Raw genomic sequence first — 72,089 nt, 5'->3', positions numbered from 1 at the left:
TCTTTCTTTTCTTTCTTTTTTAAAAAGTCCTTTTACCTTAAAGCAGTGGTTCTCAATTCCAGTCCTCGGGACCCCTTGCTCTGCACATTTTGTATGTCTTTCTTGTCTGACACACTCAGTTCAGTTCATGGAGTCTCTCCTAATGAGCTGATGATCTGGTTCAGGTGTGTTAAATAAGGGAGACATACAAAATGTGCAGAGCAGCGGTCCCGAGGACTGGAATTGAGAACCACTGCCTTAAAGGAACACGCCGACTTTTTGGGACTTTATCTTATTCACCGTATCCCCCAGAGTTAGGTAAGTCCATACATACCCTTTTCATCTCCGTGCGTGCTGTAACTCTGTCTGACGCACCAACCGCTAGCCTAGCTTAGCACAAAGACTGGAGGTAAATGGCTCCAGCTAGCATACTGCTCCCAATAAGTGACAAAATAATGCCAACATTTTCCTATTTATATGTTGTGATTTGTATAGTCACAGCGTGTACAAATAACAAGGTCACATGAGACAGCCATCTTCTAACCGTATACATACTGGGAACTATATTCTCAGAAGGCGAAGCAGTGCTACTTCTGCCGAGTGATTTACTCCAGCTCTGAGTGAACTCTCTGCTCCTCACCACGGGGCTTCTCAGGTGCTGCGAACAAATCACTCCGCCCACGTAGCAGTGCTTCGCCTTCTGAGAATATAGTTCCCAGTATGTATACGGGATACGGTGAATAAGCTAAAGTCCCCAAAAGTTGGCGTGTTCCTTTAAGACTTAAATGATTGGCTCAAAAAAAAGTTTCTAGAACTGAGTGCCCATGAAGCACAGAATGCAGCATCCAGGCCGTACACTTGTTCATGACTTGTTCATGTGCCAGTCGGGCAACTGCCTTTGAGAAGAAAGTGAATGCTAACGGAAAGCTCTCCACAGGTATAATGGTCCTCCGTGACACATACACGCACACACATAATAAAGCTTATGTAGCACATGCTTTCACAGACACACACAAATACACATTGCATGCGAGTGTGACAATGACAGTGAGAGAGAATATATAGAGAGAAAGACGGTGCATTGTCTGCATTGTTTGTATGTGTGTGTGTGCTCGTGTGCAGCCGACACTGAGCCAATGAAGAATGTGGCAGCAGCATCAGCCGTGGCAAGAAACCCTCCAGCTGACGGGGGGTGGGCCGCGTGTGTGTGTGTGTGTCTGCGACTCTGTCTGCATGCTGAGTCAGTACAGAGAGCGTAAAGCCCTCACCCCTCAGCCTTTCTACTCCATTTTCATTCTTTGGTGTCGGCAGACTCACTCTCGGGGCCATGCAATCAATCAATATCAGTATGACAGGTGTGTACGAGTGTGCATATATGTGTGTATGTGCACTCTGACACAATTAAAGACCATTAAAGGTATAGTTCACCCAAAAATTGTAAATCTGTCATCATTTGCTCACCCTAATATAGATATTTAGCATGATATCCAAGCTGATTTGTGTTGCTTAAAATGGATCTTTGAATTTTTTGAAAAATTGTGATCTTGTCGATATATATATATATTGCATTAAATTTGCTAAGTGGATCACAGGTCTGAAAGTATCAATCATAACGTGTGTGTGTTTTTGTGTGTGTGTGTGGTTAGCAAGGACTCTCCATCCTTTCATCTCACTGAATCACTCACTGCTCCATCAATCACTCCCTCTGACGTCTTCTCATCAACAAAGGGTCCAGCTTTGAATGATAAGATCTGTCCACACACACACACACACACACACACACACACATAAGCCTATATCGCATGACACGCTAAGAACAAACAAGCTGCCACCATATACACATATACAAGGACGAACACACACACATCACCTATACAAGCTCTTGATGGTGTGAGACTCTACATTCTGCAGTTGCCAGTTGTTATGATGCTTGCATTCTAATGTATGGGAGAAACCATCTATTCTCCCCCCCCCCCCCCCCCCATTCATTAAACTCCCACTCAGCAGTGGCCATCACCACGAGCAGTTTCCATGGCAACATACCAGCAAACACTGATGGCAGACAAAAAAAAAAACCTAAAAAAAAGATCCCTCACGGGGCTTTGGCCATCTACTCTCTAAAAGGAACAGAGGAAGACTCTCTCTTTTTTACTGTAATGGAGGTGAGAGCGGAACTGGCCCCTAAACTTTTTAACCTCTCCTTACAAGAATCATACAATATAGTTTTACAACCATTCATTTTTAAGGCCAAATAAAATCAATGCGATGTATTATACAGGCCCCAGAGAGAAACCCTCTCTTAAACTGTTTGAATGTCATTGCTTTAGGAAGTGTCATCTGCGAACAAATGATACTAGGCCTTTTCTCAGAAATGAATTGCAGATTTAGTTTTAGTTTTTTTTTGCAGTGACTTTTAGAGGAGCTTTTATCCACAGGTGTCGTTCATCATGTCAACTATGTGCATGATTTACTAACGTTTGACAACCAGGAAGTATCTGTGTTGAGCAAAATATACAGTATATGGTTTTATCATTTAAAATACACTACTGTTTAAAGTTTGGGTCAGTAAGATTTCCCCCTTTTCAAGAAAAAAAATACATTTATTTAGTAAGGATGCATTAAATTTAAAGATTTTCAAGGAAATGCTGTTCTTTTGAACTCTCTATTTATCAACGAATCCTGAAAAAAAAAAGTATCACTGTTTCTACAAAATATGAAGCAGCACAACTGTTGTAATAGGATGTTTATTGAGCACCGAAACAGAATATTAGAATATTTCTAAAGGATCATGTGACACCGAAGACTGGAGTAATGATGTTGAAAATTCAGCTTTGCCATCAAAGGAATAAAATATATTAAAACAAAAAACAGAATAATTTTTAATATTTTTGATCAAATAAATGTAGCTTTGGTGAGCATAAGACTTCTTTCAAAAACATTTACAGTAATCTATATCTATTTTCTAATAATAATTTACTCACCTGCATGTTGTTTCAAACCTGAATGGCTATTTCTTTTTTCTTTTGTGGAACACAAAGTATATTTTGAAAAATGTCTCTTTGTTTTTGCCCATACAATGAAAGTCAGTGGGTTCCAGTGTTGTTTTTAACCTCATTAATTCCATTAGCAAAAACTTTTTAACATCATTTTTCAAAATATGATACTTTATTGTGATTTAGATCAGATACTTTATTGTGTACGCGCGTGATTTTTATATTACGAAATTTATATCACTAAGAATACGTTAACGGACTCTCAAGGAGCAATTGAGACGAATGACATAGTATCTGCACAATTGCGTTAGTGTTGAGACTACACCTCGACAACATCTGCCCCGCTAAGCTTGAGTTACAATCATCCGCAGTTAGACTACTATAAGAGCTCGACTCTTCAGTAAAACTAAACTCTGTAAGGTTGATTTGAGCCGTTGTCACCCTTTAAACAAACAGCGTCTCTGTCATCATCGTAATCTGTGTAACCTTCTCGTGTATCACGGCTAGTTCTTTCATGATGAGAGAGTGTGAGGCTGTTCTTGATGGAAGGCTGGAGTGTCATATCTCTCACGCAAATAGTTTACCATGAACTCACGAGTCATTTCCTTTCATCAGGTTGGGCTCATTTGGTGGATTCCAGAGATATTGAGGAGGCTTGCAAGTTGCTGGACTGTGGATTTCAGACCTACATTAGCCAAAAATCATGAAGAGCTTCTGCAATAGTGCTTTAAAAGGTCTGTAGTCGCATCTCAGGTTATGAAAAGCTGCTTTTTTTATTAAGTGGTCTGAGAATGTTCCCAGCCCACTCTTAGGAAATGGTGCCCAAAGAGCTTCAGGAAAAAAAATATTTAGAATTTTATGTACTTTTCAGGCCCAAAGTACCAAGGTTGTAACCAACACAGAGACTGATGGGGACGTTTCCCCTCAAGATTCACATTAGTGGTTAACCAATATGGTTTTTAAATATCTGATGCTGAATCTATTATCATCGAATATGTAGTTATAGCCTAAAACCCATTTGTGGTACAATGTACCAATATTATTTATTTAAATATTTATTTATTTACAGCTAAATATATTATAGAAAATAGTATTTACATGTTAGTTTAACCTGTTAACTATAAAGTAAATAATTAATATTCCATGGGGACTCAAAGGGCACCATTTCCTGAGAAAACATCCTCTCACTTTATCCTCAGAATGAGTGTTTGACTTATTAAAAACTATAAAAAGAATGACGAGAACATATGTTTTTCACAGCTACCTAAGAGACAAATGTAAAATGTCAAAATACACTTAAATAGTTCAGCATTTCTCACCAGAGAGTTGCAAAACATGAGCATGCAGCAATGTGTTTCAAAAACATTACTCATATTAAGTTATGTTTCAAATAAAGGGTGCATTTTGCAAATGTCTGAAAATACATGTGGGTGTAATGGTCATATTTCATATTTACTGAACTTTATAAATGATTGTACTATGCCAGTGGTTGCATGTTGTAAACAATAGAAACTCTGTCTGTGTGGGCTTTAAATGGTCCTCTTTTTTTTTTTTGTCTCTCTTTTTTATTATCTTTTTTATTTCTGAATCTGAACACAACAGCCAGTTGACTGAGTTTTTGTCTAGCGTTCACTGTGATGTGACTGGTTTGGACTATTTCAGTCACTCTGTCTCGTCTTTTTTGAAACCATACGGCCTTCCCTAGGGTTCAGCTCTCCCGTCGCTTACAAACACAGGCCCCCATCCCCTCCACAGCAAGCATGTGGAACATGTCATACAGCTTTTTTAATGGGAGTACGTTAAGCTGTCAGTCACTCGCTCCCGAGGGGGTGTAACCAAGATCCCCCACCCCCCCCCACCCACCCACCACCACCACCACCTGCTGATCTCCCGTCCCGTCTCGCCGCTGTCCGGGCCGAGTGTAGTTCATCTCAGCATGTCCCTCTGCCTGAGACATGTCTAAATTAAACTCCTGCGATATGGACCCTACATTTATATGGCAGATTTTAAAATATCACTTCTGCTCAGATACAGGGCCATAAGACAGATGCACAACATCACGTACAGTATATGGCTCTCTTCACAGCAATCAGTAAATCAGTCCTATATGCTTAATGACACACCTGGTGTGAAATGACACATTGAGAAGCATCAGTGTGACACATTGGACTGTGAATGGTATTTTATGAAATGTATTTACGTCACAGAGATGCACAATATATTGGTACTATATTGGTGTATGTGTATATATATATATATATCATATTATTATTATTATTATTTATTTGTATTTATTTTATCAAATATTTTAATACTTTTTTTTAATAATTATTTGAATACTTTATGATGCCAAAATTCACTTGTAGCATTTAAAACAATTGATTACAATGTTTTATGTTACATTTATTTGGTTATTAATTATATTATTTTTTTACCATATTTTTTTAAATAATTATCAGTTTATCTGCAACCCATGATCTGATTTACTAGGTTAGGGTTTATGTCATCTTAGAAAAAGTTTAATTGGGGCTCTATGTAGAACGCTAGGGTTCTTTGCTCAGTTTTAAAGAACTCTTTATGCCATAAAGGTTTTAGGTTCTAAGTAGAAATTTCCTAAATGATTGCATAATACTTTTTCTTGTGATGAAGTATGTTTACAAGCTGCTTAATCCATAACATTTGATCAAAATAAACAATGAATTAAATGAAAATTTATTTATTCAAACTAAATACATGAAGTGAACCCCTAAAAGGTTCTATATATGAAGCGCCTGACAGAACCCTTTAATGTTCTATATAGAACCTTTTCTTCTAAGAGAGTGATGTCAACCGAATCGTGTGGATCTCGTGTCAGAGCAATTTATTACATTTTAATAAAATATTATGAAGACTTTTTTTCTTTAACACGCACTGATGAATTATGCACAATAAGATGAGGAGCATGCATTAATAAAGTAATTAGGATAAATTTTGCTTTCATGTTGATTTTATGTATAAAGAGCTGTCAATAATGCAGCATACATGTTTCACCCCCCTACAGTGTGTTGTTGTGTCCGCGTGTCGATGTGCCAGTGTGGGAGCCGAGGGAGCAGAGGTGTCTGTGACACGGGGAGAGGAACGAAGAGAGAGACGATAGATGCGGAGGGAGCGGGATGGTGAGAACAACAGACCTGCGGGAAGGAGGAGCATGGAGAGAGCAGAGTTCGATGAGCAAGAGAAAAAGAGGAAGGAGCGAGACAGGACCCTGGTGAGAGTGGCAGGGGGAGTGGTGGAAAATAGAGAGAGAAAGGGAGGGGGTGATAGTGGAGGAGACCGCCTCAGGGAAGCACAGACAGAGAGGAGGTGGTAGGGAAGCGTAAACGTTCTTTGTCTGTGTCCTCCTCAGGCACTACAATAAGCTCTCTCAGAGAGAGGGAGAGAGAGAAAAAGGATGGAATGAAAGAGATAAAGAGGGAGTGGGAGAGGGAGAGAGAGATAAATGGAGACAAAACAGTTAAAACCGATGGAGCCAAAGATTAAGTGACAAAACGAAGAAGGGCGAAAGATACGGACAGTCACTGGGGAGAAAACGGAGACTGAGGGAGTCAAAGACTTGAAACTGCAGTTTGCCAAGATAGGCCTACTCAGAATTTAAAGTCAAGCTATCCTTTAGAAAAGGTAGTTCGCTGTATACATTGAAGTATTTTAGTTTACAACATAAATTTGCAAAAAAAATGTATATATGTAAAATGCCATGTTGGGAGTATCAGGAACACAAATGAACCGACTAGCGTTTGATTACTGATCTCTCACATAAAAAATCTGTTACATTTATGGATATGGAATATGGAAGAAAATATCTGTCGCTACTTGTGTTTTATCGTGACTTTAATATAAAAAAAATCTCACTGACCACAAACTTTTGAGTGGTAGTGTAAATTTACTTTCATTTCACACAATTAAATAATATTTTCACACTTTTTGAATACTTGCAGTTTAAATACTCACACTTATAAAATGTTGAATAATAAAAAAATGTGATACATTTATAGGACCTTCATGTTACAAAAATTTAAATCAGTTCAATTCCTGGGACATAAAAGTGCCCAAAGTCGAAGAAACACCCAGATAAGTTGATAGTGTTGCTTTTGGTTATTTACTCGCTTAGACAAAGATAAAGAAAAGTAAAGAAAGGAGTGGGGGCTTAAAGAAATAAAGACAGATAGTGAAAGGTGGAGAAAGAGTGCAAAAAGATTGAGTGGACTGCTGAGAAGACAAATGTTGAGTGAGTTTGTTTTGTCACTGAAAGCTTCCACCTGCCACTTCAGCAGTTCCCGCTCAACCGACCCACCAACCCCCTTAAGCAAATCCCCCCGCACACACACACACACACACACACACACTGCGAAAACAGGCTTTACGTTTAACCATAAAACAGGTGTGTCAAGGGGCCTGAGGCAGCACTGTCTGACTGACAGACACACTAAACCAGTTCGCCGCTGTGCTGTCATTATCCCCTGTATAACCAGCGTGGTTACGGCCCACTGTCTCACTTCTGCTGGAGTTTATAGAGGCCTTCAGTATGTCTGCTTTAGGAGACAGGTGACAAAAATGCACAGAAGGACTGTCTTGTAGAAATTTTGAATAACTTATGTCTTTCGCTGTAAAGGTAACTAGATTTATACGGTTTTTGATGGAAAAGTAATGCTTGCTTACCCAAAAGTCGCTAGAGTTTTATGGGCAGTTGTTAGAGCATTTCTATGTTGTTGCCAAGTTATTAGTGTGTTGCTATTCAGTTGCTAGTGTATTCTGGTTGGTTTTTTGCTGGTCCAAAAAACGTACTGCTTTGTTTGCAAAAAAAACATAATTTGCCCCTTTATTTACAAAATATTAATCTCCAACGCATGTTCACCAGAGACCACATAACAGATATTGTGTTGACGCGAGAGCAGACGTTGTTGCGTGAACTCGCGTCGAAGATTAATGTTTTGTAAATAAAGTGGTAACTTTTTTTTTTCCGCAAACAAAGCACTTGTGTCACTTCATGAAATTGAGGTTAAATAACTGGAGTCACATGGATTACTTTTATGATGTCTTTACCTTTCTGGAGCTTGAAAGTGGTAGTTGCGTAGCTGTCAGTGGAGGTACAGAAAGCTCTCAGATTAAAAAGATCCTCATTTGTGTTCTGAAGATGAACGAATGTTTAGAACGACATGAGGGTGAGTAATTAATAACAGAATTGTCATTTTTGGCAATGCTTAAATGCATGAATGTTTCACCGATCATTATTACATATTCGGGTCTTTAGCGACCCAGATCTATATCTAACACGGATGGATCTCTCCCTGTCGCGATAATATACAACTCTTGTCTCAATTACAGAAGAATAAATTAAAGCATATTTTGGTTCCTTTTGGAGCTTGGAAGGGTTCAGTTTGAGCAGATGTTTTATACCATCATCACTGTCCTTGTCAGAGCTAATTTCCCAGTACATTAAGCATCTGGCTCATATTCGCAATCTTCAAAATCAATATTTTGATCGCTTCAGCAGATTCACCATCAGGTGACAGTGACACTAATATTTGATTGCGATCAGTACTTGCTCTGCAGTAAATCGCCAATTCAAGTTTTGCTGATGATACTTCCTTTTCTTTTGTTTACTGCCTGTAGTGACAATAAGTGAAACGTCACTTTATCATTGAGTATCAGATATTGTCACCTTGTGGAATAAAGGTGAATTGCACAGAAAAAATATACTTACACACCTCTGGTCGTTAGTGATCCTATACAATATATATATTTTTTAAATCAATGGGAAAACAGGCATTCTTTTATTTTATTTTATTGTTAAATTGTTTATAATGAATTGATTGGGGAATATTAAGAATGTTGAATGACGTCCCGGGTCACTAAAGACCCGAGGTATGCGTTTAAGGGTTAAATGTGTTTTGTTTGTTTTTTTACTTATTTTATCATCCACCAGTCAAAAATCATAAGTCTGTTCACTTAGACAAGTAGTAGCATATATATTCCGCTAAATGTTATCAACGATACATAAGGAACAGTGAATCTTGTGCAACAGTTTTATAAAAATGTTCTGGAAGACAGAATACAGCAGATCATACTTCACTCTATCAAAGGAGATTCAAATTAAACAATCATAACCTTTGCGAAATGGAAATGTAACCATTTGGGAACGTTACTGTTTTAATAGCACTATCACAGTTGAGGAATCTCATGTGGCTTTACTGTGTCTCCATGGAAACGCTTCCCTCCAAAACTGAAGGTACTGTACAGGTTATAGGGCTTTGTTGATGTAAATACATTTTAATCCCCCTTCTCCATAAATAAAAGGACAAATCCACCCCATATGTAAAAAAAATTATGCATCCAGAGTTGATATTTAGTATGTTCCAGAATCCAGCTGCTTCTTCACAGTTTGAAAACCTAATATTTGTTAATTATTTAGAATTTTTTTGTGATGGTATTTTTATAATGAATTTAAAAGATGTTTCATGAATATAAAGACGTTTTTATTTTTGTCATTTTTTACTGTCAGTTAAAAAAACAAAGATGTGCCAGCATTTTTGTGAATGCTATTCTTCGCGAACAAGTAAAGAAGGAATGTGAACTAGTTAATTCTTTTATCCTTGTCCTTGTTTCAGGATGTCAATACAATTTCTGTTTGCTCCAAGCCAAGCTCCAAGAGTCAGAGTGAAAACCCTGTTACGCCGTAAGTCTGAATCAATGACCGTTTTTCTCTTAGAATGAATCGACTGGCAAATTCGATCCAAATGAGGAACAATTTAAGATCCAGATGTGGGCTTCCCGGTGAATGTCTTTGCATGTGAGCTTTGCCTCTATTTCTTCATTTACTGATGGCAGTAAACCTTTATGGGTGCAGTCAGGACTGCTGTGGCTTTAATGGCATGTGGCATCCTCTAAAATGGGCATCTGTTAATTTGAAACGACGGAAGGGACTGCATGGGTTGCTTTTCGCACATAATAAGCGCGCCTTTAGAAGCCTTTGACGTATTGCCTGATCCATTATTTTCTTTCCTATTTTAATTTTGCTCTTAATGATTTTCCAGACCTCGCTTTTCAATTTAAGCATGCTGAGACTCGTAAGGGATTTAAACAAGGTGTGTTCGGCATGCGCTAATCAACAGTCATTTTCGGCGTGTCCGTCGCCAGGTGTGGAGTCAGAACGTGCTGACCTTCTGCTAACGACCCGTTCGTGATGTAATTATAACACCAACTGTCCACGCCACCACTTGTTACTGTCATCCTGAGCCTCCGTGTCCCAGCCGGTTCCTGCTGTGCAATTGTGCAATTGTGCAATTCTGATCCTGTTCTGCTCTCCAGCAGTGTGGAAAGTACTGGATCATTACACCTGTTTAGAACAAACGTGTGATGTGGGCTGGGTGACCTGATAGTCCATTTCTCCAGGTCTTTCTTTTCTAAAGTTATGTTATCGCAATGAGGGATGGTGGGTATTTTCTTTTCTTTTCTTGGCTTTACACAAAGATCCAGCATTGGGCAGGTGACTTCAATGGAGAATTAGATCTTGATAGCACCTCTAGGTGGTCGGTCTTGCAGTAGCAGACATCAATGTGCACACATGCACTGACTACACACACACACACATTCGATGGAACGTTATCAACTGTGGACAAACCCCCTAGGGATAAACGCACACACATAGTGGTGTTGGGGGTCTTTAGTGTGAATCTGCAATGGGAACATTAAGTCTCTGGCCAAATGAAGGACACAGCGAGGATATTTTTTGGAACGACGCAGAATTTTGCTTCTTTTAATCGATGATCTGGATTCTTGTGTAAACACTGCTTTGATTTACAGCTGTTTTTGAAAAATGTCTTATGACAGTGGAGCCAGAGGGTTGTAAACTGTTCTGAACTTCTGAAGAAACACTAACCCCGCGCACACACACCCCATCCGACAATCAGTTGGGAACAGTGGGCATGCCCCCCCCCCTCCACACACACACATCCCCATTGAGTTTCAGCCAACATCATGCTGACGAGAAGCAAAACTTTCAGTTATTGACTTTTGCCATGGTTTGTTGAATATGTACATATACACCCACCTCACATAAATTTCCATGGAAGTCACACGTTTTCGTAAAATAAGCAGCCTGAACCCTGAACCTATGCAAATAGGCATGTAAAATGCACTAACTTAACTTAACTATGGGCAAGTTAGATATCAGAAGAGAATTTGTTTTGGCCTGCAGTGTAATGTGAGAGATGAGATGCACAGGAGGCCGTGAAAGGTCTCTATGTGCTCCGTTTATGTGGGGCACACTGTGCTCGTAACGATTGATTTGCAGTATGTTTGGGGTTTCTAAATCTGCAACATGGTGTGTTTTATAACCCAGGGAATGAGCTGTGAGACTACTTTGAACCGAGGCACTTACTGTATTACGAAAAATTGATGAAACTCTGAATTTCATATGGAAATGTGCCAACTTGCTGATTGATTTCTTTATAGATCCATTAGAGGTGATGATTTATGAGCATCTCAGAAGATCTCACAAATTAAATAAACTTTAGCCATGGACAACTGATAAATTGATATTCAAACTAATAAAACAATAACAAATAATGTTTCTGTAATATTGGCAACCTGATGGAATGAAATAACAAGTGTCAAAGTTGTCCCAGGGGGAGACTATCCCGAGTGAATTGAAATTAGCACACAACGCTGGGCTCTTGCTCAAGGCAACTATTCTCCTTCAGCGGCAGCATAGATGATAAAAGAGAAGGAAGCAGTATCAGGAGCAGACACTTGTCAATGCAAAGAAATCATGACACTTCCTCCAATCAAAGTGAGTGGAAAAGTCATACTTAGCATGGCCGGATTTGCCCCGTTTTCCGCAAATCCCGCGGCAGCGTGGCGTAATTGAAAACAGGGCTGAATAATCAGTGAAACAACTCCGTTGAAAAGCTAATTGATCTCATATGCAAACAGAATTAAGTTAAAAGCTGTGTCTGGCGCTCTATCTGAGCCTTCACTTTCCCACTTTTCCAGAGAGAGAGAGAGAGAGAGGGGAAAGGAAACATTCAAGGTCTAGATGAGGGACAGAGTGGGTGGAGAAGGGGAAAGGCTGGATGGACACAAAGGGAGAGAGAGGTAAAGCCACCCAAATGACACATTTATTCAATTCAAGATTTCACAAAGCTTGAAAAAAGGGGGTGTCTCATAATAGAATCACTTCATCAGGAACTCAAGTGCTTGAACGCAAGATCCATCTGTTCGGTGTATCGTCTGATTCCCCCTTCTAGCACCCTCCTCTTTCTCTTTTCCTCCCTCACCTCACTCTCAGGTGTGTGTGTGTGTGTGTGTGTGTGTGTGTTTTAACATAACTGAGGGAACGCATAACTGTGTTTCATTACCGCTGTAAGAGACGTTAAGCTAATCATTCAAATCGCTCAGAGTCGAACCCCACCCGGCTGCTAATTCAATCTGCCCACAGCAAAACATGCCAAACAACATCCATTATGGTCACACAGTTAATTGGCAGAGGGTGGGGGCTCAGGCTTGAGTCAGGAGGGAAGCATTGCAGCGGACAAAAGCAATCTTGTCTTTTCACCGGTTTGAGATGGCGGATGGCGATGCACTTGCAATGCTTTGTATTGTCATTGGACAATAGACAAAGACACACAGGACAATAATATAAACGGCTTGTGGGATGATGTTAGATTCAAATATGTTTCAGTAGTTCATTGTGCTGGTTCTGTACTTACAGCAGTTGTTCAAATATAAACCACTTCACCTCTGTGAAGATTGCATTTTTACCGTGTTAAATGTTGTTCATTTTTATTTGAGGTTTTATTTATATCTTTTTTTTAATTATTTAATTATTTTCAAAAATTTTGTTTCTAATATATCTCTACGTTTGCAGCTTCAAGTTTTTTTAAGCTTTCAATATGAATTTATCATATTAAAGTTTATGATTAATAGTTGACATGTATATTATATATTACCCTTGTTGTTTTTGAGCCAAAGAAACACTTTTCTAGTTCACTTTTCTGTAGTTTTTGTAAGTATCTCTCACATTTGTGAAAGAGACACTCTTTCTTTTTTAGAAATCCAATACTTTTATATATATATACCGTATATCCACCTTGTTTGTAGCTATAAAGGAAAGGCAAAATGTAAAAGGTGTTCATAGAATGAAGGCAACAGTTTTCATGGCCTTATGGCTTATTTTGTTGAATTAATTATTATTTCAATTAAAAGTATTCAGTGAAATGTCTTGACCGAACTGAAAGTTGCCCTAACTTAATTTCTGCCATCATTATACCAATTTCCTTTTTAGATTTAATAACTCTAATAAGATTTCTAACAAGTTTTATGCATGGTTCCCATGCATGGGTTTTAAATGGTAAAATTGTATGTGCTTCTTGTCTTGAATTTTTATAGGCCTATTACCTTGTATGCTTATTTATGACTTTAAAAAAAATTATTGTAATTGAATGCATGTACTTCCTAAAGTTGTATGTTCAGAATGGTAAGTAAACCAAAACACCCTTAAATATATGTAAATCTATGTTTATTTTTTCAGCATTATTTATTTAATCTGTGTGTGTGTGTGTGTGTGTGTGTGTGTGTGTGTGTGTGTGTGTGTGTGTGTGTGTGTGTGTGTGTGTGTGTGTGTGTGTGTGTGTGTGTGTTACAAACTCTGACCCTCAAGCACACAGAACATGCTGCAGGTTTCCATCTCTATTTGATCCCGGGCACATGGCCAGCTCTCTCCCGGGTCCACAGCAAAAAACAAACAAACCTCAGTGTGCCATACACAACTACAAGCGGCCGCCACCACAACCTGTTCGCCTTCCCCACCAGGTAGTCTAGTCTCCTCCAGCCCTGTCAAAATGTCCTGCTTTAATGGCCATCCAACACTAATTCAATCAGTTTTTTTTTCAGTCTCACTTCCCAACCCTCTCGTGTGTCAGAGTGACAAAGGCCTTTGAACGAGATTCTTAAACGTAAAACACTCTGTCGTACAAAGCCAGTGAGGACGAGGCGGTGTAATGAGGAGACGGCCGTAACAAGCGGACCGAGGGTGACAATTAAGACCAAACAAAAATAAAAATAGCGTCACTGCTGCCATGGTATTAAAAACAGTGACATTTACAGACCTGTATTTAATTACCAGCTCACGCTGTTCGCCAGGTACCCCATTACACCATGTGATAAATCTTTTATAGCTAGAAATGTATGTGTGTGTGTTGGTGTTCTGCTGTGATGAATGTATATAGGCATTGATCAGCAAAATAAATACATGTATAGGAAGAAAGAAAGACAAATGTTTGGGCAAGGAGCAGGGTGCCTCTTGAAAGGTGCATGAATGCTAAGTTTGTGTAAGAGCGTTTGTTTTTGCATGGTGGTGTTGCCTATTCAGGGACTGTAGCTGCCGGCCATTTGCTGTCAGTAGACTCTGTAGATGCTGCTTTTCAGCACTGTAGTTTTGCTTTCAATGGAAGTGGAGTGCATCTCGCCTCCACTGTTTTTTTGTGCGAGGGCCAAAAGCATGGAGAACATTTTAAGCGTGTTCATAGGCTATCATCACCCATATGCTTGTGGTCTTGAATGGCACGGGTATGTCAGCTGTGGCAAGTGCTGGAATTCAGTCAAGCTTCTCTGCATTAGCTCAGGACGACAGATAAACACGGTATAGACACGGAAATTACATGCATACAATTCTCTCTCATTCCTCTCTCTCATCCACTAAACGGTGGGTTTAAATTCTTAATCAATAGCAAAAAAAAAAAAGTTTGATTTCCACACAGAGCACCTGAGATACACATCAAATAATAATCTTTTTATTTCATTTTTTTTTTCGTCGAGACTAACATAAGCTTCCTTGATATAACCAAATAATCCTTTTTTGTAGTGATGTGAAATACTTGAACATGCGTATGAAAAAACTGACTGTTCATTTCCGTGCATGACTTTATTGATCAGCCTTTTTTCTCATCATAATCTGTTGAATTCTTAGGCAGCGTCTCTCCTGCTGTACCCGCCGGCCCCCCCTGCGTATGCTGGGAAAATGAGAATAGATCGGCCCATTCTTGGATGGTGCCAGGTGGCATTTAGACCCCCAAGAAGACACGAGTGCAGTCTATCTACCTCACAGTGACAGACGTTGGGCCTGGAGAGAAAGAAAAAGAAAAAAGGAAGCAAGTCGGAAAGAAGGAAAACGGAGGTGGGGGAAAGCAGAAAAACCCTAGTAGGTCCACTCCAGGCAAATGTGTTGTCCTGCTTGTTTTCTTTGTCATTATCTCAAGCTGCTGTTGCACAGTGAGCCAGATGCACATGTGGGAGTACGCAAACGGGCTAGTGACAATAGGAATGTGCTTCTTTTTTTCTTTTTTTCATTGCCATGTAATCTACACTTGTTGTGAAACTGTACTTAAGCTGTACCAATTGGATTCCAAATCCTGTTATATGGATTAGTGAACAACATTTAGACATTCCGTTAAATAAAAATCAGAGTGCACAGATGTTATTTTGCAACACATATCTTTAAAGAAATATTCCGGGTTAAATACAAGTTAAGCTCAATTGACCGCATTTGTGGCATAATGTTGATTACCAAAAAAAAAAAAATAGACTTTGCAAAAATCTAGTTTATTTCAGGTTATATTTAAGAATAATTCAGATTCAGTACAAGTTCAATTGACTTTCTTTAAAAAACAGCAAAAATCGAGAATATTTCAGTTTATATTTAAGAATATTTCAGGTTCAAGTTCAATCGAAAGGATATGTAGCATAATGTTCATTACCACAATTCATCATTCATTAAAAAAAAAAATAAAAAAAATAAAGACAGCAAAAATGTAGGCTACAGTGAGGCACTTACAATGGAAGTAAATGGGGGCCAGTAAATGGGAGGCAGGAATGTTAAATATTGTAATTTTATCAAATACTTAAGTATTATTTGAACTCTAAACTTGTTTAAATAATCATTTTTACAGTTGTTTTGGGGTTTACGGCATTACGAGTTGTACAATTGGATATAACTTTACACAAATAAAGGTTAGTAAGCAATCGTATCATTCTAAACTAGTTGTTTAGATCTTGTGGATATACTTTTGAAACAACATTACATTTATTTTTAACTATTTATTTTTATGCATGGTCCCAATTGTAAGGGCCTCACTCTAACCCTGATTCTTTTTTTTTTTTTCTTAAAGAAAAGGAAATTAATTTTTGTTGTAATCAGCATTATGCCACAAGCGCAGTTGATTGAGCTTAACTTGTACTGAACCCGGAATATTCCTTGAATTGCATTATCAACAGTACAGCATTTGAAGTCCTGCTACATTCTGAGCAAGTCAGCTCTTGCAATGTGTGTTGCAAAAGAATATTAATCATGCAGGGGAGGATGGTGAAAGAGTGTCATGTCATTGTTTCCATTGTTGGGAAATACCTGTTTTTCGTGTTCTGCAATCCGTTTTCCTCATTCAGAGCAAAAGCCATGACTTCCTGCCATCTGGGTAAACAGTTTTTATTGTCTGAGCATGAAAACAAGAACTCTAATTATAGCGTTTGGATTATGCTACGGTATGCCAATGACCATGATACCCCTGGCACAGTAGTGGAACTGTTTCTACAGGCCCTGAATAACCCCTAAGCAGCTAATGTTATATGATGGGGCTTTTTCTGGGTGATTAATGAAAAGGATGGGGAGGACAAGAGATGGAGAGATAGAAAGAGAGGGAATGGGGGAGGGGTGATCATGACAAATCGTTTGGGGGTTCTTCAAAACAACACAGGGAGATAGATGGCGGCAGTGTGTGTCTTTCATTATCAGTGACCCCCTGTTCAATCAACGCCAGAGAAAGACGGCCACGGTCCAGAGAACAGGGCTACAGGACAAAGTATCATCCCATCATCACTCAAACACATACGCACACACATATCTTCTCAAACATTCGCCTCTACCCCTCAAACGACCCCACACACATTGATGAGATGACCCCTAGACGACTGGATATGCCCTCTTACCCCTCAGGACCCAAAGAAAGGGCGCCATCCACGCAGGTGCCATGGTAACACCGCCATGGCAGGTCGAGTATCGTGAACGATGGTGTTGGTGATGTCATCAACCCAGTGGGAGGAGCACTGCACCCGTAATCACCAGCTGCCTGTTCCATCACCATTCAAAGTACGTCCTGTTTTCACACAACTCTCATTCTTTTCCCTCCTTAGCACGTTAAGAAAGTGCATATTGTGAGAAACCTCATGAGATGTGTCTGTAGAAACGTCCCAGTGTTCTGTGCTTTAAGAGTGTTCTTTGTGGTTTAAAACAGTGGTTTTCTAACTGGGGTTCACCAGGGGGTCTGCAAGGTGGGTTTTGGAAAGTTCGAGAAGAGAAAATTATTTATAAAATATTGTGTTAAACATATTATGTAAAATGTATCAATTGCCAAATTGTATTCTTTTATATTATTATCGCAAATTTGGTTTTAAACAGTTGTTTTCTAATTGGGGTCTACAAGGTGGGTTATGAAAATTTTTGAAAAAAAAAAAAAATATATATATAAAAGACTGTGTTAAACATATTATATAAAATGTTTTACGCAATATTTTTTTTTTACGTGCCAAATTAATTTTTTCATATTATTATTATTTTATCACAAATATTTTATTGTTGACAGCCCTAGTTTTTAACAGAAAGAACCCCCTGCACCTTTTTTTTTTTTTAAGGTAAATACATGTAACATTACTCTTACAGTGTGTTGAAAAACTAATGTGTCAGCTTAATACAAGTTAAATATTTTCCAGATAATGTCAATATTAATAGTGTTTGCTTTGGCTTCAGAACCGTGACAACATAAAAAGCCAACTATTTCATAATTGTCGCTTAACATTTATCTTAGAGACAATATAAAAAAAGGTCTATAATACCCTTTTTTAAGTGAATCAAATATTTGAGGGTCCTTGGCACCTTAAGAAACCGAGATGAGGAGAAGGGACCAACGAAGAGAGAAAAACGTGGATGAAGGGGGAAGGGTAGAGGGCCGGAGACCTTCTCATCACCAGCTCATCAGTCGGGCACATTGAAGCCGATAAGATGGTTGATTACACAGTCCGATTTTGATCAGTGAACTTTTCTCTTCGATAAATATAAATGAATATTAAGGGAGCTTATACTATAGCAATGCACAATAAGTGAAGCGAGGGCCAAATACTGGAATGGTTTGAGGAGGAAAACACACACAAACAGGCATGGGAGGAGGAGAACTAGCGCAGACAGATAGCCTATAGGGTGATAGATTAAGCACTGTGCCACCCTCTGAAGCAGGTATCATCATTCAGAGTGGCAGCCGGTCGGTGAGCACTATAGGACTACCTGCTGAGGATCCTGCAGTAATACAGCTGCTCCACATAATCATAATCTACACTACACCGCTGAAACAGGCAAAGAAAAGAATCCAACATAGAGAATAGCAGAAAGGATTTGTCAGACAAAATGGAATGTCCTAAGAATTACGTGCTACATTTAACAAACACTGAAATTGTACAGATTTGGCATAATGTAAATGAAAGAGGGGGGAAAAAAAATGTACGGGAGGAGAAAGATGGAGCTCTCTTCCTCTCAATCTCGTAGCGAAGCTGTGAAACAGATGCTAGCAGAAGCATTAACAAAAGAGCGGAGCTTCTGACCGCGAGCCCCAGCGCTTGGCAAGTCCTAGAGGTAATAATGGTTAGCAACCTGAAAAATGTTCTTATCTGAAAAAAGCCCCAGACAGTAATAAATGAAATAATTGTACTAAACACATTAATCCATGTCGGTGGCCCCAGGGGGAGGGTCTGTGAGTGTTAGAGGTAGTGAATGGCACTAACCTGCCAACAAAAAGAGTCTCTCTCTCATTCTCTCTCCCTCTCCTTCTCGACCCTCTGCAAACAGTGTATTTTTTGCCCTGCCTTTTGGGAGGCAGGGGTCGTTATTAATCTTGCTGGCTTGCTTAGCTTCAGGCATCACAGCAGGGCAGCATCTGGGAGTGTGTGTGTGTGTGTGTGTGTGAGTCAGGATATGGATAATGCATGGGCAAAGACTGTGTGTTTGTGCACTAGTCTGATTCAGAATGAGGCAGACCAAGCATCTTAAGTCATGTGTATCTCTTAATAGATGTGTTTAGATGTAAATTACACCAATGTGCATGCATTCTCATCAGTGTTATGCTGTGCAGGTCATAGGACTGTGCATGTGATTTAACAATAATGTAGCATTTGACTATGATGTATCATAAAACCGTCCTATATTGCTAAGAACGGTGGTGAAACGAAGAAAGAGAATGGGTGTAGATTCAAATGAATGCATTTGAATGTGACGGAGATATAATCAAGTCTTCTGCATCTACAGCAAGGTCCATTTCCACTAGACAGACATGGTGTCAAGCCTGGTACCTATTGGACATTGGTACGAAAAGAACAATCACCACGGCAACCATCACAGCAAACATCGCCATGTGGACCTTAGGCCATGCATCCCACCGGCACCATAAGTAAGTATAATACTGTTTTGTGTGTGTGTGTGTGTGTGTGTGTGTGTGTGTGTGTGTGTTTGTTTGTGGGGATGGGTGCTTGAGTGAACACTATAATGGACAAGCATGGAAGCGAAAAGACATGATTGACTAAAACCCTGTTTACATCTGTTCAGATGAGACAATAGTAAATAAGGTGTGAACAAGTCGTCCACTTTAACCACATTCGGAGGTGGTTGAAAATACATGTGACAACATTGCATTTTTAGTGTAAAGTTGTCCTGATACATCAGTGAAAGACCACCTTAAAACTGTTTGGGTGGTTATGTGATGCTCCAATTGAAAAAAATGCTGATGAAGTATATACAAATGGTATATTGTAATAGTAGATATTTTACTCCTAAAAGTGAGAAATTACATTTTCCTTGTCTTTTGCTTTTGGACAGTGTCAAAGTCAAGTCACCTTTATTTATATAGAGCTTTTTACAATACAGATTGTTTCAAAGCAGCTTTACAGTGGTAACTGGAAAATAATGCAACAAAGTTTGTTTATGCTGTAGCCTACAGCAGATCTAGAAAAAAATAGTGTCGTAGTCCAGCTTAAGGAAGTTCATTTTTGTTGGAAAAAGGTTATTAATTTAGTTTATTTATATATATATATATATATATATATAGCTGCTCTGGAGAAAACAGTGATGTCATCGTCCAGCTCAGTTCAGTTCTCATATAATGGTGTCAATGCAGGCAGATCAATATTACTGGTGAATATTAAGTGTCCCTAACTAAGCAAGCCAAAAGCCAAAGGCGACAGTGACAAGGAACTAAAACTCCATCAGGTGACAGAATGGAGAAAAAAACCTTGTGAGAAACCAGGCTCAGTCGAACGAACAGTGTATGATTATGATTCAGGCAGCATTACAGGTCAGAAGTCAGAGTGGATTGGAACACATCAGAATATTTATCCAGTTCCATCTGGTTGAATCGACGAATCGTGTCGCTCTACATGGCAAGTTCAGGTGATTGGCTCAAAAAAAAATTATGTCATCACAATTTTCATGACATTTTACCATGAGAAGTGCATGCTTGCAGAATGTCATGCACCAGCTGAGCAAGTGCCACTGAGATGCATGGGGAAATTAACAGAGGTATTAGACACTGGCCTGAACTAGATGCATTTACACTTGACTGACTGATCAGATTGCTTGCATCTTAGAGGGCATTTACACTGGCTGTCCAATCAGTAACAATGCATAAATACCCCCAAACACATATGCACTTTTCTGCTTCTGAACTGATCAAGCTGCTTCATATGGCCAACATATTTGCAGGCGCACGTCTATGTGATGCATTCTATAATGTCCCATCTAATTTATATGTTGCCAACAAAATATAACCTGTTACTGGCCGAGAATGAACGGGATGCATGAGATAAACTCTGAGAGAGAGAGAATCTGAATCCAGTAATTCCTTGCAGCACAAGCTGGATGAAATATAAAACCCCGGGCTACACGTATGGTGTTTCCAGACAGGAAAAAAAGCGGAAAAGATAGAGTTAAATATCAGATCTAATAATCATGTTTTTAAAGGAAATCATATTAAGGTTGTTAAGAGGTGCGGCACCAAATGTCAGAACCGTGTTAGTTTCACGCGCTCTCTGATAGATGCGAAGCGACGAGCCGAAGACGCTCGCGCTGACTCCCAACTCGCGCAGGGGTATTTCCGCAGACTGCGAACAAGAGAGGGAGAGAAGTGTGAAGCCAATCACGGGGCGGGGGAGGGGCTTGGCGAAGTCTTCTCAGCCAATGGCAGCTCCGCAATGGTAAAGCCCCCACGTGGGCCTGGAATCTTGTACTTATCAACGAACATGCATTGAATCCATTCTAGCCAATCATTTGGGTCCTAAGTGTTAATCTCAATACGGATTGGCTGGCAGTTTCATACAGGTCTTTATTCATCTCCGTTGTTAACTCATTCCTGCCACACGTTTTTTTTTTTTTTTGCTGTGACTGCCTCATGAAGCATTCCTCATCCAAGTCCCTTTTTGGGAAGCATTTTCTTGTCAGCAAAATAAATGGCCCGAAGTTTAGGTGCAAATTGTATATAAAACATCCATCCTCTTTTTATAATCTGCATCCATTAGGCCATAAACCATTAGCTTGATTACATTAGGATGAAATTTACATGGGTCCTGTTGATACCGATGTGTCAATTAGCCCACACACAAAATGAAATGTTCTTAAATAAACTGTCTGATTGAATAGACGGATGTGAGATCTAAAAATACCTCACTATTGAGGAGGAAGCATATGTCTATTCTAGGTTGTAATAATAAGGCAACAGACCAAATTGTTGAGGGTAATATTTAGCGCCGGTCCTCCCCTGCGTTTTGACTATAAATTCAACAGAGTCGTGGGAAAATGACCGTTGATTCTAAAGGCGGCCAAAAACTTATAGTAGCCTAGCTTACACTGACGATTTTGAAAGGTGGACTCTGTAAGTTTTTGTTTGCATTAAGTGTGTTGCAATCAAGAATTAACTTAATTGCTTTAGTAGTTCCAGTGCTTTAGGAATTTACACTGACACCTATTGGCCTGGAAGCATGAAGTTTGCCACTAAATGCTGCCGCTTCGTTGTTTTGTTGTGTCTGTAGCCTAGTATGTTGGCTTGTTTTGTTTGAGCTTGTGATTAGTGAAGTGCCTTGAGCAGTGGATGAAAGTACTATATAAAATAAACACATTATTATAGTATTAGTAGTAGTAACCTGGTCAATTATTTGAATAAAATATGGCAGCGCCCATGAGGAACCAGCCCACCACTACATGCAGAATAAAACAGCTTTTTTTCTTCTAGAAGACTGACATGACTAAAGTCTTTTCATGTGGCTGTACATCATGTTAATGCTATTTCTAAAAAGTGCTTTTTATTTCTTTATATGTAAAACTAAGAGCACCTTTAATACAGCTTTAAACCGCTTGGCTCCTGTTTTGCACCTTTCTTTGACTGGAAGGTCCCGTTTGCGGAGGGGGGCTATAAAACAAAGATTAAAAATAGTCAAGTGAGTATAATCCCATCATGCTCACAGTCACAGAGGCACCACGTCTGACAAACCCAGCATTAATCTCTTATTTTCTTAAGAAGGGACTCTGGGTGAGACGTGCAAAGCAATAGTGACACCTAGAGGGCCGATCGAGGACTGCTTTTGATTGAAGGTGCTCTTTCCCGTTTACCCCTTATGAATTATGCAGCAGACATACAATTTAGCTGCTCCCATGGTGGACGAGGAGGTCACATCCAGCAGCATGGCTACCACAGCTGTACGTTAAACCTCGGGTGGCATCTTCAGCCATCAACACTCTTCTGATCATGTCTGGATTCCTCCATCTTTGTTCAGATGACTGCACACTTATTTAGCACACATTTTATCCAACATGAATTATAAAAGAGAATAATAAAAAGCAAAGCTTAATGCAATGGAGAAAACGAATACAAGTAGCGATGCAATAACAAATTATATTAGTTCTTGAATAGTAAACTCTATGCTACTATAGATAAAAATAAAGAAAGATTGCATTAAATTTACATTTGTTCATTACACAGACTTTGTATCAAAAAAGTGCAATAATACAAGAAGAAATAATTCATTCAGGGGGAGGGGAGGGGGGGGGGGGGGGGGGGGAAGGCCTACAAGTCATGCTAAAATACCTCATTTCAACTGAGTCCTAGAAAAAGGGGATGGACACTGGGCCACATCTTAACTGGAGCATGATGTTGTTCTGATGACAGGATATAACAAGGTTGCAAAACCAAAGGACATATAATTCAGAGTTGAGGAGATCAGGGTGGGAAAAAATTGAGCAGGAAAGGGTGAGATGGAGGAGAGAAAAAGAGGAAGAAAAGATCACAGGTTGAGAAGAGTGCGGGAGACGGGATAAAAATGAAAGGGATGATGAAGAGGCCGGGTAGACTGAGAGACAGAGGAAGAGGGAGAGCAAGAAAGAAGGATGTTACATATATTGGTGGTACTGGGGATGGCAGGGTTGCTCCCGACAGAGCAGGGGAATAGCAGCATTGCAGTTAATAGGGTAGAAAAAGCTGGGGGGCTGTTAACTCTGAAATGTTCATTTTTAAACTCAAGCCTTTTTTCTCTCCTTTCACCCCTCCCCTCCTCTCTCTCTCTCTCTCTCTCGCTCTCTCTCCCTTTGACAATCGTGATCCCTCCCCAGGCTGTGTAGTAATGATAGCTATTTGACTGCCATCAGAGGAGCTGGGTAATGGTCTCTAAAGAACCATTTCAGACTCAACCTGGCAGCGCTGGCCTCCCAAAAACATCTGCTTGCCTATCAAGAGGTACCACCGCACCAGACACACTACACACACATAAGCACACTCATGCACACACTCATGCACTGACACGCACAGCACTGTGTTGGGTAGAGTCATACCCGACTTAGGTAATGGACCACGGGAATACTTGTGAGATGAATACCAACAAAAATAAAAGACGTGGTAATAGTGTTGTTGTGGTTAGGGTAGGGACTGGGGGCTGAAATAATATTAATATCAGACTCCTCTTGTAATTAAATGTATAAATGATACTGCCCCAAACAATGACTTCACGGTAGTAGAAATCAGACAGGTAAAGTGTATGTATAGTTTATCTTTAATAAGTTATGTACTTCCTGTTCATGTTGTTTAACTTTAGACGATGGCTCTCTACTGCAGTATGATTTCCCAAAATGCAAACTAGGTTGCATTTTATTTCCCTGATTGTGGTTAATTCTTGAAAGATTTTAGGCTTCCTCATGGACACCAGGGACCTTGTGGAAAATAAAACCAGACATTTCCATGTTGATTGGTGTAAAATATTTCAGATTATAGTACAGAGGTAAACTTTTCTTGTGATATTTTGCACCGTCTCTGGTAAATTTCTGCTACTCTGCCTCCCTCTGGTGGCACATTCCAGTACGTTCTTTTCATTCAGAAAGTTTTCCATGGGTAGGTAATGTGAAACATGGGCTTTCCATATTAGCCATATTGCTAACAATTCATTTGTATTTTTCTTCCACAGAAATGACCTCCTATATATTCAACCATAATTCATTAAATAATTCAAATGTCAGTGATTACATGGGAGCTTCTACGCTACTGTATTTGTAGTCAGTTGAATTGACCTGGCTCACAGGTCATGATAGCTTTTCTCTTTGAAAGAGCAAAGCTCCAAACTGTCAGTCAGGCTGTTGAAGGGATTACTTGCAATTGACAAGCTCTCAGCCCATTGAAGAAAGCCGAAGAGAGATTTGGTTATGGCGACAAGGTCAAATATGCTTCCCACCATTACTGATTTTTGATAATATAGAAACACTTATTTTGTGTGTTAATTCAGCTTTTTTTCTGAACCTAATTGGACATTATTTTTGTCTCAGTCTTTGTTGTGAGATTTCTCCAAGGTGTCAAACAATGGTTTACAAGTACTCAACTGACAGCACATCTGTTGTGCTGTACTGGATTTTGTAGTTACATCTTAAGCTACTCACAGTAACATCTCAAACATGACATATGCAATTTATTGTACATTACTTTATTATCAAAGCTTCTGACGACAATGTAAGTGTAAATAATAATGTAAGGCTCATAGTGCATGTCTAAGGTTAACATCTCTGCTTAGAGGATCTTGAACAAATGTAAACAAAGGATAGATTTGCCAAAGCCAATAACGGTTAATGAACGTCTTATTGTTCCTATGCTTAGATGAGTGTGTATATGTGTGTGTGGTTCAGGCTTACTTGTCCCATACGCGGTCAGTCACCGACAGATGGAAGGTTCTGTGTCCAAGACGCGCCCAAGGAGAGGAGGAGGGGTTTGGGGCTGCTATGGATTAGATTGGTCTAATAAAAGAGTTGGATCATTGAAAGGCAGATTAGGGGCCTGTGGTGGAGACTGTTTTTCGAACAAACATGCTTGGGATTTGAAATGGATCGACAATATGTGTAGCATTACGCAAACATGAGGCAATACAGCCAGTGAAATGCTAAGCAAACCACTTATGTGACTGGAAAAGAGCTGGAGAGATGTTTTCAGTCACAGTGAATTGGTCTTCAATGGCTGCATGTCAGGAATATTTGAATAAGCATCTGTTTGTTACCTCCACCTACACTCACACACCCATATGCACATTGGTGTAATAAAGATGACCAACCGAGCTCGGAATCAGAGAAGTCATGTAACTGTATCCTGAGTGTGCACTGGAAAGCCGATCCCCCTCTCAGGCCACTACCACTGGTGCTGGGGGAGGGCTCTGGTTACCCAGCTTTGTGTCAAAGCGCCATCAGCAAAGAGTTAGAGACTGGGGAGGAGGACAAAGGCAGGAGCACTATAGAACGGGTGGATTACTGGGCCTCCATAAAGGGTCTCTAGTGTAAGAATACGTCCAATATAGCAAAAGAGGAGAAAGGACGTATAAAAAGAAACATAAGAGGATACGACAACAGGTGAAAGGGAGGTAGAAAAGGTGTCGAAGTACACCCGAAAAGCTGCACTGTACTTCATGTGCCATTTGTTGACAAGCTGGCCTTACATATTAGTGGGCACCTTGCACACTAACATGCTTCCATTTCTCAAGGTCTCGGAGGAGAATGATGTGTCTTTTTAATGGATGCACATGTCTTAAGGATGTGACTGAAGTAAAAATACTTAGAAGAGGACAAGGAGGAGACAAACCAATCAGATGTCAGACTGAAGGACTGAAGGACTGAGATGACTAAGGCATCGAGAAGAAGTAAAACCGTGTGACTCGGTCTTGAGCAGCATCTCTTTAAGAGATCAGTAGTCCCACAATCTCAAAGGCAGCCAATGAAGAGGACAAGAGATGCAGGTGAATTGAGAAGGAAAGGGAATGAGAAAGAAAGCGGGTGAAAGAGGTGCAGAGGAAAAGGAACCGTTGGGATCAGGGTGACGTCAGCAGCTCTCTGGATTGAGGTGTTGAGTCCTCCTGATTATAATCTGATCTGATTAGGAAACACAGGGAAAAAATCTCCAGAGCCTCTGCAAGCTCTCCGGGGAGCAAGACGTTGTTTTTACCGAGCGGAGAGGCCAGGACCAGGGACAAAACTAGAAGAGGAACTTAGGCCTAATAAAGAAAGTTAAGGCCTGTATCTGAAGAGAGTAGGCTACACTAAGGAGTCTATAGTGAAGTGGACTTCACTTTACTCTTCCCCAATAAGAAGCAAATTAATCAGGACACATAGGAGAGCTAACTTTGTAAGTCTACAGGCTGATCAGCTTCTTCTCTGGACTTTCAACACTCTCTGGCTTCCATTTGGGTTGTAAGCCAGGATGCCCTCCAATGGCAGTAAAGCCCTCAAGCTACAATTCGGGCTTATTAATCATGAGAATCGCTATTTAACAGCGGAGGCCTTCGGCTTCAAGATGAATGCTTCAGCTCCAAGTCTCAAGAAGAAGCAGATCTGGACTCTAGAGCATGATGAGCAGGATGGTCAGGTGGTTTACTTGCGCAGTCACCTGGGTCGCTACCTGGCTTCCGACAAAGATGGCAAGGTGAGCTGCGAGGCTGAGACCAAAGAGAGCGACTGCCGCTTTCTGATTGTGGCACAGTCAGACGGCCGCTGGGCCCTGCAGTCCGAGCCATATCTGCGCTTCTTTGGAGGCTCGGAGGACTACCTGTCCTGCTTCGCTCAGACCATTGGCGAGGCAGAACTATGGGCCATGCACTTGGCCCTGCACCCACAGGCAAATCTGCTCAGTGTGGCCCGCAAACGCTATGCCCACCTAGCGTCTCCAGAGGGAGAGATTGCTGTGGACAGCAACATCCCCTGGGGTGTGGATGCTCTTCTAACTCTTGTGTACATGGACGGCAAATATTGTCTAAAGACCAGTGACAGCCGTTTCCTGAGCAACGACGGAAAACTGTCCTCTGAAAATGGCCGTGGGACAGGCTACACCTTGGAACTGAAATCAGGCAAATTGGCCTTCAAGGACTGTGAGGGGAAGTACTTGACCCCCATGGGGCCCACTGGAACTCTGCGCTCTGGACGCTGCTCCAAACCTGGCAAAGACGAGTTGTTTGATCTCGAGGAAAGCCATCCGCAAGTGGTGTTTCAGGCCGCCAACAACAGATTTGTCTCCATCCGACAAGGTAAGTGGTGCTGGTTGAATTTCTATTGACATTTCCCTACAGGAGGACCACATGCTATGAAAACAATCTTTAAAATATTGTAAAAGTTAATTAAATAACAGTTTACCGTAAAATATTTTATACTGTGAAACACTAAGATATTTTGTCTCAGTGTCTGTAAAATGAAAATCAGTGGGGTCTAATGTTATATTGGACCAAACTGGCTTTTGTGGTATGGACAAAAACAGAATATTCAAAATATCATGTTTTTATGTTCTGCAGAAGAAAGCAAGTCATACAGATTTGGAATGGCTTGAAGAGTAATAAAATGATGGCAGATTAAATTTTTTTGGGGTGAATTATTCCTTTAAGGAGATTCAAGGGAACTATCAATATACTGTAAGGTTTGTCCCTCTCCCTTAGCACTCCTGTGGCGACTTGTGTAACAGATGTGAGTCCTCATTACAACTATTAAGTACTTTTAATACCTCTTGGGTAACCAGATATAGAAAGCTAGAGTATGGAGTGCAGGCATGTAAATGTCAATTGTAGATTCAGTGAAAAATTTAATTTTCAGATTGAATAATATGCTAAACAACTTGATTTTAGCATTCTGAGCATAACTTGCACTGTTGTGCTATCAGTCTTGCTCGCCATTAGTGTTTTATATGCAAGCATACCAATGCATGAAAATAAATTGCATGCAAAATTGCAGCTGGATGGCAAACTATGCACACATAGTCAAATCTATGGAAACTAGCCTGGAGAGCAGGTGAACACTGAGTCACACCCATGAGCGTGACCTCACAGAAATAATATATGGCAGCTGTCTTTTCAGCTGAGTTGGCCAATATTAATCTGCCAGACATAGCCGATTTTTATTCTCTGGCCATGTGCTCTGCTAACAAACACACTGCATAATTGTAGTTTCCTGTCTTGACTGAGCAACTAAGTTCTGTAATGTAAATCTTGCATGCTGGAACATTATCCATTATCTCCAGTGCAGAGCTCTTGGTAAGCATTTTGAGCCACCTGCAATAGATAAATTACTGGAGAAACTGAATGGCTTTGAATATCCACCATAGTAAGCTAGGTCAGTAACATATCCTGTCCCCTCCAGTACACTCATCCATCTCTCTCTCTCTCTCTCTTTTGGTCTTACACTCTTTCTCATTCTCACAGATACACACAGACATACGCATATTTTTCACAGAGTGATATACTTTTAGCCAGTGCTTTTATATAACAAAATAGGACCAAGATGCTCTGATATAAGCACATGCACGCATGCACACACTAGTGGCGAGGTGTGATAAATAATTGAGTGGACAGGGGCATTTCAATGATGGTGGAGTCTGCTTTCAGAAACACAAGCCTTCCGCCGCATTTCTTTATCTGTGGACCATGCAATGTGCTGGTCTACAATGGGGACACACAAATCAGAGAGTCCTTCAGGAGCAGTTGGGTTCTGCCCGACAGGGGGAAAAAACCAATGGGGGGAAAGGGACAATGGAGTGTGAAAGTATACAGCAGAAAGGAGAACAAGACAGGCAGGAGGAAGAAATATCAGGCACAAAATCCCAATGAATAGACACATAATGCATTATGGGTGTGGACAGGTGAACGGTATTGCTTTTTTGTCATTGTAAAAAGATCATAAATCAAAGACTTTAGCAGCAGTTCCCTGGGGAGGACATGATGTTGTATTGTCAGTTTAGTTTACCCATGGGATAGAGTTATTTAATGCCAGCCATCCGAAAAGTTTGTGGTAGCAAAGCATGTGCACCAGGAGCCAATTGAGAGCACAAAGAAAATGATTTACTTTTAGTAGCTAAAGAGGTTACAAGGCAGCTATTATACAGATCCTAAATTGTGAGGTCTGAAATGTTAGCATCTGAAGCCATAGCTAAAATCTCTGGATTGTAATCAAAATTAAGAGGTGAGATGTTTTGAGTCACACATTATAACTCTTATTGAGTCCTACAGTGCGTTTCCCTTGCTTCAAATGGTTCAGTGTCGATTCAACATTAAGAAACATGAAGTATCAACATATTGGCAAAAAAACCCCATTTCATTATGGGTGAAAAAAGACAAGGAAAATGACACAGGCCAGATGGAACATTTGTTCTTAATGAACAAGAAGCATCTCTCCCCATCTATTGCACATTCATTCTGTGCAAAAAGCAATTAGGTAAAGTGATTCTGCTAATGGATGAAGCAGTTCATTTCTTTTAGAGAGTCTCTACATGATGAAGGGAACCAGAGATGACTTCAGACAGGACTGCCAATCAGCTCTGCAGGTCTGACGTTCATTAAGCCCCAGGCCTCTCGCCCTGGGACACAACACAAACTCACAGATGATCTTTTAATCAATAATGAGTAGTGACACTGCACAGTTTTTCCAGAAATATCACTATTATTAGCCAAGATATGATGTTTATCACTTTAGTTTGGTTGTGGTGTACTTTTATGCAGTAGCTCCATGCATGTTGTGTGGCTTTCATTCTTGAGTCGGAAAGATGGCATCCACTCAGGCGGGTGGATCTGTTACCATGTTCTTCATCACCTCCACAGTGTTCCCTGGAGCATTCTAATCCGGTCCGGAAGGTGAAAAGAAGATGAGCACAAAGAGATATTGAGAAAGAAAGAAAGAAACTAACAAAATGAAAGACAGTGGATTGTGGCATCACTTTACCATTAAAAATTCATCTCAGAGTGACTGTCTTGGTACATTTGGAGATCACTGCTTTAATGTGGGCCAAATATTTCTAAGTAGACATCTTCACTTGTGTAAGGGTCCAAAAGTCTGGGACCGCTAGTGAAAATGCTTCTTTTTTGTCATAAATGTCACGACAAATTATAATATCAACATGACTAAAAGTTGAATCTTTTTTTTTAGTTTGTCCACTTTCTGCTTTAGTGACAGCAGCACTAGAGCTTTTTTATTATATTTATATTTCTTTTAAAATCTTTCCAGATTGTCAATGTAGCCACAGACTTTTGAACACCATTATATACTTCATGCATGTTAAACCAAAACACGCACCTTTTGTAGTGTTCTCCCATGCATCTTTTGTGTTCTCCGATAGGTATTTGACCTGGTACGCATGCAGCGATCTACTTGCCCCAGTTTTGAGAAGGTCCTCTCGCTGTCTCTGGGTACTGTTACATTCCACAGAAATGGATTGGTAAATTGAGAGGGAGCATTCTGTGATGGGAGTGAGGTCATTCGCAGGAGTTCAGGATTGAGCTCAGTAATCACAATGCCGTGGATGAGGAATGATCAACAGAGGAGATAGAGTGTCCTGCCCCAGCTGGCCTCTCTTCTTCTATCTTTGGTGCAAAACTAAAGCAGAGTCAGACGTGAAATTGGAAAATAAAGTGTAACGGGCCACAGAAATGAAAACCGCTGCAGCGGAGTGAGGTTTGATCTGAGAAAAAGAAACATCTGAAGCTGTTTCTTTTTCGTTATCCCTGATTTTGTCTTGATGAGACTTTGTTTTGGCGACTTTGGCTGGTAGTTGTGCTTTGGTTCCAACCAAAACAATACGTTAACACTGTGTGTTCTCATTATTAGCCATTAGGAATTGGATTATAGAATCCAATTCCAAAGGACGACCATATAGTGTCTATTGATAAGCCATTATGATTTGTAAAAATCATATGATTTGTATAAAATCAAAATCATTTTCTCACACGGTCCATGCTGTGTGAGAAAAAGTGACAGGCGGAGAGAGAAACACAAGCACACATGGATAGCCTAAATCATATTGCAAAAAAAGAAAAGAAAAAAAAGCATTCCACGGTGGAGTGATCGATGGCCACAGATTCTGCTGATAGGCCTGGTTTCTTTCCCAGCGTGTCTAAGGAGCCCTGCAGAGTCCCGTCGAAACAATGGTATTACTTCAGCCTCCCGACTGGTTTTCCTCGGAACTGGAGGATTGTACATACGCTACTCAAAAAAAAAAAGCTGCTTACTGGGCCCTACTGTGCAGCTTTGTGTATCTTTGCATGCTGTGAATTAGGAGAGGTTGCAGCATGAGAAAGGGAGGGGCAGGAAGGATGGCAGGGTGGAGGGAGAAGGGGGTACGGTGCAGGATCTGGCCTGTTAAAGGATTAAGAAAATGATCAAGGGATATTTTCGGATACATCCACTTTGAGCCTTAGCCACTACAATCCTTTTAACGCATGTTGCACGATGCCGTCTGTTTTGGTTGAGATCATGTAATTCAATCATTTAGTTGCACTACTACACAAAAGTTTGGACACACTTGACTGAAATTATGTTTGTTGGTTTCATCAAAAGCCTTTGAAGACCTCATACATTAGGTTGAGAAATACCATCTTTTTATTTATTTATACTTAATTTCTATATTTTTAAAAATGTTTATTATTATTTTAAATTAGTTCTATACACATTTAATTAATTTATATGTATTTTTCAGTTTTTTTAAATAATTTTTTAAACGGTGTAATAAGTATATTAGAATGATTTCTGTAGGATCATGTGACACTGAAGACTGGAGTAATGATGCTGAAAATTCAAATAGAAATTGTAATAATATTTCACAAAATTACAGTTTTTACTGTATTGTGATCAAATAAATGCAGGTTCGGAGCAGAAAAGACTTATTTTAAAAACATTTAAGTAGTGTGTGTGTGTGTGTGTGTGTGTGTGTGTCAAGGTGTCTTCATTAATACCCAAGGGTAAATTTGTTTGTAGATAGACAGACAGACAGACAAATGGATTTTCTCCATTTCAGTGCCAGAAATAGCATTTGAAAACTCAAACTTATTAACCAACCATACTTTTGCCACTTACAAGTAAACAAGTACTCTCATGTACTGCATGACTTGGTCATGTGTTCTGTTTTCAAGATGTTTCTTGAACAAAGCTACAGTATGCGTTACGTTTTAGTCTAATGAATGCCATGAAACAATCCCAAGACTAATTGGCATAGAAACCCAGCAGGGTGCAGCGAAGCCTCTGGCCCTGCCAAGGTCGTGGTTTCTATGCCACGGTTTTATCAGTGCAAGGAGAAAGATATAATCACAAGTGGTTTTGCCCTTCTGCACTGAATGATAATTCAGATGCACAGTCAGAAATAAGATGTTTGTTGTTTGCCAATAACAAAATACATGCATGAATATACTTTAGGTACATAGAGCAAAATACACAAGGTTTTTTATAGAAACACACAGAGTCTACATGTGTTACTCAACCCAATAGCTTTTGATTAATGGCTTGGATATGAAAAATGTTTCAGACCTCAGCCAGTGGTCTTGTTGTGTAAATGTTAATGTTACAAATAATACAGTGATTTGGAATGGATCTGTCATTGTGACTAATAGAGTAAACCTCCTCATTTCAAAACAACAGTAATCTTGTATTGATATAAAGGATGTTTATAGACAGCGGAGTGACATGTTTGGGCTCCATTAACTATAGATGTGAGTCTTAAATAAACATGGTCCGTTGTAGACATTGCGCCAGAACAGGACTCAGAATCAGGTTGATGCCTGTCGTGCGTGGCAGTGAAGTTAATCATGCTGGTGCTTTGTCTCACTTCAGGATTCCAAACTGGGGGAAAGTTCAGGACAAACACATGCTATCTCGGTTAAGCTGATACATTTGAAATGGACTTAGAAAAGCGTGCGGTATAATGTTCTAATATTCAAAGTCTGAATACTTCTATTTAGGTAAAATTCAGCAGTTTTAAGTAAACTTAAAGTTTATTATTTTTAATATATGACTATAAAAAAAAAATATATATATACTGTATGTATATATATATATATCTAACCTTTCATTGAAGTAAAAGAATTGAAAGTGGGGGGTAAATCACATTATGAAATAAATGCTTTTCTGCAAATAAAGCTGGCCATAATTATTGGCTCCCTGTTATTAAATACTTTTTGGAATCTCCTTTAGCTCTGAGTCTTCTCCTATAATGCCTGATGAGTTTGGAGAATAACTGACAAGAGATCAGAGACCATTCCTCCATACAGAATCTCTCCAGATCCTTCAGATTCACAAGTTCATGTTGGTGCTTCTTCTGTTCAGTTCACCCCACTCATTTTCTATAGGGTTCAGTTTAGGGGACTGGGACGGTCATGGCAGAAGCTTCATTTTGTGCTCAGTTACCCATTTTTGTGTTGATTTTGATGTTTGTTTTGGACCGTTGTCCTGATGGAAGATCCAACCACGGCCCATTATAAGATTTCTAGAAAAGGCTGTCAGGTTTTGATTTTTTATCTGTTGATATTTGCTAGAATCCATAATACCATCTATATGAACTAGATGTCCAGGACCTCCAGCAAAAAAATAGGCCCACAACATATAAGATCCAACAGTATATTTAACCGTAGGCATGGGGTACTTGTTATCCCTGTTTGCACCAAAGCAAATCCCTTTTTTTGTTTCATCTGACCATAGAATCCGGTCCCTTTTGAAGATCCAGTCGTGTCTGACAACTGAATATGCTGGAGTTTATTTTTGGAGGAGCGAGGAGGATTTTTCTTGAAACCCTATCAAACAACATGTGGTGATGTAAGGGTTATTTGATCATTTTTTTTAGGCTTTCTGACCCCCAAGACTCAAGTAATCTCTGCAATTCTCCATCTGTGATCTTTGGAGAGTCTTTGGCCACTCAAACTTTCCTCCTCACCGTGCATTAAGACAATAGAGACACACGTCCTCTTCCTGGCAGATTCGTAACATCATCTGGAACTTCTTAATTATTGCCCTGATGGTCAAAATGGGGGTTTTCAATTCTTTAGATATTTTCTTACAGCCACTTTCTATTTTGTGAAGCTCAGCAATCTTTTGATGCACATCAGAACTATATTCTTTGGTTTTACTCATTGTGATGGATGATTAAGGGAATTTGGCCTTTGTGTTTCCTCATATTTAAACTCCTGTGAAACAAGACGTCATAGCTGGACAATTTCATGTTCCTAGTCACCCTGGTGTGCTAAATAAAGGTAAATATTAATGGGAATATACTTCAGAGATATTTTACTCGTAAAAATTTCTAGGGCTGCCAATAATTGTGGCCAACGTGTTTTGGAGAAAAACATTTATTTCATAATGTGATTAACAACTTTCAATTCTTTTACTTCAATGAAAAGGTTCGATATTTTTTTCCGATTTTATATATATATATATATATATATATATTATATATTATATTATATTATATATATATTTTTTTTTTATATATTTTTTTTTTTAAATAGTCATATAATGTTCCTGATAAGGATGGGCTTCATAATCTAATGCTGTTCTGTTGAACTTCATCATTTCATCATAATAAGAAATGTTTCTTGAGCACCAAGTCAGAATATTAGAATGATTTCTGATGGATCATGTGACACATGATCATGTGACTGGAGAAATTATGCTGAAAATTCAGCTTTGCCATCACAGGAACTCTATTACATTTTAAGATATAAAAAAAAAAAAAAAAAAAACATTTTTTAATTGTAATAATATTTGACAATGCTACTGTTTTTTTCTGTATTTTTATCAAAATGCAGCCTTGTTGAACATACTGCCTTCAAAAACAATTTGAAAAATCCTACCGAACCTCAAACTTTTGAACAGGAATGTATGTGCATGTAAAAAATATAAATTGACCTTAAGGAGCTTTTTCAGATTTACAACCTTAATGAACTTCTAGTAAAAGTGGATCTAAATCATTTAATTGAGACAAGTATTGACTTCTAACATGTCAAATAAGTAAGGCTGCTAATATGTTTGAGGCACAATTTCAAACTTTATTCTAAACATTTTCTGAATAAGCAAAAATGTGCAGTTCTCCCATTTTAAATTAAAAACAAGTTGTTTTTGTCTCATGTGCTTCAACAGGAGTGAGTGTCTCAGCCAATCAGGACGATGAGACGGACATGGAGACGTTTCAAATGGAAATTGATAAAGACACAAGAAAGTGCAAATTCAGAACTAACGAAGGGAATTACTGGACGCTTGTCGCTCATGGAGGCATCCAGTCAACAGCTACTGAAGCGTAAGATTTAGCTTTACTTTCAGACTTTCTTCTATTAATTCTCTTTCACTTATGAGCTATGCAAAAATTATATTATGTAACTATTGGTAAATGCATCCAAAACACAGTAACAGTGAAGCCATCTCATTTTCTCCTGTTTTCTGTGGGTGTACATGTTATTGAACATTATGACATTATACATTATGAACACTAATATGTACAATCTCCCACTGTGTGCAGCGGTGCCAACACCATGTTTGACATAGTGTGGCTCGGTCGACGGGTGGCACTGCGAGCCAGCAATGGAAAATACGTATGCACTAAGAAAAACGGCCAGCTTTCTGCAGTCAGTGACTCTGTGGGTGAGTTCATACATGATGCTACCCACAAAAAAAAATTATATATATATAATTCAAATAAAAAGTTATTTGAAATACGTATACCACCCTGTTTTTTCTTCCAGGTGAGGATGAGCAGTTGATTCTGAAGCTGATCAATAGGCCTATTCTGATCCTGAGGGGAGAGAATGGTTATGTATGCCACCACAAGAACTCTAATACACTGGACGCCAATCGTTCAGTGTATGACATATTTACACTGCAGTTCAATGATGGCGCATACCAGATTAAAGGTGAGTTTTACTTCAGCCACATTTTCAATTGTTTGTATTCTGTATTTCCTGTAATAGATCCAAAAGCAGCTTTCTGGAAAGCAAATAACAGCTTTTATTTCCTGGAAATTGATTTAAGGGCAAAAAGAGCTTCCGGCAATGACTTCTGTAAATTGTAATCAGCATTTTTAATTAACCAGCTGGAATTGATTTTCAAGGGAACTTTAAAAAAGCATACAGTATTTTCTTAAAACCATAAAACTAGAATACAATATTGTGAAATATACCAAATCTAAGACAAAAAAGAGGAATGCACCATTCACCATTCAACATTTAACCTGTTAACTGTCAGTGTCCTGGTGACGGGACATTGTGTTACCATAGAGTGCTGCAGGGATGATGTATTTTTGTAGGCCAAGTTGCATCACACTGGTTCCCTCAACAAAAACCCAATAGGATTTTTCCATTGGCTTTTGGATTATAGCAAAAAATAAGGTCTGAGACTAACAAAAGCTCATTATTGGTACATGTTTTGTTCGTCATGATAATCTTCACAAATAAACACAACTTTAATGAATTTTTAAGCTTTTCGGCAGGTTTTTGTTTATAACCAAACTACACCATGGCCACATCATCACATGACTTAATTTTCCCTGAAAGTTCGAGTTATAATAGTTTGCAAGAGCACGATTCATGACTATAAACACAGCAAGGCTGTGAAGGTGGAGTAGTGAGTAGAGGAGTTTACCTGTTCGGCTTGATGACGTTTAATGTCCCGACAACCTCTGTAGTCCCATTTAGCCACTTGTTAGCAACCAGCTTTCAGGACAAGTAAAAGCTTTTTAAAAACATCACAAGGGGGTATTACTGATTTATATTGTAAAATAAAGTGAAAATATCTTGAGCTTGTGTTCAACATGGACCTTATTTCAAACATTTAAAGCTGCAGCCCGTAAAAAAAAATAGCCTAAAACATAACTTTTTTAGCTTAGCGGTTAGCTTTTAATAATTATTAAAATTCCAGTGGTATTGGTGGATTTCCACGGGAAATTCGAGCATGTCTTTGCGTTATTACGTCACATCTACAGAGTTTCCTTTGTTGTGCCTTTCTCGTATATCGCTATTATGGTAAATATGAATTATTTTGTGCTAGCTATGAGAGGGAGCAATTCACCTCTACTCCAAGAAAATCAAACCCGCCTCCTCCGTTGTCAAGTATCGGATCTGAATCAGATCGGTAAAGTGAAAATGTTCCTGTCGTAAGATGTTTATATTATGTTATATTATAACACGTTTATGCATGACAGGGATTCCGTTCATACACCGTTTATTTCATAGCACTATGATTGTTATTTGTTGGTACAAAATAACTGCTCTTATGATTCGCACGGTTTGACATGATATGATAAGCGATCGTTAGATTTAATCAGCGCGATTTACTGCAATGCTTTTTTCCCCTTAGTTGGTCAGAACAAAAGTGGATGTTACTTACTTGTTCAGACGTCATTTTCCGTTGAAAATTCTAATATTGGTCATACTTCCAAAAAGTATATTCTGAGATTCTGAATGCCCGTATCCACACCGGCGCGTTGATTGACAGCCGCACACATCCGCAACATTGGATTCATCCGCGCTGTTTCATGCCGATGTACAACCCACGTAAAGTTGATAAGTCCGCAAATAACTGCAATTGCAGATTTCGAACAGAGATGGCGACAAAGAGGAAAAGCTACGGACTGCAGCCTTAATCAAACAAGCTGTTCAAAGAACAGGACGACCAGAAGTTCTAAAATGCTAACTCATTTCTGGGTTTTGGCCTATAAAATACATCACCCCTAAAAACGTTTAGCAGGCTCCTCCCCCTAGTGGGCAGTCTCATGTTTCAAATTCTACAAACTCATCTTCAAATCTTTTTCTAATCACATATCTTTGGTAAGGTCTGAGACTTAAGGTTCTATACTTGGCCACTGTTTTGTGATAGAAGTGACATTGTGACAGAAAAGTATTAAAGGCACAGTATGTAATTTTCGCCGCTAGAGGTCGCATATTCAAAACAATAACAAAGGCGTAGCTTGACGAAGCTGTGAAAGAGCGTGGAACGATGGGAGTTGTCGTCTTCACCTTCACTGCCGATGGAAATCAATCCGACGGGAATCACAATCATGTTCATGGATGAGGTAATGAAATAAAGTTTTATAATCGTTACGTTTGATCACATGATTTGTCGAATTAAATGGTGGGGAAACGCAGCGCAGCTTAACGTGTTCAAAACAATCAAGTACATTTGAACACACCCACAGCATTTGCAAAAAGGCTGACTTACTATTTAACACATAATGTTTAATTACACTGCCCTAGACTTGTTCACCAGACTTGTTAAACTATGTTAAACCTGAGCTCTCTCCATCTTGGAAATGCAAGACCGATATTGATCCTCGCTTTATTTCTCCTCTTGTCCACAATTCTTATTGGGTCATTTGACATGACAACTGTGCGAAACAACAACAGAGTGTCGTGCTAGATGCTAAAACTACTACCGTACTTCCCCATTTTTTCCATGAGACTGAACAAGAGTTTTGAGAAAAACTGTGTTGAGACTGTGTTGAGATGGTTTCTACGGCAGTAAAAACGGAAACCGAGGATAAAGCGGACATGACGCCGTTGACACAAATTTAAACATTTGTTGGAAATTGGATAATGGATCATTTTGGATAATGTAAGTACAAAAGTGCACAAAATATATAAAACTGTTCTAGTGGTTTTGGGATAGTTTAATGCAAAAATCTTACATATTGTGCCTTTAAAGGGTTAGTTCACCCAAAAATGAAAATTCTGTCAGTAATTACTCACCCTCATGTTGTTCCAACCATGTAAGTCTTTCGTTCATCTTCGGATCACAAATTAAGATATTTTTGATGAAATCTGACAGCTGTCTCACTCCTCCATAGGCTTTCAGAGGGACCGAAACTCGCCGGCCCAGAATAGTTATTAAAAACATCGTTAAAATAGTCCAAGTGACTACAGTGGCTATACATTAAGTTTATCATGCGACGGCAATACTTTTTGTATATTTTGTAGACAATACTGGCTGCTCACTCCTTGGGCGTATTACCGCCATCTACTGTACAAGATGACGTCCCGACACTGCCGGAAGTGCAAAACAGTCTGTTTATAAGCAGAGGAAGACGCGCGCTGTATTTAAGCTATTGAATTCGACACTTATTGTGATTTAGGTCTCGATGATGTCGGGACGTCATCTTGTACAGTAGATGGCGGTAATACTCCCAAGGAGTGAGCAGCCAGTAACAAGTAAGTTAGTAGTAGTAGAAGAAGAACGCCGTAATCTCAGTTCTCACGCATGCGTCCTGGCGCCCCCGTGAACTCTCGTCAGAGGCCCACATTGAAGAACACTAATAGTTGGATAAAGTCGTTATTTTTTTATACTTTCTGCACAAAAAGTATTGTCGTCGCATGATAAACTTAATGTATAGCCACTGTAGTCACTTGGACTATTTTAACTATGTTTTTAATAACTATTCTGGGCCGGCGAGTTTCGGTCCCTCTGAAAGCCTATGGAGGAGTGAGACAGCTGTCAGATTTCATCAAAATTATCTTAATTTGTGATCCGAAGATGAACGAAAGACTTACATGGTTGGAACAACATGAGGGTGAGTAATTACTGACAGAATTTTCATTTTTGGGTGAACTAACCCTTTAATTTGACAGGAGAAAACATTTAAAAAATCAATGGAATGTGGGTGAGAGAGTAGTGACAAAATCTCACAGGAACCTACATTTTTGTGATATCAACTTCAGATTTGGGACTCAACTTGGTTTGATTTTCTTGCAATTAGAATCAAAGTTATTTTGTAAAATATGTATTTTGTATCATATCAGTTTTTTTTTAGTTCAGTACATTTGCTTTGCAGTAAACTGAAGCTTCTATGTCTTTTTACATACTTTTATTTCTGCAATAATCTACTGAGTGTATTTTTTAACCTTAGCTCTTTATTCCAGAGCGTTCATGAAATACAGTTCACGAAGTTCAGATGCATTTGTGCATTTTCACGTCTATGCTCAAAATGGAGGGTGACAGTTAACAGGTTTTAAATTTGTAAATAATATTTCAATATAATTTGTAACACTTTTGCATTTTTTGTCATGTGCTTATGAACACAGAATTAACCAGGGTTCAAGTCATTTATTAAATAAAGCTGACCAGTTATTGTTTTCCTACAGGTGCTGGTGGAAAATTCTGGTATGTGTCCAACAGTGGTTTGGTGTGCTCTGATGGAGACACACCTGAAGATTTCTGCTTTGAGTTCTTAGAGCATGGACGGATAGCTATGAGGAACAAAAACGGCAAATACCTGCGAGGAGACCAAGGAGGCAATCTGAAAGGAGACGGAGAGAATGCAGACAGCTCTTCCCTCTGGGAATACTGACACCATGTGGACATTTAAGGAACTGTCATTCACCTGTGTTAAACTCTTGGATTTACAGATGTGAGAAGATAAATTGGTACAGTTTAATGGCCGGACATCTGTTTCCCATCAATCAGCATTTAATGTAGAGTCAGTATTCAGTATTACGCTTGTATTCATTACCGTTTCTGATTTATAGTCCTATACAAAATGAGCCTTTAGAAAAATACAAACATGACAAAAACCTTTATCATTATCATTATCAGCTCACTATTGCACTGTTATGAAAACTGTGTGAGGTAATAATCATGCATAAGTCTTGCATAGCATGCTATTATTTTGGCAAATCACTTCTAACATATCTGATCGTTTGCGAATTGACACATGGAAATTCATTATTGGTGTTTTTCTTTATTACTATTTTTTAAACCCTTTATCTTCTTGTTTTTCATGCTATTATTTGTTACCATGTCAATGTCTCTCAGCTCCAGTGAAGCTTATTTTATTCTCTGGGCTTACAGACTGCTGTGTTTGTATTATATGGACATACAAATCATAGAAATAGGCTTGGCAAATGAACTCTTCTTCTTGTTTCTTTAAGCTTACATGGCAACTGACAGGAAAGCCAAGCGACCATGGATAGAACAGAATACACAGTGATTACTTCATCTCACCAAAAAGAAATGTATCAGGATTAAATTCATTTTATTCCCTATTGTGATTTATTTGCTTTTTCTTGCTTAAGACCATCTGGAAAGGTTTTACAAATTAAAATCCTGTCTCTTGACTCTGAAGGAATGAATCAGTTTAGTCAAATAAATGCATTGTTTCTGCTGTGAATTTACGTAATTGGCTGCCGAGGCATCAGAATTGAGTCTCAAGCAGGCAAGCAGTGTTCTGCTGCCGCTGTGCCTCTCCACAGTATTGCTACCGACAGAGAGAACACTGTATTGTTAAGAGCCCTGTTTTGAAAAATGAACTGCTGGAAGCTGCAGCCGATAAGATAAAAAATTTAAACCCAATAATTCTCAACTGGAGGTACACTAATGTTTCAGAACATGAGCTTTACAGAGAAATAACATTTTGCATTAAATTATGAAAAAGTTAGGCTATTGGGTGGGCATGTGAATGTTAAGGGAATATTTCATTTGATCATTTTGCAAACATTATGGGAACATTAAATGTTCTGAAACAAGTAGTAACATTTTAAAAAACATTAGACAAATGTACAAATTTGTAGTAAAAAAAAGTTGAACAATCTATAAATAACGTTGTTGTGCTAACATGTTTAGAACTTGAGAGAACATTATTAAAGATCAGATATCTCTGAACGAATGTTCTCTTAACAGTACGCAAACAATATTTGCTCATAATTTTGAGAGAACCAAGCCAGAACATTTGAGAACATTCAGAAAGTTCTTAGAACATTCTCTATTAGCTGTGCTTAAAGGAGACCTTATTTATTATTATATAAAAATGACATACAGTACAGGCCAAAAGTTTGGAAACATTAATGTTTTTAATGTTTTTGAAAGAAGTTTCTTCTGCTCATCAAGCCTGCATTTATTTGATCAAAAATACAGAAAATTGTTTTAATATTGTGTTATATTATTACAATTTAAAATAATTGGTTTTCAATTTATTATACTTTAAATTATCATTTATTTCTGTGATGCAAAGCTGAATTTTCAGCATCATTACCCCAGTCTTCAGTGTCACATGTCACATCCAGTCTATCACATGATCCAGAAATCATTCTAATATGATGATTCATTATCAAAGTTGGAAACAGTTCTGCTGCTTAATATTTTTTCATAACCTGTGATACTTTTTTAGGATACTTTGATGAATAAAAAGTAAAAAATAATAATAATAATAATAATAATTAAAAAAAAGCAATTTTTTAAAAAATATAAATCTTTTGTCAAGTCAAGTAAAATATATTTATATAGCGCTTTTCACAATACAGATTATATCAAAGCAGCTTCACAGTATTAAATTAAAATAATACAACAAGGTTTGTTTCTAGTGGAATTTATTGATTGATAAAATCAAATTAAATATCCCCAAAATATCCCCAACTGAGCAAGCCAAAGGCAACAGTGGCAAGGAACCGAAAAACTCCATCAAGTGACCTAATGGTGTCCTAAAACTCCATCAGGTGACCCAATAAAAGAAATAATAATAAATAAATAAATAAAACTTTTATATACAGTAGTATATTTTGTAACAACAATATACACTACTGGGCAGTAATTTGGGGTCAGTAATTTTTTTTCTTTCTTTTTTTGAAATAAATCAATACTTTTATTCAGCAAGGATGTGTTAAATTGATCAAAAGGGATAGTAAAGAAGATTTATATTATTAGAAAATATTTTTTTATTTTGAATAAATGCAGTTCTTTTTAACCTTTTATTCATCAAATATATTAGGCAGCAGAACTGTTTCCAACTTTGATAATGAATCATCATATTAGAATGATTTCTAAAGGATCATGTGATAGACTGGATGTCACATGTGACACTGAAGACTGGGGTAATGATGCTGAAAATTCAGCTTTGCATCACAGAAATAAATGATAATTTAAAGTATAATAAATTGAAAACCAATTATTTTAAATTGTAATAATATATCACAATATTAAAACAATTTTCTGTATTTTTGATCAAATAAATGCAGGCTTGATGAGCAGAAGAAACTTCTTTCAAAAACATTAAAAATAGTCATGTTTCCAAACTTTTGGCCTGTACTGTATACAATGTTTTATAAGGGTTATATGCAGACACAAATCACCATTAATTGTGTAAAGAGTGGCAATTAAGTAATAATATAAACTCATGTTTCTTGTGGTTAGAAAGTGTGTTCAATTCTGAGCAGTAAAAAGACCCTATGTCCTCCATAGCTTGTTAAGCAGCTCCAGTTATAACGTTTGCAACAGTGCACTTTTCTGTTTCTGTACACAGATAAAAACTGTAGGCCCACATAGATACATCCTAATCATAAATTCCATTCAGTAATGTGAGCAGTGATCATGCACTAAAAAAAAAACATGAACACTGCCTCCTGTGATTAACAAAAGTGCGACACTTATGAGCTAGACACCGATCTGCGCATGCGTGGAAGTGTGACGCCCTGTAGCCAATCAAAACTCGCGCTCTAAATTTTAAACTTTAACCGGAAGAAACGATCATAACAAGAAAGCCACTGGACTATCTCGTTCCTTTTTCTTTTTTACTTCTAAACCTCACTCTCCATCTTCAAGAAAATGGATCTTGGTAGTGACGACCAGACCAAAATGTACTTTTATGAGAACAGACTTCAAACATTCGTTGGGTGGCCGTTTGAAGAGGGCTGCATTTGCACTCCAGAAAATGTGAGTGAACCCTTTGATCCAACAAGCCCAGGAATTTGTTTTGTAGGTGCTACAAAAAATAAATGCAATGTTTTCCGCTTTATACATGCCTTTTTGTTCTATAGATGGCCAAAGCTGGATTTATTCACACCCCGTCGGAGAATAGTCCAGATATAGCTCAGTGTTTCTTCTGTCTGAAAGAGCTGGAAGGATGGGAACCTGAGGATGACCCTGAGTGAGTCCGTGTCTTTTAAACTTTCCACTACTGCATTATAGATCTGAGGGAGGCTTTGTCTCTGTAATGCAATAAGACCCGGATTTCAAGGCAGGGTTATTTGATTTAATGAATGTCATCAGCCCCCCTAATGCGCATTTTGTTCCTTATGTGCAGTGTGTTTCTTGTATTATCAGGAAAGAGCATAAAACACATTCTTCCTCCTGTGATTTTATCTTGCTGAAGAAGGCAGTGGACAGTCTGACTGTGGAGGAGTTTCTGAAACTTCAGAAAGAGAGACAGAAGTTTATCATTGTAAGTATGAGCTCACTGGCAGAACGTCGTCACATTCATTTAAATCCTCCTGAGACCCAGGAAAAAAAAGTTTTTTGAATTTAGTTTTTTTTTTCATGTCATCACATTGTTTAAATGGTAAAAAAAACATTTTGGAAAAATAATATTTTATTCATACGTAATGCTATGTCCTCTGTAGTGGACACCAGGACTAAGTTGTTTAAAAAATAAAATGACATGAAATTATATGTATACGCAAAAACAATGGGATTTTTTTTTTTTTCAATCACCAATACATTTTGGGGTTTCAGGAATTTTTTAACCAAAATTTGTATAAAGATGATTCTCAACTATGTTATGAAAGATATAACGGAATGAATTGATACACCATTTTACTTTATGCAATATGTGGGTAAAATGGCCATAAATGAATATTCCCATTCAATGCAATGTATCTATACACTGTATCTAATTTGCACATTAATGTGTTCTTGGAGCAACATTTAATGAAAAAAGAAGTGTAATAATTGGAGTAATAATTGGCAACATTTTAATAATAGTATCTAATATTTCATAGGAATATTGATGTATAATTTATTTCCATATTCTCTTGTTGTGTCTCCCAAAATGCCTTATAAACATGATTTAAGTCCTGATGTCCTTTACATGTATGAAATCAACGTCCTGTTCTGGAACAGAAAGTACTTTTTTTTTTTTTGAAACCCCATAACATTTTCCTGAGATGTTGGTTTATGAAATGCAATTTGAAAAGCAGTCCGATTTAAATTATAATTACAACATATTATCATATTTCCTACATTTGATCACTAAATTAATGTCAGACATTTTTAAAGACCAAGGAGAAGTTGTTTTCATGGTGAAACCTCCAAACATTTGGTATCTCTGAAAAGCCCTGAATGTGCTCTTTACAGGACACCCAGGTTGTGACATGTATGATGTCAGAGAAATTCACTAAAATATAATGTCCACTACAGTGGACAAAAATCTATTCCTGGGTCCCAGGAGGATATAGCGCTTTATGCAGTACAGATTGTTACAAAGCAGCTTCACATGAACAAACAGGTGACAACATAATCAATTTCAGCTGTAAAGAAGCTCTACAGAACGTCATTGTTCAACTCGATTTAGTTTGTTTCAGTTCATTTCAATAATTGTCAATTTTGTAAAGTTCATCAATTTATGAAACACGTTAAATTCAGCTATAAGCATCTCTACAGAAGCCAATAGTCATTATTCAGCTCAATGTCTATTCAATTCAGCTCAATAACGGTGTCGATGTTGCAAAGTTAGTGTCATTATCCAGAGCAATTAAATCTATAATATTACTGAATTGTCTTTTAAACCCAAACTGAGCAAGCCAAAGGTGACAGTGGCAAACTCCATCAGGTGATAGTAGTGGAGAAACAAAAAAAATCGAATACTTCCCTTGAGTCTGTATAATCTCGTAACGTGATTTCACCAAAGTACAACATATTCCTGGAACAACATTCCAATCAACCAATCAGATTTGAGGGACAAGTTTACAGTTTATGTGAATTTTAGGCTTACAACCAGGGCTTGGTGCTTCTACATCATGTTATTCACCTATCATTGGGTTAGGACTACATTAGTCTCACGACTCTATCGCAGTTTTCATTGGCCAAGGACCGCCCAAGAGGACGTTTGACTGTCATGTAGCGCAACCAATCACAGTTCGTTTTGTTCAGTGTCATGTTTATCAGGCGTGAAAATGTAAAGTCGATGTCCCCACAATACCAGACCAGCGTGCATGTAATCAGTTATTCATTCAAGAATGTTTTGCAAGTTTACTCCAACTGCTGGAGCCGCGAACTTCTCATACTTTTGATAATCCAGTGTTTAGTTGATCCTGGTAAGCTCATTGTCACAGTTGTAAACACAACGCATTCTTCTTCCACGAGGAGGCTTGGCGTCACGGTGGTTTCCAGGCGGACCGTTATAGAATGCGACACACACACACACACACACACACACACACACATCTCCCGGACTTCATGTAGAATTCAACCAATCAGATGATGACTTTGAAAATCCTGAAGTGTTTCCAGTTAAGTGTGGCATATGCTTTAGAAGTTCAGCCAACGTCCGTCTGAGGCTGAGACTTGGACTACTATTTCGGACAAAAATGTTGTTCCAGGATCAACAAAATGTGTTGATCTAGGAACATGTCTTACTTGGCAAAATCACAGTGACCCGTAAATGCATTACGTTAGGTAGGTAGGGCATGTGTATAATATTATTAGATATGTTCAGGAGGTAAAGTCAAGTCTCAAATCCCTTTTGTTAAAGGGTTAGTTCACCCAAAAATGAAAATTCTGTCAGTAATTACTCACCCTCATGTTGTTCCAACCCCGTAAGACCTTCGTTCATCTTCGGAACACAAATTAAGATATTTTTGATTAAATCTGAGAGCTGGATCACTCCTCCATAGGCTTCTAAGTGACTGAAACCCAGACTGTGGCCCAGAAAAGTTATTAAAGACATCGTTAATATAGTCCAAGTGACTCCAGTGGCTCAATCTTAAGTTTATAAAGCGACGAGAATACTTTTTGTGTGCAAAAAAAACACAAAAATAACGTGTTATTAAACCTCGAGTTAGTTCACGTAGTGTTTTAGCGCAGCGCGTCTGTGTTGTACGTCACAAGCATCACACACATGACCAGCGTCGGCCAATAGTGAGCATACGTTTGACGTACAACACAGACGCGCTGCGCTAAAACACTACGTGAACTGAATAGTGAAATGAATAGTGGAATAAAGTCGTTATTTTTGTGTTTTTTTGCGCACAAAAAGTATTCTCGTCGCTTGATAAACTTAAGATTGAGCCACTGGAGTCACTTGGACTATATTAACGATGTCTTTAATAACTTTTCTGGGCCACAGTCTGGGTTTCAGTCACTTAGAAGCCTATGGAGGAGTGAGCCAGCTCTCAGATTTAATCAAAAATATCTTAATTTGTGTTCCGAAGATGAACGAAGGTCTTACGGGGTTGGAACAACATGAGGGTGAGTAATTACTGACAGAATGTTCATTTTTGGGTGAACTAACCCTTTACAGGGTAGCCGCGGGGTCTTAAAAGTCTTAAAAAGGTCTTAAATGTCATGTTCCTAAATTAAGGCCTTAAAAAGTCTTAAATTCCGTTGTCCAAGTCTTAATTTTTTTAATGAAGGTCTTAAATTTCATTATACTAGCCTATTTATTCAAAAAATTCAACAGGGTTTAGTGTAACGTCAGAGAACGTCTCAAACAATAGTTTGGGTTTTCGCGCCGGCGGCAATGGAACAACATTCTTTCCTGCCGACCAAAATTTCATTATTTCAAATGTAGGCGCGTTGCGCGTGGCAAGCACGCTCATAATGTAAGAGACGCCGGCGCGACCACAACATTGTCCAACATCAAATGTGCAAACGTAATGTAAGCGGAACGAAACTGGGCTACTCGTTATTGTGTGGTTGAAGGACCGCTTATCAGTTTGGACCAGTGCAGCGCGAACGATCTTGATCAAGCGACAGTTACACAGCAGCGGTAATAAGAGATCCAGTAAATAAATCATTTGAATTCGCCACAGAAGTAATAACATCGCTGTGAGATCTAGTGAGAAACATTCACATTTCTCCGTTATTAACGGATCAAACAGCGCGTGGAAGCCAGGAAGAAACATTGTGCCATGAATGAACTATCGAGCGTCCACAGATCAGCAACATTCACCATGGATTTACTGTAACACTAACTGCAACCATGGAAGTTTGGCAGGAATAGTAGGCTATAATGCTTTCAAGTAACATTACGTTGGTTTTATTTTGACATTATGAATACAATTGCTGCCCTCAAATTTTAATCTGAACTAAAAATAGACCTTTGTTTATAACTACTACAATATTAGGTTACATTTCATTTTTTTTCCAAGGTGCTGTTTTGTTTATGCTCCTAAGAAGAGTCTATTATAGCTCCATCATTGGTTATCAAAAATATATAATAATAATAAAAAAAAATTTATCTGGCATTTATTTATTTTTGCTGTATCAAAAACGTACCAAACCGTGACACAAGTGTATCGTATTGAACCGAACCGTGAATTTTGTGAACCGTTACACCCCTACTATCTATATCTCTCTTACCTGTCTACCCCTCTGAAGCAGTGGTTGAAGCAATTTGAATGCTGAGAAACTTTACTAAGATGATTTGTAAAGTTAGTTTATCTGTTTATTGTTATGAATGTTTGATATTTACCAAAAACATCACTTTGCAGTGTGTTGTTGAATGAGTTTTTTTAAATAATAAATGTATTTTTAATTAAAACATTTGTTAGTAATAGTCATTATTGGGATTTGATCTGGTGTTTTACGACTGCATAAATGGGTGCGATGTAGGTCTTAATTTTCATTAAAGTGGTCTTAAAAAGGTCTTAAAGTCTTAAATTTGGGGTGATCAAACCTGGGGAAACCCTGCTTTAATAGTTATGTGCATTCTGTACTTTAGTTTTATAAAACTCTCTTACGGGACATTTAATTTATTATATTTAAAATATGTATTATTTCTAGGGATTTCCTTGATCATGTAAACAACTTTTAGACACAACATAGAAAATGTATTTTAATTAGATGAAAGAGTAACCTAGATTGTTGTATTTGATTTGTATTTTTCTTGACAAGGAAAAATGTCAACAAGTAGTTTTTTGCAGCTGAAATGCAACTTCCAAGTTTCCATAGCTGAATATTATTAGATTTTTTTTCCATTCACATGCTAAGAGTATGAATGATAAATTGTATGAATAACATGCTTTGTAAACTTTCAGAAAAAATCATGTGGCCAGGCGATTGATAAATTTGAAGAGGCCGTGAAACTCAAGAGAACCAAGATCATCCACACGGCAATGGGGGAGGAATGAAGAGGTTCAGTGAGGGTTACGCGGACACCATTTTGGTCCATTTCTTTTCTTTCTTTTGTATGTCATACAAAATGTATATTCTCTTTTTAAATGTTACCTGTGATGAAATCTTTGTCCTGTCTCTTGTTGAAGTTGATCTTATTAATCACATTCTTCCTACTTTTATAGTATTTATTTTTAAATGATCTTAATAAAGACTCTCCCATGCTCTGGAACATGTTTTCAGTCTCGTCTCATGTCTTATTCTTTCAATTTTTTTGTCTGTTCTGTCAGTATAAAAACTGAAGTAAAAATGGCAAGTTATTGTAGCTGTAACAGAATTATTCTGGTAAGGAAAAGTCCATATTAAGATTATGGTAACTACTATGTTACCACTACTATGTTATGTATTTCTCTTTAATGCTCTGCTCTGAAATGTTACATGGGCTAAATTGCTTTTAGTTAAAAAAAAAAAAAATGCACATCACAGCTCCAAAATGTATTAACAAGCACTAAGTGCTAATAAAGCACTAATAGAGCAGTGGGGTGTCTTCTTGCTATATTATTGTTTTTTTGGTTGAGCAATCACTTTTCGGTGATTTCCGTGCATTTATTTTTGTCCTAATTGCTTTTAGTGACACTAATCGTTAATTACTGGAACAATCATTAAAATTAAGTGTGGAAGACTATATGTATCAGTATTTTTCATTTATGATTACAAAAAAAGATGGATGGATAATGTCATGAAGGGTGTTGGTTATGCACTGTACGTCATGTTTCCTCTGTACCAGTCATGCGTAATCTTGCGCTCGTGTTAGTTGGATTCAGACTGCACACACCGTTGAGGAATAAATGTCCAAGCAACCAACCTTTTCTCTTAAAACCTCACAACTTTTCAACTATTGACACCTTGCATGTCAGCACATGTTGTCGACATCTTGAATGGACAGTCAACATCACTTATTCCAGCGCGTGTGATTTATTCCATCAGCTCCTGGGATCCTTCACTTCAGCATCTGATCGCGTGGCAAAGCAAATGGCATGGTTTTCAGCTTAGTTTCTGTGTTGTCCTGAATCGGAATCGCAAATATACTGTCCGATATGAAAATTACATTCGGTTTCGTGGTCGTCAGCGGGGGCTTATCTGGTATTCTTAGTTTCAGCTGTTTAGCGCTCGCCATTGGAACTGAATACTGGTACATCATTGAAGACAAGCGCGCGAACCACACTGACCCGGCGCGCAGTAACTCTGGACTTTGGGGAGTTAAAGATGGTATGGGGAACATTTTCATTATGTCTTTACCCATGAGAAGCTTTGAACTCTGATCGTAGCCCGATTGATTTTTTGAATAGATGCATTTGTAACATCTTGGGCTTTTACTGGTGCGTAGTTCACTGACCGTTCGTTTGACCAATGAATTTCCAGGACCTTTTCTGTCATAACTGAATAAGTAGCCATACAAATAATTTCATAGAGATTGCACCCACATAATAATTTCTGCACCCTGGTGATTTGTTTTGTGTTTCTGACTGTAGATGTCCAAAGTCATACAGAAGACACTGGATATTCAGAATCAGTTAGGCAGATGGAAAGTAAGTGTTATCTTTTTCATAAACACAATGACCATAACTCCCTCTAAACTCTGCTTATTGTACTGCAATGAATGTTCCATCACGAAATATCAGGCTATATGTATCATTGAGCCATGCATAAGATGTTAGTTGGAGTTTTTATAAGCCATTTCTCTGTACGACATAACAGCTATAATTTACTTAATTCAGTCATGCATAGCGTGATTGCCATCTTACTGCCTCTGAGTCTGGTGATGCTGGTGTTTGGAGGTATCTGCTGCGGTCTCGTCAGTTCCCTAGCCAGAAGCCGGACACTCCTGATCGGATCCACTTCATATTTCCTCCTCTGCAGTAAGTCTGACCCACTGAATGCCATGGTTCGCTCAGTAAACAAACATCTACTGTTTTAAAATTAAAGATACACAATGTTATTATATGTTGCCTGCAAAAAAGTTTGTCAGCAGAGGACACAACTTTGTATGACCGTCTGAAGAGAACATAGACATATTTTACAGGGGGTGATGGGAAAAAAAGCTATCTTCAGGGTGTGCTTCCAACACTATATTTTTATGGTTTCGGTGGCAGAGCCGGAGAGGTGTCCAGGGTGGCGTGGCACTGTGCTAGTAATACACACAGTGCAGTCACAGTGTCATAAGTTATTGCTTATTATTATATACACTTGCTTCAGCTATGCTAAAGAGACATCCTCTCTTCTTGCATTTTGGGGGCGGAGCAATGAAGGGTGTTTGAATGTTTGTTTGGGCTGATTTCAAATATCAATCACTTACTGCGCATTTAACTTGAAAAATGTCTGTTTTAATTGCAGGTAGGGCAAATTTTCAGAACACCAGGCTTGTCCCCACTACATTTTGAAAGCTGATTTTCTGTTAAAATAGCTTTAGATAACATGGGTGTTTCACATAAATTAACTTTTTTTTAAAGTTGCCAGCCAGAAAGCATTTTTTTAAATAATTTTTTACAAAAGTTTCATGGCCCCAGAATATTTTGTTGTATGAATATCTGCACATGCAATATATCAAAAGAAAGAACAGACCCTCTGCTTTAAAAAAAATCTGTTGTATTCTAGCTTTGTATTCTTTTTTATCAACTCTTGAATATGAATTGAATAAGTTTCATTTTGAGCAAAAGACTACGTCTGGATCGGATTCAGAACGATGATCAAAACATAGATGAAGTAGATCGAGTCCATCAACACCCTTAAAGCTTGCACAGTCCTATAGCTCGTCCTGGGTCGACATTCCATTCGGTGACATTAGGCAGTTTTGATTTGTATGCTGTTTAATGTTTAATGTTGATGATGTTATTTTACATACATCTGCTAACATACTGTATGATATCGCTTGTTTCTGCTTCTTCTTCGCATGTCTTTTGATTGGAGATTATACTCTTTCAGAAGATGCCTAGTAGCGCCCCCCTACCGTATAACAGTGAAAACACGAAAAGCGGGAAATTTCTCTTAATGACGGGGAAGGAGTTAAATCATAATTAAAGGATACATTTAAACACTTGCTGCCACCTACTGGTGTAATTATGTGGGTGGTAATCCAATTGACTAGTGCTCACCAATTTCAGCAAATCTCTTTGGGTGAACGCAAACAACATTCATTAACATTCACGAGCCCAACAACAGCCTGCTTGTCATTAGTGTGACATGTCATGCATTGACAACATGCTATATACATGCAAGAAGAAGTGAGCAAAAGGAGAAGTCTTTGAGTTCATTTTGTTAAACAGATAAAACATTTTACACTTAAGTAACTTTTAGCGTGTTCTAAGTCTCAGACCAATTAAACTTGTTTCTGAAGACTGATGTTGTGCAACACAGGTAAACAAAGTTCGAGTTCACGCATTTGGTTGTGCAGTTCTCTGAATGACATTCAAAAACTGGAAAGCTAAAGGCATAATTCACCAAGAGTAATTGTTATGTCAGAGTCTTATGGGACTGAAGTTATTGCGTTTCATCGTTTTCCTCTCATGTAATTGATAGGATAATAGAGAATGTCCCCCCAGCTGTGATTGAAATCGGCAATCTTGAGGTGAAAGGGAAAGGTGAAACCAAAAAAGATCTGGGTAGATTTATGTGAAGGATAACACAGCCTCCAGTTATTCTAACCATGCATCAGTCTCTCATTTAAATGTGATAGTATTGCTTTTGTTCTTCAGACAGTAAACACATGTACAAGAAGAAGAAAATAAAATAGAATAACAATAATGCTGAGTGCAACCAGAGCTCATTTCCTGAGACCCCTGCAAGAAATCCCAAAGCAACTTAAGTATCACAGGCAGCTTTGATCTTCGTACATGCACACATAGACACGCAGCTGGTTTGCTCTTTACCCCGACACCAAACAGCATCTCACAGCCTGTCCTCTCACTATGTAGCATGAAGGCATATGACTTGAATAAAGGTTTCCTTAAAGGAGCCAGCCAATGATTCCCAGTATTTACCAGTGTGGTAATAAAGAGCGCATGGCAAGAGTTTAACACGGTGAAGCTTGGAATGTAAATGAGAGGGTAAAATTGTGGCATTGTTCTTGTTTCTTACTTATTTTGTTATGTTATTACATCAGAGAATTTCACATGGTGTTAATGGTCTTCCGCTCATGAGATGAAAAATCAGTGCATCTATTCACCAGGCTGTGACTTGTGACATACACAGTGCTATATAAAAATAATCAGTAGTTTCTGGAGAGTACAGACTGTTTGTTCTAAATGAACCGGCAAATGTAAGATCAAAAACAAGTCAGTCTGTTCCTGTCTAGACTCTTAGCCATGCTAATTAGAAAATCTCTGTTTATTGGCTCTTAATTTTATGTGCATATTATGGCTGGTGGAAATCCATTCTCATTTTGTCGGTGTTTAATTAGATGTGATTTTTGCTGCTGTGTATCCACATCAGCACATTCTGTTTTAATGAAGATTTGGTAATAATGGCTCACGCCTTGGAATCATCAGGCGCACCCAGGGTGCCACAGGAAGCTAGTTTGACTTCCTCCCTATTTACATCGCTGATGCTTTTCATAATTCTGAGAGAGCGGATGCTGTGTGTTTATGGCTCTGTGCTTACAGTAAGAGCAGTGTTTCTCTGCATGTCTGGGAGGAGAATGTTTTCGTATTAAGTTCTGGTTCAGTTGATCAAAGAAAAAAGCCCTATTCGCACGGGATAAGTATTACCTGGTGACCTCTAGTAATTTGTAATAATTGCGGAGGTTGTCTGTGATCTTAATCCCGTGCGAATCGGTCATGTCTGTAATTTGTAAAGTAAAAATTCCCCCGCAAATGACCTACCATATTTCGCCGAACACCGAGGTCCTGTGATAATATTAGTCCCGTGCGAATCGGCATCTCTGTGATTTGGCGGGGTCGTTTATAATTTTTTCAAGGTTTTTGTTTCCTGTGCGCTTTTTTATCCATCTTTCGCGAAGAATGGAGGCTGCGTTGGAGTGTTTTGATAGTATTTTGGGTGCTGGGTCATATCGCTATACACCATGATACGATATAACTATACAATTTGCAGAAAGAGAAAGCTGAAAACCATCAGAAGAGCAAAACAAAAATAATGATTAGATGGAGATGGATGACATATAGCAGCATGTGGTAAGGAACATTCTTCTGTTTATGATCATACAGCTAACGTTAGACCTATAATAACAAGACATTTCCAAGCAATAGCCTATTGACATCACATCCGGGAGATATGTCAGTAATTTTGAGTAAAATCACAGGCTTCTTTTATCCCGTGCGAATGCGCCACACGAAATTCAGATGTGGGTGGGTAATTTCTAAATCACACGAGGTCCCCAGATAATACTAATCCAGTGCGAATAGGGCTAAAGACATAGTTTTTGGCGGCTTAAAATATGGGTTTATCAAACTAAATCACTGAGCGGGAATAAGATCACTGGATCCAGATCATTTAGCAAAGGCACAAAATATGTTACAGTCATTTAAAACTGAAGTAAAAGCTTGTTAAAGATCTGAATCAGTAAAGCACCATTGACATTTCAGTGTCATTGATAAAAAAATATCAAACCAGGTGGCATCTTCAAACAAGGACAAGTATTTATGTAAATATATAGTTAAGTCATGAAACTCTTCCGAGCAGCTGATTGGTTCTCTTGAAGCCGACCGCTTTGTTCATAACCTATTTATTTATGTCCCTAACCAGATCAACCCTGTTCAGCGTGCCATGTGAATTTTCTTAGCCCTCCTCCCTCCCCAGCACCACCTGCCCATGTCTGCTAGGGGGATTCTCCCTACTTTTCATCATATTCATGTGCATTTTTCCCATGCTTATCAATAAATGCTGTTTAAATCTATTCCAAGAGTTGCCATGATTGAACTACACTTTTCAGAGACATTTCTTTTTAAACATAAACTATGGACATCAACATTTGACAACCAAGTACTTTTGTATTCATTTTGTAAACCATATATTGTTTTATAATTTCAACTAATAATTATCATAATTTGTCTAATGCTATTGCATTCATATATTTTTAAGTGTAAATTAATTTGAGGCCACTCTATATAAGTAAGCTACACTTAAAAATATATGAATATAACATAATATTCCTTAAAGTCCTTAAAGGGACATGGTGATGGAACAAAAAAGAGCTGGGAGGAAAAAATATATGTGACCCTGGACCACAAAGCCAGTCACAAGTCGCACGGGTATATTTGTGGCAATAGCCAACAATACATTGTATGGGTCAAAATTATCGATTTTTCTTTTACGCCAAAAATCATTAGGATATTAAGTAAAGATCATGTTCCATTAAGAAATATTGTCCTATCCTAACAAACCATACATCAATGGAAAGCTTATTCATTCATCTTTCATATGATGTATACATCTCAATATCAAAATTGTGACCCATGTGACTGGTTTTGTGGTCCAGGGTCACATATTTCAATGCATTTGCATTCGCCCGAGAAACTTTGAGCTCGATTGCAAAACCTTTGCGTTCCTCCACAAAACTTTTGCATTCCCCCGAGATATTTGTGAGTACACAGTTTTCTCTGGAGAATGCAAAACATTTTCGGGAGAACGCAAAAGCATCGACATATAATTTTCACTCACATCTCATATATTTTTTCCATCACCGTGCTCCTTTAGGGGCTCTGTAAATATCAAATCATATGGTATTTATTTATTATTATTATTATTTTCATTTTTTTAAAAGGAAGATAGCACAAATTCACTTTTCAAGCTTAATATTTCACAAAAATTATTTGTTATAGGTACAAAATGCCAGCACATCAGAGTCTTTAAATGTATTATTCATGACTGAATAGATAAATGTGGCAATAATAAAACCACCCCAGCCCACACGCAACAAATGTTTTGTCAACTACTTGTCATCGATTAAAAAAAAATTGCCAAGAAGCATAATAATAACTGGATTTTAACGTTAGATCTGCTGAATCAAGACTGATTGTTGTCGATTAAAATGTATTTTTATCCCACAGCTAAATGTTAACTGTCTTTTAAAAAGCCATCAACAAAGCAAAACGAATGTCTTGCAACCTCTGATAGAACAACAAGGTGTTGTCTAAAAAATGATGCTTAATTAGTTTTGTTTGTGTGTGTGCATTGATGCGTGCCTGTGCATGTGTTTTCTCAGGTCTTCTCACTCTCTCTGGGGTGAGCCTGTACATCATGTACTCTCAGAAGGCAATGGAAGAGACTGAAAGGCGGATGGGCCGCGAGCAGATGGCTCAAGTGTACACATCGTACGGGTGGTCTATGGGCATGGCCTGGATCTCCTTTCTTCTGGAGGTGATCACTGGCCTTCTTTTACTGCTGGCTGCCAGGCTGGTGCCTTTAACTCAGTATGAAGAGTCTATTGCTCCCATATAGAGCAGGTTCGTTGAACAATACATGTCCATTTCAGGCAAGAGACAGTATTTGTCAAGGTAAAAATGCAGAACCTACACATGTACATTACCTAGTCTGGACACACCTATTTATTTCTATTATGGGTTTTCCACATTCTAGAAGAATATTTAAGTCATTAAAACCATAAATTAACACAAATGGAAGTAAACTGAAAAAAAAAGGGTTGTGAGGATATTCATACATAAGCACATTTTGTCTTCAAAACTAATTTCAAACACTTAAAATCATGAGAAACATTTCTTTTGAGCAGTCGTGTAGACAACCAAATTGCCCTGGCAAAATGGAACTATCTGCATAAGTCTGTTATGTAAATGTACATCTTTTGTAGATAACTTGCTACTGTAATTGCTAGTAAATTTCATGTTTGCTTCTTTGTGATGTATTATCTTTTATGCTGGGCTCCTGTTTTCCAGTATTCGTATTTGCTGCTTTTATCTTCCTGTTATTGTCCTTGATTTCACATTATGAGTGGAGCATGTCAAAGGAAGCATGACGTAACTGTATATGATTTACAGCAGTCCATTGTTCATTAAATATGTGTAGTGTATGAAACGTTATTCATTTAACTTCTGCAATTTGATTCGCTTTATATCTTCTTTGATGTTTTAAATGGCTTCATATTTCATAACAGTGAGCTTTGCATCTGAGGTGTAATTTATTTACTATGTGCTAAGATGGATCAAATATAATCAAAGTTATTTCTCTCATCACATTTCTAGCAATTAGAGACATTCCACAATCCCTGGGACTTTGAATGTCTTGTGAATGGTGTTGTTCTGGTAAATACTGTTATCGTAAACAATGTTTTCCTTTTAATGCAGTCTTCTCATTTATATTTGTGTTTCTTGATTGTTTTGCACTTTAACTTGATTAGTAGCTGCTGTTGTTTGTCGTAGAGACAGCTTTCAGTCTCAAAGAGATAGTGCTTTATGAAAATCTCTGTTGACTATTATTCAGATTTTGGCTTATGGCAACAGCGAGAAACATTATGCTTTTTTGATATCTGTCAAGATTAAAGCCTAACTGAATTGTCTTGTAGATAATGGTTGTTTGGATATTGTAAATTCTGGATATGACCCTTTTTACTTTGGCTTTGCAAAACTGTATAACGGTGCATCAGAAGACTGGGAAAATATATCAGGGACAACTGTAATATTTAAAAAATTTAGTGCACGCTCTAATTTTGATTATACATAGAAACAGCTTTAAACAAGTCAACAACAGAAGAACAAATGTGACTCAAATAAATGAAGGTGCTTTTGGCACACTTGGCTGAATTTATTATAAATCATAATGATTGTAATGTCTTAAGAGTGCAGCAGTGGTTTTAATTTTTTTTCTATGCAGCTTAACAGACGTCAGGTGTCTGCTTTAACACTCTCAGAGGGTGACAAGCTCTAGCAGAGGCAAGAAATCAGAATCATTCAAGTTCACTTTCAGGTGTGAAAAGAAAATTGAACAAGTGTTTGATGAGACTGACTTTTGGATTCAAGCTAAATATTGGTCTTGGTGCTTCTTACCAAACTGAAACTGATTATTGTTCATATGCACTATATTTGTGTAAATTAGAGATTTCAGGCTGGTCTGAAAGGACAGATTTCCAATCTACTGCATCCCAAACAGATGTAAATGTTTTTTGTTGAATTATTCACAACCTATAAATGATGTTTTGTTGCCGTGCTTTTTTTTTTTTTTTTTTTTTTTTACATCTCTTAGATGAATACATTGAGTCTAGTAATAGCACTCAAGCCCTCACTGAATAATTTTGAATTTCAGTTGGAGCCAGTCTGTTTTTGTGGCCTCCTCCACAAGTAGCTGATTAGTCCCCCCCATCAGTCGTACACGTCCCCATCAGAGCCTAGCTGACCACACAAGGCTGAAATTAATGTTCCTTTGGTGTGGCCTCGTGGCTCAGTCCATAAAGGCAGTATTTTTCCATCATGACATGTTTCACTCATATGAAGCCTATCAATTGCATAGGGTATTTATGCAACCACATGCAGCACACTCAATTCACATGTATTTGTATAGTGCGTTTTACATTTACATTTTACATTTGTATACATGTCGTTTTAAAGCAGCTTTACAGAAAAACGCACGTTTCTACATTACAAGAGTAATCTGTTATCAGAGGTGACTGTCAAAGTTATTATGTCCATATGTCAAAAATTTACTGTTCTACAATAATACAAATCATGCAGTTAGCTAATATCATGTATTCATTTAGGCAGAAACAATGATCTCATTAAAGCAATTTTTACACGTTGTAATTATAAAGATTACAATATATAGAAAATGTGGCAGTAATGAATACTGATTCAGAGTTGGCGTCATCTAAAGTCCTTGCAGGGGATGGCTCCTCTCTTCACAGGTGTTGGGGGATCTGAAGTCTGGATCCAAACTGGAGCTGGCGTACTCTCTATCCCGAGGTAGAGACATGAAAGCAAATGGAAAATAATTAGTGTAGCTGCTGTTCATAACATTTAAAGAAAAAAAAGACAGTCATGTGCATTTCATCTGATATAACTGAAGTACAAGGTTATGAGGTGCATTATTATGTGAATGCTTGGCTAAAGAGATGTGTCTTTAGTCTAGATTTAAACTGGGAGAGTGTCTTAGCACCTGGTGGAGAAACCTTTGTTGGCAAGCACATAGGTAAGACATTTCTTGTATTTGGTCACTAGGTTTGCACACATTTCAGGAGGGATTTTGGTCCACTCCTCTTTGCAACTCAAAGTTTTAGCTCCCTCGACAGATTTTCTGTAGGATTAAGGTCTGGAGACTTGCCAGGCCACTCCAAGACCTTAATGTGCTTCTTCTTGAGCTACTACTTTATTGCCTGGGCGGGATGTTTTGGGTCATTGTCATGCTGAAAGACCCATCTACGACCCATCTTCAGTGTTCTGGCTGAAGGAAGGAGGTTCTCGTCCAAGATTTGACGGTACATGGCCCCGTCCATCGGCCCCTCAATACAGTGAAGTCGCCCTGTTCCCTTACCAGAGAAACAGCCCCAGAGCATAATGTAGAGATGGTGTTCTTGGGGTCATAGTCAGCATTTCTCTTCCTCCAAACACAAAGAGTTGAGTTGATGCCAAAGAGCAAAATTTTGATCTCATCTGAACTCAGCACTTTCTGTTCATTGGCAAACATCAGACGGGCTTCTATATGTGCCTTCTTGAGCAGGGGGACCTTGCGGGCGCTGCAGGATTTCAATCCATTGCGGTGTAGTGTGTTACCAATTGTTTGGTTGGTGACTGTGGTCCCAACTGCCTTGAGAAAGCTCCTCCCGTGTAGTCCTGGGGTGAGTTTCCCGATAACGATGTATCTTAGCTCTTAAGAGCGCTCTCTACGTGCAAGGTTACGAACGCTCGCCACAATTCCACGCGCGTTTCCCAAAAATGCACTTAACATGAACGCGCGAGAACGCGTTCTACGTGCTACTTAAGAGTCACTGTCCATTTGTCAAGTGCTGAAATGTCACCTTGTAGAATGGCTCGTAATTGTAGCACACGCTTGTATTTTGAAATGTTTAACCTAATTGTTTTCAACTGATGTGCATTTTCTACGAGGCCAATAATCTACAAAAGCACAAACCTACAAGTGTTTACCAGCAAACCTACACCAGCAAAATGGCTGAACCAAAAAAATCAAAGAAATACTCTTTTTTTTTAAAGAGGAGATTAATGTCATTTTAGACCTATACAAACATTATTTTCAGCAGGTTTAAGGGAAGTCATACAAATAAACAAAAACTGAAAATCTGGGATTTTGCTAGAAAACTGACTGCAACTAGTGGCATTAGAAGATCAGGGAAGGAGGTCAGGAAGAAGTGGCAGGACTTTGCCAGCCTTGCTAAAAGGAAAAGGGCACTGCAGAGGACAACATTTAATAAAACAGGTGGTGGGACCAATGAGTCCTCCCTTCTCACAGCAGAGGCAGAAAAGGCCTTGTCAATGCTTGGCACAAGTGCTTCAGATGGCATTTGTGGTGGTATTGACATCCATGGAGGAGTAGGGGTAACACAGCTTGAGCCTGAGTCAGGTCCTTCATCAGTTTCATCTGCCATCTCCCAGCACCTACCATCTCCTAGTCCTCTAAACAACCCTCCCAGGCCTCAGCCTCCATCTTCTCTTGTCCAGACCGCAGCCACAACACCTCAGCAGTTTGAGAATGTCTGTAGTTGTTGTCAGGGCATATGAGAGTGTCCTTACTTAACAGGGAGGAATAAGATGAAGAGGTGGCGGAGGACTAGGAGGACAAAGATGGCATGGGACCACATGATGGCCAACCAAGAAATGCCCAATACATGGCTGGTTTTCGTGCATATCAGTAAGTCATTGTCAGATTTTTTCCTATTTTTCCCAGTCTTTGAAACATAGCACATCTTTTATTTTTATTTTTTTTGTTCATTCGTTTAATTTTTATTAAAATTATTAGATTAAATTATTTATATTTTTTGGTTTGTTTTCTGACCTTTTTAATTATTTTATTTATACATTCATTTAACAAAAAAAAAAAAATCTAATAAAAGTAATAAAGTGTACAATAAAGTGCAATCAAAACCTTTGAATAAAGTTAAAGGTGTAATCTGCCGGTTGTCCTGCAGGTGACCTCATAACTCCGTCTTCTTACGACGCACTTAGGGATTTACGATCACTCCAGAGCACTCGTAGATCTACGATGATTTTCAAGTGCTACTTAAGTTACGATGTTTTTGAGAAACAGACCGTAATATTAAGATCAGTCGAACGATCGTTTTTACGATCTACTTAGGCTTACGATGCTTTTGGGAAACGCAGCCCTGGCCTGATCCCTCACCTTTCTCATGATCCTTACCCCATGAGGCCAGACCTTGCATGGAGCTCCAGACAGAGGGCGATTGATTTTTCATTTTGTATTTCTTCCATTTCTGAATAATAATAATAATTGGATTTTTTGGTTGATATTCTGCCTCTATCCGTTAAAATAAACCTACCATAAATTATAGACCCTTCATTTCTTTGTAAGTGGGAGAACTTACAAAATCAGCAGGGGATCAATAAATATTTCCCCCACTGTATATGATCATATTTTCTTGACCTGGTAAGAACTTTAGCAGCTGTATTTTAGACTAACTGTATCTTATTTATTGAGGATGCAGGACAACCACCTAGTAATGCATTATATCCAGTTTAGAGGTCATGAAATGCATGAACTATCTTTTCTGTATACAGCATGCTCTTAAAAATGTTTCTGAGGTGGAAGAAGGCTGTTTTTCTATCACCTGAAATATGGATTTCGAACACCCGTGCTTTTAACTGTAGACGATGAGGTAACACATCCTTTCTAGTTCTGCAAATTGTATTCTAAGAAATTCTGTGTGTATAAAGGTTTTTAGTCCAATAAGAAATACCTCAGTCTGGTCTAAATTTAATAGAATAAAAATACTGGTCATCCAATATTTTTTTTTTTAAATATATATATATATATTTTTTTAATATAACTATTAATTAATCACAATGAGATGATCATCATTCAACAGCTTTACTATTTAGGTTTTTAACTATTTTGCTAATTTTTCCTTTTGTACTCCGAAAATCTTAAAATGGATTTGTTGGCATAAAAACCAAACTGATGCAAACAGGTCAGTCTCACAAAGCCACTCAAATGATGTCCAGATTTCACCATAAAACAACAGCAAAAATAGCATAATGAAAATGAAGCCTATATTATGAACATACAATATTTTGCATTGTGATACTATTTTCAGGACAATTAGACATATTCTACCCCCAGTTCTTTATCATAATGCACTTAATGTTGTACTTTTTCCATTGTTCAAAATGTTATTTTTCAAAACATTCATTTAAAATAAATATATACTGTATGCTCCACAAATATTTGCACCCTTGGTAAATATGGGCAAAACTGACTGTGAAAATTTGTTTTTGCCATTTGTCTTTTTAGTCTTTCATTCTAAATATTAAAAAAAATTCTTACCTTTAATTAAAGTCAGATAGAAAAATGATCTTAAAACAAGAAATATGTTCCCGAAATATATGTATTCCACAATTATTGGCATCCCTTCATTCAATACTTTGTGCAACCTCCCTTTGCCAAGAAAACATTTCTGGATCTTCTCCTATAATGTGTAATAAGGTTGATGAACATATGGCAAGAGATCTGAGACCATTCCTCCATACAGAAACTCTCCAGATGCTTGTGGACTCTTTTCTTCAGCTCATCCGTCAGGGGATGCTATGCCCATGACAAAACCTTCATTCTGTGGTCAGTGAACTATTCTGTTATTTATTTTGAGATGTGCTTTGGATCATTGTTATGCTGGAAGATCCAACTACGGCCCAGTTTAAGTTTCCTGACAGGGTCAGCCAGGTTTTGATTTGATTTTGATCTGTTTGTACTTGATGATACTGTGTATCCTAACATGTTGTACAGGGTCTTTGGAAAAAAAATGACTACACAGTATTAAAGATCCACCACCATACTTCACAGTGGGGATCGGGTACTTTTTCCACGTGGCTATGTTTCTGTTTACGCCAAACCCACAGTCACAGTCACAATGAAAGTTCCAGTAACGCCTGGCAAACCGTAGGTCCATGAAATTGCTGTTTGATGTCACCAAAGGCTTTTTTTTTTTTATTGCAACCTTCCCAAACAAGTTGTGGTTTTATAGGTGAGGTCTGATCATAGTTTTGGAGACTTTCTGACCCCAAGACCCAACTGACATCTGCAATTCTCCAACTTTGAACCTTACAGTTTGTTTGGTAACTCAAGCCGCCATCCTCAGTGTGTGGGGCCAATATAGACACATGTCCTCGTCCAGGTAGCTGATCACCAGTTGATTTAAACTTCTTAACTATAGCCCAGATAGTGGAAATGAGTATTCCAACAATTAAACAATTATCTTACATCCACTTCATGATTTGTCCCATTTTCTTGACAGGTTGTCATGGTTTACAATATATTAACTGTAAATATATAGGGCTACTGGACTGTAAAGATGCAGCAAATAAGCAACAGAATAAATTATACGCCCAAAACCAGTTTAGGGATATGTCCTTTTTTTTTTTTTAAGTATACCCAGGCATTTCTTTCCTCCTGCATGCTATAGTAATAAAGTTCACTGTGGCCCTGAGCACCTTGTGATATCCAATACTACAGTAAATCTCTGCTTTGTTGTCATGACAATCCGTCTCTACGCTGAATGTGTCTCATCCTTATGGGGAATTCTTATATAACACTCAATGATAAAAACAATTGAACTAGCCATAATGTATCTTTTTTAAAAGTCCTTAAACTGCTTCTGGTGCTCATAGAGTGTGCTGTTAAACAAGATTCAAATGTCAATCACAATAGTTTATTATGAGACACAATTAAGTGTGTGTGTACACACACTAAGTGGGCGTACTATACCTCTCACAGCTGAATTGAGTGGGTGAATCTTGGCTGTCAAACTGGAGTGCAATAAAGTTAATATAGTAATGCTAGTTTTTTCAGTTTTACAGTTTTTGAAAGGTCCAAAAGACTGGTGTAAAGGCACCTCTGATTGGTCAAGGGGTGTTCTCATGCTGCCCTGACAGACTTGAGCTTGTGCTGTTGGGCCACAAACTGAGCCTTCTGTATAGCCAGCTGAGTGTCTTCCTCGCTGATGTCCAGATGCCACACAGCCCTGACTGTGTCCCCGACATGGGGGAACATCAGAACCCGGACCCCTTGTCCCAGAGCCTTCACCTCCTCTTCATCTACACCTGCCATCCGTTCGCAGAACTCCGCTGAGCTCATCTGGCGGTCCCGCAGACAGAACCTCAAAATGTTGCTTTCCACAGTGGTCAGATCCACCCGGTACAGAGAAGGGTCACACTTTATCAGCGCTACAAAAGAGAAGGTGAGAGACGTTACATTAGACTCTTGAAATAGAACTGTGGATATTTAAACTGGACCTGTTCCATGGAACCCAAAAGGAGATATTAAAAATGATAAAACAATTTTAAATAGCTCTTTTCAAGGCACTGAATGGGGACTGAAATGTTCAAGCACAACAGCACCATAAAAGTATCATGTGTGTTGTCCATATGACTCGTGCACTATATTCCAAGACTTCTGGAGTCATACAGTCACTTTGTGTGAAGAACAAACCGTCATTTAAGTCATTATTGACTGATGTAATTTTAATTGTAACTGCTGCATTCATTGAGTTAGTGAGCAGAACTCAAGGACCGAATCTGTCTGATTGAATAATAAATAATTAAAACAATCTTTTTTGCCTTTTGGAGCTTGAGCCCTCAGAAAAATACACCTTTTGTCTACCCTGAAAGAAAGAACTTTAAATGGGTTTCTAAGAACACGAGGGTGAATAACTACCGCAATGACTTTTAGTTTTGAGTGAAATATTCCAGTGAATTTTTATCCTAACCTCTTCAGTTCTGACTTTTTTTATGCTTTTAATTTCAGATTTTTCAGTCAGACAGGTTCAGTATGCATTATTGCCAAATGAGAATGAGCATAATTAGATGACATACAAAACGGTGGCGCCATTAACTAATTTCAGCTACTGCGAGTAAGAGTATTTTATATGCCTAATATATTCCTTCTGATTCTTTTATAATAATTGTGTTCTAAGAATATTTCATGAAAGCTATTCACGCTCAAGCTAACTATTGCAGTAAAGCATCATGTGTACAGTGCTTGTGTGGCGTCATGCTGAGGGTTCAAGGAAATATATGGGGTTCTGTCACCTTGAGCAAAGCGTCTGGCGTTCCTGTGGTCCTCCTCCAGTCTGCCAATCATGTCTGACAGGGCAATCTTACCAGCTGCTGCCAAGACACCCGATTGGCGCATTCCTCCGCCAAGTATCTTGCGGGCACGCACTGCTCTCTGTATGAAATCTTTTGAACCACCTAGCATGGTGCCCACAGGTGCCCCGAGTCCCTGCCAAAGAGCAAGTCAGATCAAATGAGCCTTTTTGTTTCTGCATTGTGTGAGATTTCCAGCTCTTTGCATGAAATTTAATAGATAGGGAATTAGGGATAGAGAAAACAAAAGAGAATCTATGAAAGAAAACGTATGCAGTGCAGTTCAGATATAATTATTGTATTAAATGGATGCAAATGTACAAATAGCATCCACCTTAACGCATTTAATATGCTGAGGGTCATTCACACAGAATGTTTAGTGTTAAAAAGGTTTTTTTTTAACTCGCCTAAAAGGTTCATACACTTTAATTTTACGTTCTTCCCGGAAGCTGTTATTTTAGTAGCATTTATATACTATAATAGTATTTATTAGTATTTTTATGTGCTTGTGAATTTTTTTTTTTTTTTATGTCTTTTTACAGTTTTTAGCTTTAATTATTTAGTTTTAGTAATAAAAAAAAAACTTATTTCAGTCATTCAAAAATATTTTTTTTTTAGTTTAGGTTTTTCATCTTAATTAACAATAGCAACACAGCCCTGAAATCTACTTATAATATTAATAAAGTTGTTTTCACACCAATAACAGTCCATTTTGATTTTAGTTTTTTCACAGCCATTTTCCAACTTGAAATGGCTTTTTGCGAAATGGCTCTGATAACAGAGGTACTGAGATGAAATAATGAATTTGGCTGGTCATGTGATCTAAGCATGTTGGCTCCTATAAGGTGACCTATTCAATGCAAAATTAAACCCCTGACGTGTGAAAACATAGTCCTAACCCTATCCCTACCCCTAAACCTAACCCTACCCATAATTTATGGTGAATAAGAATAGTGTAGAAGCCCCAAACCCTTGTTGTAAGCCTAAACTAAAAACTACCCCTCAAATCTGATATGTTGATTGATATGTTGTTTCAGGATCAACAAGGATGTTAATGTTTTTCTTGGTGAATTTACGTTAACAATAATAATATATTAGCATGCAGGCACACGTTTATAAAGGACACATGGAATACAGATAGTTGCTTTTCCCCCATACGTCTGTAGTCAGAACAGGCAGAAGTGATTTGATATTCATATCAGTGATCTTTTTCTATAAGCCTCAATTACATTTAATGTCTTTCAGCAAGAGGGAAATAGGAAAATTCGGTGACAGAGAGTAGCCTGTTTAGCTAGCTGCAAACAAGCTCTGTAATTAAAATGCAAATACGCTTGTTGAAATCTACTCCAAGGATTTTGTTGAGACTTGAGAGTGATTAGGTTTTACTTCAGGGTCTCTTCAATCGACTTGTTGTGACGTTGAGTTCATTCCAGGGGAGTAATGAGGGAGGACATTTCAAATCCTAGATGATATGATATGATTAGAGGTGCGTTATCAGAGGAAAGTATCACACTTTGATGATATGACTAAAAATAAGACTTGATTATCTGGACGTGAGACACCTTCAGGGTGCAGGTTATAAATCATACAGACACTGACTTTAACAAGGTCATTTTCAATGCCTCTCACTTAAACTGATTTCCACAGTTTTTTGATGGAAAACTCTCACTGCCTGGAGATGTTTTGTTCAAAATGACTGAAATAACTTTCCCAGAAAAGCACTTCCCAGAGCATGAAAGCTACTGCTGGTTTTAATAAGTACATTTTTCCTATTATGAAAATCTCACTATTATGTTCTAGGTGAATTTGGTGCTGCAGTTGCTATACAGTTTCAATTTCCAAATGATGTTTTCCTATTTCCTTTTCATTGGCCTACCGGCAGCTACAATAAATCACACTACATTGTGCTGAAACACAGACTAGCTATTCCAGAAAATTAATCAGAACAAATATAGATATGTTCATATTTTCAGCACAATTTCTCTAGTCGTATTTGTCACATGATTCTTCAATGCTGATTTGGTGCTTAAGAAACATTAATTATTTTTATCAATGTTAGAAACAGCTTAATATTTTTGAGGAAATAATTTTTTCAGGGTCCTTTGATGATTAGAAAGTTAAAATGTTTTTTTTAAATATAAATATATATATATAATGCATTTTAAAATAAAAAATCCTTTTAAATAATGAATAAAATATTGATATTATTTAAAAGTATTATTTAAAGTAATACATTTTTTAAGAATACATTTTACTAAATCAACTAATATATTAACATCCCTCCTATTAATACATAATTACCTTAATATTAGACTTAAATTGAGTACATTTCATGTAGCAGAACTGAATGAACCAGAACAACTATCTGAACTTCATGGTTACATAGCCTGTATAAAAAGAGCCATGCAAGAATAACAGAAATATTATATATTACACTAAAGTGGACCCTAAACCTGTGATTGCTTACCTTGGACAGACACACACTGACAGAGTGGCAATGCTGCAGTATAACAGATGGCTGGACGGCAAGAGCCACAGCTGCATTCATCAGCCTCGCTCCATCCATATGGACAGCCAAACCAAACTTGTCAGCTATGGAGCGAAGCTTTGAGCAAGAGACACAGGTATAGACATAAATTCAGTGCAATGCAATTCAGTCAATGAGCAAAGGTGTAATATGTGGATGTGCCTCATTTGTCAAATCTAAAGCAGAACCTGTTCGTGCTAGAGTGCTGAATAAATCAGTCTTTGTTTAATCACTAGTTTACTAAATGGAGCGATTGTGTCCTATTGTTCAGAGTTCAGCCCCAGGTGTCTGGCTGCCTCAACATATTCTCTCTCACACATGTTTAATGAACTTAAGTTTAACTAATATCTAACCTCCTGCAGGAAGGAGAGTGGGAGGACGCGCCCTCCCTGAATATTGTGCGTGTTTTCCACACAAACCAGGCGGGAGCGTGGGTAGTGTGGGTCAGGGTAACCGTGACGGATCTTGGAGATCAGCTGGTCTAGGTCAAAGGTGCCATCGCCAAGGGTGGTGACTGTTGCAGAATGGACGCCTGCTAGCTGTGAACAGAAAAAAAGAACACATATTTTTCATCCTACTGATAATGTGGTACTATGGGCACTTTAAAAAAAAAAAAGCTCTCTTAAAACACACTTTTCATACCCTGACTACTTAATTAAATCCTGGCATATGAAATAGTCAGAAAAATCAATTCTTTTTTTTTAAATGGAAGTTTATTGAACACATGAAATGCATGTGTTTTTTTGTTGTGCATTATATTTAATAATATTTTGTATGGCTTATATAGTATGACATATGGAGGTCACACTTGACAGTAAAAAAAACCCCAGCTCAATTTTATATTTAAATGATCATTTTATATATGATATTTATATGGACAAAAAATAAGATGAAATTATATTCTTTGTCCCTCTATATCTCCCAATAATATGTATTGGTAAGATTTTATTTGAATGTTTAGTTTTATGACCAAAGCACTTAAGTTTTTATTGTGGACGGCAAAACATATGCAGTGCAATACAATGATGATAGATAGATGCACAAATAAATGTTCCACAAAAGTATTATGTACCATATTTGACACTCACATTTTAACATGGTTTTAACATAAGAGACTTTCAGTAAACAATCTTGCTGATCACAAACTTTTTAATGGTAGTGTACATGCGTCATATAATTTTTTTTCTTTCTAAATCATCATTATAATTACCACCACATCTCAAATTATCATTGTGTTTAATAGCATTCTGTGGTAGAAATAACATTTAACCTTTTGGAATAAAATAGCAGACTCCTTTATGAATATGTTACATAAATCACGCAGCTGTCATGCATTACTTAATTCAATTGACATAGGATTGCAAGAATATTAAATACAATTCTGAGAAAAAGAATACAAATATATCCCCCATTTGTTCATACCTGTGCACTTCCTCCTTGCTCATAAACATGAATATGAGAGAGATCACCTACTATCATCTCATCACCCCGCTCTCTGCAGTGAACCATAACTGAGAGAGAAAGAAGGAAAAAAACATGAGGGCAACATATGTGTACATTACTGCAGCATCTGGTCACTAACAATTCCTTGAATAGTGAACTATTTCTGTGAGCTAAAGCACAAATCAGTATCAATTTCAAATATCAGAATTGAATAGCCAGAGGCGGCTTTTAGGCAGTGACGCCGACCACAGCCACTGCAAAATACGTGTGCATTTTACCTATAAGCTTTTACCAAGTGACAACTGCAAACAAGTTTTATTAATAGCCCTGGGCAATATCCTGCAATCTCACCTGCAATCAGGTTACTCATCGTTCCTGTGGGGACATATAGAGCCGCTTCCATACCAAACATATCAGCAGCTATTTTCTGCAGTTCTATAGAAAGAATGGGAAAAATACAATGTATAAAAGTATGCTGATCTAAATGTCCTAATGCATGAACATATGTAAACAAATGTTTTGCATTGCACATATAAACACTACCTCAAGTCTGATTAGTACATACTAATTATTTAATATAGAATTGATTGTGAAGTAAAACAGAATTTTGAAAACAAGTAAGCCTTTTTTTTAAGATTTACGAATTTCAATTGTATAGTAAAATTCCATAAAATTGAATTGAATGATCCTTACATTATCCTAACTCAAAAAGGTGTTTAACACCTTGTAATGTAATGCTATGTAATCTGATATTAGCTCATGAGAGCTAATCAGAAGAAAAGTAGTTATTATTTACCAAAAGATGCAGATCATATTTATACATTATTCATGAATAATGTCTGTGTCCTTGTCAACCTAACGTTTTGATTATATTTTTTTATATAACTTTTAGATTTTTGTTTGAAACTATTCTCAATTTGTTGTAAGATGTATTTGCCAATTATGTAGAAATGATGTATTATATTATTTTATTTTGTGTTTATCTTTATGTATTCCCTTGGCAATGTTCTTATGTTATTGCTAATCGAGCATAAAAAATAATAATAATAAACAATTAAAAAGTGTTTAACTGATGTGAGCGCCCTCTCGTGGCCATTACAGAAACAGCGGGTAAGAGTACACACACACACACACACCATGTGAGAGCCATGTGACGTCTATAACAAATGTTTTTATGCTTTTAACTGATGAAACCCAATTAAACACGTCTGAAACCTCTTAGTTTGTCACAACAGAAGCACACACAACAGTGACTGCGTGTCAATATCTAACCAACCATTGACCGTAGGGTCTTCTCCGAACACATCGTCTCCGACCTCAGCCTGGGCCATGGCTCGGCGCATGGCTGCTCCGGGTTTGGTGACGGTGTCGCTGCGGAGGTCCACCGTGCGAACAGCTGATCCCGTAGCCGCCTGCGGAGACCCGTAGTACAGCCGCACCGGATCCACGCAAACAACTCGGCGAGGTTTGTGTAAGCAATGACGGACTAAACGAGCTGGAAGCGTTAGTGTTTTGGAGCTCATGTCTTCTTGTTTGCACTGTAATGTAACGGTGAATTCTGCAGTAGTGCATCAATTCACACTACTTTCCTGAACTTTGGTTTACTGTATTCGGTAATCATTGATGTGCACGGCTTTAAGCTTCCAGACATGAATAATGGAACTCACAAATATCGATCAGTTAGTAACTTAATCTTCTCAAAACTAAATTTTAACCACAAGTTATAAAAAAATTGTCCACTTGTGGGCGCTCATGTTTAACATTTTAGCTCCGTAGTACTTGAGCAGTTCATGGTTTTGACCGTGCCTGAGCTGCATTATGTAGAAGTATCTTTCAAAATGCAACTTCCATTATTAGAAATGATCAATACAAGTAGGAATAAAAAAAAAAAAATGTTTTTTTAAATGTCTCTAGGCTATGGAGCAAACTGATCACACAGTGACCTCAAAAAGTAGGCCCTATCTCATCACATAATCCACACTCAAAATAGCATTCCATTGCATTAACAAAACATCAAACTAAGTGACATTTTATAAGCACAAGCACTTCCTTTAGTCATCAAATTGTGGAACATGTTTAAAGAAAATCTGATAAACAACGTCATTGGTTACTTTATACACCCCTGCGTGAACTTGAGGGCTTTGAGGAAATTAAGTTAGTTCTGAGAAAAGATCTTGCATCATTTGTTTGCAGATGCCATATTGTGATATTTTGTATCTAAGGGAATGACATTATTAAATGACATGTAAGTGTGACTTTGCACTTTAACACTGTACAATAGGAACTAACAATGCAAAATACTTCTAAAGCACTTTAGTAGGCTTAGTTAATATTCATTTACATTGCTAATACATTATTAAATCAAAAGTTATATCTGTTAATATTATTTAATGGTCCTAACATGACTAACAATGAACCCTTGT

At 38.0% G+C, this 72,089-nt stretch overlaps 4 protein-coding genes across 5 annotated transcripts; 3 read left to right on the top strand and 1 right to left on the bottom strand.

Annotated features, from left to right (window-relative positions):
• The first annotated feature begins 25,809 nt into the window (after positions 1-25,809).
• Positions 25,810-41,480, top strand: fscn2b (fascin actin-bundling protein 2b, retinal). Of its 2 annotated transcripts, XR_014630114.1 has the most exons (7): positions 25,810-27,623; positions 35,473-35,629; positions 35,849-35,970; positions 36,072-36,239; positions 38,256-38,395; positions 38,781-38,934; positions 40,458-40,592. XR_014630114.1 is itself a non-coding variant. In XM_084434139.1 (5 exons), the coding sequence occupies exons 1-5, from the start codon at positions 26,804-26,806 to the stop codon at positions 40,661-40,663; spliced, it is 1,473 nt and encodes a 490-aa protein (XP_084290265.1). In that variant the 5' UTR covers positions 25,810-26,803; the 3' UTR covers positions 40,664-41,480. The 2 variants fall into 2 exon arrangements, 1 of the variants encoding a protein (XP_084290265.1); XM_084434139.1 differs by lacking the exons at positions 38,256-38,395; positions 38,781-38,934 and having other exon boundaries at positions 40,458-41,480.
• Positions 41,481-43,799: 2,319 nt separating this feature from the next.
• On the top strand, positions 43,800-49,648 carry birc5a (baculoviral IAP repeat containing 5a). Its single transcript, XM_084433482.1, has 4 exons — positions 43,800-44,016; positions 44,121-44,230; positions 44,407-44,524; positions 49,338-49,648. Exons 1-4 carry the CDS (start codon positions 43,909-43,911, stop codon positions 49,428-49,430), a joined length of 429 nt encoding a protein of 142 aa, XP_084289608.1. The 5' UTR covers positions 43,800-43,908; the 3' UTR covers positions 49,431-49,648.
• A 550-nt stretch (positions 49,649-50,198) lies between these two features.
• On the top strand, positions 50,199-58,168 carry tmem235b (transmembrane protein 235b). The gene is made up of 4 exons (XM_084434141.1): positions 50,199-50,682; positions 50,946-51,002; positions 51,192-51,332; positions 56,630-58,168. The coding sequence occupies exons 1-4, from the start codon at positions 50,511-50,513 to the stop codon at positions 56,863-56,865; spliced, it is 606 nt and encodes a 201-aa protein (XP_084290267.1). The 5' UTR covers positions 50,199-50,510; the 3' UTR covers positions 56,866-58,168.
• A 5,347-nt stretch (positions 58,169-63,515) lies between these two features.
• Positions 63,516-71,331, bottom strand: tha1 (threonine aldolase 1). The gene is made up of 7 exons (XM_084434227.1): positions 70,943-71,331; positions 70,018-70,101; positions 69,646-69,734; positions 68,577-68,762; positions 68,164-68,301; positions 65,640-65,832; positions 63,516-64,775 (listed from the first exon to the last, which is right to left on the bottom strand). The coding sequence occupies exons 1-7, from the start codon at positions 71,187-71,189 to the stop codon at positions 64,468-64,470; spliced, it is 1,245 nt and encodes a 414-aa protein (XP_084290353.1). The 5' UTR covers positions 71,190-71,331; the 3' UTR covers positions 63,516-64,467.
• Positions 71,332-72,089: the final 758 nt, after the last annotated feature.

Source organism: Rutilus rutilus (assembly GCF_951802725.1).
Source record: "Rutilus rutilus genome assembly, chromosome: 16".
Lineage (NCBI taxonomy): Eukaryota > Metazoa > Chordata > Actinopteri > Cypriniformes > Leuciscidae > Rutilus > Rutilus rutilus.
The sequence above is the reverse complement of the archived record's forward strand: the minus strand, read 5'-3'. Positions and strand labels throughout refer to the sequence as shown.

Bases quoted from the DNA above. Each gene is read 5' to 3' on its own strand.
- fscn2b (XM_084434139.1), top strand. From the start codon at position 26,804: ATGCCCTCCAATGGCAGTAAAGCCCTCAAGCTACAATTCGGGCTTATT. The intron at 35,630-35,848 runs GTAAGATTTAGC...CACTGTGTGCAG, and splicing joins CAGTCAACAGCTACTGAAGC to CGGTGCCAACACCATGTTTG. The intron at 36,240-40,457 runs GTGAGTTTTACT...GTTTTCCTACAG, and splicing joins TGGCGCATACCAGATTAAAG to GTGCTGGTGGAAAATTCTGG.
- birc5a (XM_084433482.1), top strand. From the start codon at position 43,909: ATGGATCTTGGTAGTGACGACCAGACCAAAATGTACTTTTATGAGAAC. The intron at 44,017-44,120 runs GTGAGTGAACCC...TTTGTTCTATAG, and splicing joins GCATTTGCACTCCAGAAAAT to ATGGCCAAAGCTGGATTTAT. The intron at 44,231-44,406 runs GTGAGTCCGTGT...TTGTATTATCAG, and splicing joins GAACCTGAGGATGACCCTGA to GAAAGAGCATAAAACACATT.
- tmem235b (XM_084434141.1), top strand. From the start codon at position 50,511: ATGAAAATTACATTCGGTTTCGTGGTCGTCAGCGGGGGCTTATCTGGT. The intron at 50,683-50,945 runs GTATGGGGAACA...TTCTGACTGTAG, and splicing joins ACTTTGGGGAGTTAAAGATG to ATGTCCAAAGTCATACAGAA. The intron at 51,003-51,191 runs GTAAGTGTTATC...TACTTAATTCAG, and splicing joins ATCAGTTAGGCAGATGGAAA to TCATGCATAGCGTGATTGCC.
- tha1 (XM_084434227.1), bottom strand. From the start codon at position 71,189: ATGAGCTCCAAAACACTAACGCTTCCAGCTCGTTTAGTCCGTCATTGC. The intron at 70,102-70,942 runs GTTGGTTAGATA...TTCTTTCTATAG, and splicing joins AGAAGACCCTACGGTCAATG to AACTGCAGAAAATAGCTGCT. The intron at 64,776-65,639 runs GTGACAGAACCC...TCTCTTTTGTAG, and splicing joins CGCCAGACGCTTTGCTCAAG to CGCTGATAAAGTGTGACCCT.